At 42.1% G+C, this 72,089-nt stretch overlaps 2 protein-coding genes across 6 annotated transcripts; both read left to right on the top strand.

Moving 5' to 3' along the window:
- Positions 1 to 38,569: 38,569 nt before the first annotated feature.
- On the top strand, positions 38,570 to 54,498 carry Eif5a2 (eukaryotic translation initiation factor 5A2). 4 transcript variants are annotated; one of them, XM_027392068.2, is made up of 5 exons: positions 38,570 to 38,700; positions 39,316 to 39,516; positions 40,022 to 40,126; positions 49,279 to 49,410; positions 50,067 to 54,498. In XM_027392068.2, exons 2-5 carry the CDS (start codon positions 39,352 to 39,354, stop codon positions 50,124 to 50,126), a joined length of 462 nt encoding a protein of 153 aa, XP_027247869.1. In that variant the 5' UTR covers positions 38,570 to 38,700; positions 39,316 to 39,351; the 3' UTR covers positions 50,127 to 54,498. The 4 variants fall into 4 exon arrangements, with proteins under 4 accessions (XP_027247869.1, XP_027247870.1, XP_027247871.1 ...); XM_027392069.2 differs by having other exon boundaries at positions 38,605 to 38,700; positions 39,346 to 39,516; XM_035450570.1 differs by lacking the exon at positions 38,570 to 38,700 and adding an exon at positions 39,020 to 39,170.
- An 11,451-nt stretch (positions 54,499 to 65,949) lies between these two features.
- Rpl22l1 (ribosomal protein L22 like 1) lies at positions 65,950 to 68,230 on the top strand. 2 transcript variants are annotated; one of them, XM_027392066.2, is made up of 4 exons: positions 65,950 to 66,053; positions 66,995 to 67,087; positions 67,233 to 67,354; positions 68,009 to 68,230. In XM_027392066.2, the coding sequence occupies exons 1-4, from the start codon at positions 66,045 to 66,047 to the stop codon at positions 68,151 to 68,153; spliced, it is 369 nt and encodes a 122-aa protein (XP_027247867.1). In that variant the 5' UTR covers positions 65,950 to 66,044; the 3' UTR covers positions 68,154 to 68,230. The 2 variants fall into 2 exon arrangements, with proteins under 2 accessions (XP_027247867.1, XP_027247868.1); XM_027392067.2 differs by having other exon boundaries at positions 66,010 to 66,053; positions 66,998 to 67,087.
- Positions 68,231 to 72,089: the final 3,859 nt, after the last annotated feature.

The following is a 72,089-nucleotide window of genomic DNA, read 5'->3' as shown; positions in this document are numbered from 1 at the left end:
ACATTGTTTGCGTGCACAATAATTATATGTCCCGCGCGCGCTGTATTTTCTCGGCCGGCAAGAAATACACGCAGGACACTCGGATCCTTCTGCAGACAAGCTTTAATGCATCTTACCAGAGCGGAGACACTGAACCAAGAAAACCATCCCTTATAAAGGCTGGCCAGCCGCCTGGGACGTGTTACCCTATGAATGGCTTCAGCTCCTCAGGCCAAATGAGCCACGGGATAGGCAGAGATCAAAGGAATGGAGATTACCCAGCGCCTGTGAAGTAATTTACATCTTGGTGTCTTCAGGCACCATTATTGTAATGGATAATGCAGGAACCGGCTCCCTACAATTATATATAAAAGTAAGTACTGTATTCTATTCAATGGAATTCTAACACTAGTAATTTGTTACCATCAATGACTGAAAAGTAAACAGGAAATGCATGCACATAAATAAGCTTTTGTTCTGTCTCTATTTTTATATTTATATGCTATCATTGGGGAATATGCACAAACTTTAACAGCTCTGAACTTTATTGTATTTTATCACCAATCTCATTCCACTTCCCCTAAACTTTCTTGTGTCTCAAAATAATAAATATTTTAATGTTTTGCATATTATTATAAATAACTGCACCAAAAACATCTATAATCTTAACTTTAAAAACCTATTGTGTCTACAAAAGTGTTAAGCCATTTTTTCAGGATTGTGGTAGTATGCATGGCATTACCAAATATATCCGATGAAAAATCTAAACTCTTGACAAAAATTAAATTTATCAAATCTTCAATTATTTTACAAATGTATCTCAATGAGATTGCAGAAAAGAAATGTGAGGGAAAGGAATGGAGTTATGTATTTTTGTGATTAACCTGTCTATTAATAGAAGTATAGTTCTCACTGTTAAAATGAAATAGTATTCTCTGTAAGTTAAATGACCACTTAGTGTTATTTTAAGTATTGAAAAAATATTTTCAATACTCATAATTAAAAATTAGTCTATTAAAAATCTGCTTAACTTTTTTTTAAGTACTGAAGAGATGGCTCAGTAAAGAGCAGTGGCTGTTGTTGCAGAGGACCCAAGTTCAGTTCCCAGTACCCACATGGCAGCCTCAGCAGCCTTCAGGTCCTGCAGATCTCATTCCTCTGGACTCTGCAGGCAACTGCATTCATGAGCGCACACACGCGTGTGCGCGCGCACACACACACACACACACACACACACACACACACACACACTTAAAAATAAAAATGTGTTTAGAAAATGTTATTTAATTCCATAAGCCATTTCTAAGTTATAGCCTATGATATCTATTCTTGGTTGTCAACTTGACTACATCTGGAATTAACTAAAACCTCAAAATGGAACACATCTGTGAGAGATTTTTGCTTAAATTGAGGTGGGAAGATCTGCTTCTGCCAGGCCGTTTTTATCTAGACTGTCCCCAGATGATGCTACCCAACACTGGGATGAGTCATCCCATGTTAATCAAGATGATCAGGAAATTTCTTCAGTGAATCTTTCTTCTTGGGCAATGGAAATCTGTCACAAGTTGACATTAAAAACAAACTATAATAGTATGTGAATGTGTTTCTAGAATGAGAGAAAAGAGGAACAGAGAAGGAACTTCAGGGTGAATTAGAGGAAGGCTGTAGGGAGACACCGTAACCACGCCTCCTAAGGGCTGGCTACAGGTGTGCCTGACCATGCCTGTCAGGCGTGGTCAAGGTGAGGTCAGGATGATGCATGATAAGTTTTTAAGGGGCTGCATGGCACATGGGGACCCTTCTCTCTGGCCTGCCTGCCTTGCAGTCCCTGGAATGCTCTGGCTTGCGTTTGGCTGGTGTTTATCTGAATAAAGATATCTTAACCATGCGGACTACGAATCGTCTTCTCTGGATATAGAAGGCAAATAACAGAGCGTGAGAGTTTAATGGAGATGGCTGGGTGTGAAGGCACCTGTGACCCCAGTACTCAGGAGACTAAAGAAAGAGGATTGCCAGTTCAAGGCCAGACTGGGCTACAAAGCAAGACCCCATCTCAAAAAATGAAACCATGGGCAAAGCGTGCTATTAGGAAAGAGGAGACAGGAAAGTGAGAGAAAAATAAAAACATGGGGACATTTGAGACAGTGTAGAAAATTAAAGTTATGCATATTAGACAGACAGCATCATCAGACAAAGAATGAGATGGGTGCATGCCAGGAATAGCATTCCTAGAGATAATTGACTCCTGGATTAAGTCCCACGGGCCAGCCGCACTGCAGGGCTGAGCCCTCATTATGGAGTTCCAAGCTGAGTCACTTTGGGTAAGTCACAAAGTCCCCTCAAATTTCAATCATTTGCTCCTGTGTGAAATGAAAATAACGAATCATGTTTAGAACCAAATAATAATCCTCAAAGAGTGTATTAACTAAAGTGTGACTATGTGACACGCAAGTAATTTTGTCTTGGATGGTGTATTAAGTCAATTTGGGCTACCACGACAAAATGCTTAAACCAGTACATCAGACTGTTTTTCACAGTTCTGGGGGAAAGAGGGTCCAAGATCAAGTGAGGTCTCTGAGTCTACACTGTCAATGCCATCTTCTCACAGTGTGTTCACATGGGGAAAAGAGACCTCCAATACTTGGGCTTTTCTAACAAGTGCAGGACCCCTTCTAGATTAGGGCCCCCTACATACAACATCCTGCCAAAGCAGCCACTAAATTTGGGTGTTGAATATGAATTTAGAAGAGATATGAGTAGTCAATTCAAAACAAATCATACAGAACTTTGACCTATGCACTATGAAGAATACAAAAAAAGGCCAACCTCTTTAGGGAAATTAGCTTATTTGAGTATTGGGTTCTTCTTAGTGGAATTTTATTTGAGCATAAAGAAAAATATAATTTGTAGGAGAATGGATAAAGCAAAGTAATCATGGCTCAGAAAAACAAATACCCTGTCAAGGCCCATAAAAATGGCTCCACTTCATCTTGACTCAAGGTCAGGAAGCTCAAAACTGTCCTAAGTAAGTCCTAAGTCCTAAAGGTCTCAGGCATGGCTACTGTAGGATGTTTTGATCTTGGTAGAGGATGTCTTATCTAAATAACAACAGATTTGCACTGAGGTGTGGTTACTCTTTAACTCTCAGGGCCAGATAATGGGAAACTGAGTCTAAGGTTTGGAGGATTAAGGGAAGAAAGTCTGTTCGCTCCTTATACATGATAAAAACGTCTTTTGCCATGTCCCCCTTTTGATTGGGGTATTAAGAATGTTGAAGAATAAACTTAGAGCGTTCAGTAGTCACTGGATTGCTCTCCCAACTCTATCCTGTGTCTCTGTCTTTTTCTTAGCATCTCTATCTGCCTTTTCTCAATCCACACTGCCTCTCTCAGGTAAGAACCAGGCAAGTTGGCTGGATCTGACTGAAGCCCCACAGATTGGACGTATTGGTGCCGCAACATGAGGCTACTACAGATGGCTACTACAATACCCTCTGTTCTCTTTCATCTGTAGATCATAGCTTTTAGCTATTAAATATGTATAACTAGGTGGGAGTAACCAGAGAAAAGGCCAAGAAACTAGAAGGGGCCCAAGTGATGGGGGCAGGACTTTAAGGAAGAGGCACCAGGAAGATGATAGAACAAGGAGTATGAACTGGAAAGGGAATACTGGAGGTAGAGGGTACAGTTGGTAAGTGAGGCAGGGAATGAGAGCAGCAAATTTAAATAAAGGGTGTATGGAAATTCCATAAGGAAGCCTGTAAGACTTTGTAAGTTTTTAAAACTGTTTATTTTATTTTATGTGTCTAAGCTTTTTCCTGCATGTATGTCTGTGTGTGCCTGGTGCCCACTGAGGCCAGAAGAAGGCATTGGATCCCCCTGGAGTTACAGACAGTTGTGAGCCCACCTTGTGTATGCTGGGAACAAAATTTGTGTGTGCCACAAGAGCAGCAAGCACTCCTAACTCTTCAACCCCTGTAAACTAAGCTTTAAAAAGAAGAAATACAAATGCCTAACAAATACATATATATGGTGGTACATGCCTTTAATCTCAGCACTTGGAAGGCAGAGGCAGGCAGATCTCTTTAAATTTGAAGTCATCCTGGTCTACAGAGCTAATTCCAGGACAGCCATAGTAGTTACCCAGAGAAACCCTGTCTCAAAAAACAAAAAACAAAAAACAAAAAAAAAGAAAGGAAGACAAAAGAAAAACTACAGTGAGATTCCATCTTACCCAATTCAAAAAGGACCAACCACACTGGTAAGGATGTGGGGAAAGGATCCCCCACACACTCCTTGTGAAGATATGCACTAATGTAAGCACTGTGACAATCAGCATTTGTCAAAAACTCTAAAGTAGAACTATCATATGATCCAGTAATCCTGCTTGTATAGACAAGATGGAATCTAAGATAGAATGTCACAGACATACAGAGATATCCATGTTATATAGGAGTACTCACAATGGCCAAGATACGGAAATATCCTAGATGTCCATTAAAATATGAGTGAATAAAAAAGTGACACACACAAGCATATGCAGTGGAGTTATTATTTCCACCATAAAGGAGAATGAGCATTATCATTTGCAGGAAAATAGATTAAACAAGGATCATCTTTTTAAGTGAGATAAGGCAGACTCATGAAGGCAAATAGGACAAGTTTCCTCTGGTATACAGAATAAGCACGCCCCCCACACACACACAGGAAGTAAAAGCAGAAGGGAACCAGTGAAAGGAGAGAACAAGAGAGGGTATTGTTGGGTGTCTAAGTTACTGTTCTATTGCTGTGAAGGAATAGAACCAAGGGAACATTAAAGATAGCATTTAACTGGAGGCTGGCTTATAGCTTCAGAGGGTGTGTCCATGATGTTCATTGAGAAAAATAACTGATACAAAATCCATAAGATTAGGATATCTTTTAATAGATAAACGGCAGCCAACAGCAAGCCAGAGCATGCCAAAAGCAGCAAGGCCAGAGAGGCAAGAGACATCAAGCCATGTGCCTTGTCTGTCCCTTTAAACCCTCTCCCACGTCACCCTGACATCACCTTGACCACGCCCTGATGGGCGTGCTCCAGCACACCTGTGGCCACTTCTTAAGCGACGTGGTTACCGTGTCTCCCTACAGATCTTCATGATGGAGAGCATGACAACAGCAGGTAGACATGGTGCTGGAGCAGCAGCTGGGAGCTCTCACATCCTGATCCCAAAGTTGAAGGCAAAAAAAGACTGGGCCTGGCATAGGTTTTTGACGCCTCCAAGCCCACCCCCAATGAAACACCTCCTCCAACAAGATCACAACTAATTGTTTCCAAAGTAGTTCCACCAAGTAGGGACCAAGCATTCAAATATTTGGACCTATGGCAGCCATTCACAATCAAGCCATCACATGAGGTTAGCATATGACTTATATATGTTATATTCATGTGTGAATACATCATAAAGAAGCCCATTATTTTCTATAAAATATACATGAATACGAAAGGAATTCAGAACAAAGGAAAAAAAACACCACATGAAAATGGAAACATATAAATATTAGAATGCCACTCTACAGTTGAAAAGAACCCACAACTGATTCATGCAACAGTATGGATAAACCTTGAATGTATTAGGTGAAATGCCAGAGGCCAGACTCAAAAGACTACACAATCTGATTCCACTGATATAACATCTAGAAAAGACAGTAGAGGACTTAATTCAGAACAATGCTTACGGGGGGGGGGGGTGGAGGAAGTGTGTAAGAAAATTGGTGAGTGATAGCGCTGTCTCTTGTCTTGAGGTAGTTACTTCGATACAGGATACAGATTCATCTCAACCCAGATTTATACAGCACAAAGCATGGCATGTTTTGCATGTAAAATTTAAAATCTTCTTTTTGTTTTTTCTAGACAGGGTTTCACTGTGTTGTGTATCCCTGGCTATCCTAGATCTCACTCTGTAGACCAGGCTGGCCTTGAACTCACCGGGATCCACCTGCTTTGGTGGTGTGGAATATTAGTTTAAGATGTTTTACATTTGGTTATGCTGTGGAATAATTATTTAATGATACAAAGATGTGTTGTATTCTTTTATGTTGCATTTGTTTAACTCTGTGAAGCTGTGTTACGTTGCCTGTCAAAAACCCCTGATTGGGCTAACAAAGAGCTGAATGGTCAATAGCTAGGCAGGAGAAAGGATAGGCAGGGCTGGCAGCCAGAGAAAATAAATAGGAGGAGAAATTTAGGCTTGGGAGAAAGGGAGAAGAAGAAGGAGAAGAGGAAGGAGAGGAGGACTCAAGGGCCAGCCAGCCACAGAGTAAGAAGGAAAGAAAGACATATAGAATAAAGAAAGGTAAAAAGCCCAGAGGAAAAATGTAAAGAGAAACAGGATAATTTAAGTTAAAAAGTTGGCTAGAAACAAACCAACCTAAGGCTGGATATCCACAAGTAAAAATAAGTCTCCTGTTTATTTGGGAGCTGGGTGGTGGGGCCCCCAATGAGTAAAAAGAACCAAGAACACCTATACCTCTTAATTGCTGTGATTAAAAGCATGTGCCACCACTGCCCTGCTTAGATTTTTTTTAAAGTTATGACAAATTATCTTCTCATGTCCCTTAGGACATGTTTCACATTTTCTACTTGTGGTCAGCCATCAAAAGCATGAATTCAAAACCAATCCAATTAAGCTTTGTGTACTTTGTTAAGTCTGGGTTATTAGTGGCAGAGGAAAACTATGCCAACCACCAAGATCCTGAGATGAGGTTGGTGAGACAGCTCCGTGGGTAAGGAGATTGATGCACAAGCGTGGTGTACTGAGTTTGATCCTTGAGACCCATGTAAAGGTGGAAGAAGAGAACCCCCTCCACAAAGTTGTTCTCTGACCTCCACATACATGTTGTCACATGAGCATGCATGCACACACACAGAAAAAATCTGTCTATTTATCTTACACACACATATACATACACACAGTCTATGTCTCGGTATCTCTCTCTCTCTCTCTCTCTCTCTCTCTCTCTCTCTCTGTGTGTGTGTGTGTGTGTGTGTGTGTGTTTAACACACACCCATGTGTAACACACACAATTTTTAAAAATAAAATGAAAAAGAGACACCCATAAAAGGAAATGTAAGCTACTCTTCATGATCTCTGCATTGATACTGAAGCAATCTTTCCAGATCTACCAAGGAGACAGGGTTCATTTCACCATCATTTCAAACCTCCCAAGGTGAGTTGTCAATAACAAACTAAAATGTCAGAAATACATGAGTTACAACTGTATGTTGTAAAATTCTGGGTGACTAAGAATGGAAGAAGAAGCCCTAATACTGACCCTCTTTACCCCCTACTTCCCCATCACACTGATCTCAAGATTCTGTACGACCATGGTCCATCAGGTTGAAAGTAGCTGAGCTGGGTCGATTGTCACCCAGCAATCAACACGGTCAGCACAGACTGTACTGAGAACATCTGACAACCAGTTCAAACTTGTTCCCAAGTGACACCAGTGATTATTTTTATCTCATAATGTTATAGTTTAACTAATTCACTAATGATTAAGACAGTTTTAAAGACTGAGCAAGCCCCACTAGCTAAATGGCGATTGCACTTTAGTTAACATGCAAAGGATGTCTGCTTCCTGCTGTTAGCTAATAACACATTCTAATTAATAGCACTTGGAGAAAGTGTCCTGTCAGCAGGAGCCAGAGGTGTTTTCCTACAATACAAGCTCCATCAGGCCCCCTCTGCTTCATCAAATGAGTACCTGGGGCTATCCATCTCCTGATTCTTTAATCCTAAAAGTAATTTAGCACCTTTTTCATGAGCTCTTTTTAGAACTGACATGTGCTGTGTCGTTTCAAGCATATAGCCTCAATCTTGCTTACTCACCCCCAATTCTGCCCTGCGAAAGCATATCTGCCTCACCACAAGGGCCTGGGCAAGCAGAAGCCCAGAGGGAATCAGCCCAGTGCCTCATCCTCTCCTCCTCTCTTATTCATACACATATGTTCAGACATATGTGTATCACATAATATGCCATGTATATTTTGACATGGTATATAAACTTATCCTGTATTGTCTCATTACTCTAAATTGGTAAAGAGCTGCTTTCACACCCAGGGAGAGCAACCTGGGATGTCTGAAACAATCAACTATCACATCACCAGCACCACTCTGCTGGACAATGAAACAGATGGTGAGCATTTCTGAGAGTAGAGCAGTTTGGTGAAGCATGGGCAATACCTGTGACCAGTAACGGGTCTCTTCTCCCATGTGATTTCTGTCACAGAAATACTTCCAGAAGCCATGCCAGCTCTCAAACTAGCAAGAGACCTTCTACTGGGTTGGAGAGATGGCAAAGTGGTTAAGAGCAGTGACTGTTCTTCCAGAGGTCCTGAGTTCAATTCCCAGTAACCACATGGTGGCTCACAACCACCTTGAATAAGATCTGGTGCCCTCTGCTGGCCTACAGGCAGAAGACTGTATACATAATAAATTAAATAAATAAATAAATAAAGTCTTGAGAGAGAGAAGAGAGAGAGAGAGAGAGAGAGAGAGAGAGCGCCTCTACTAACTGTGTCCTGGTGAGAGGCTGCTGAGTGCTCAGTGCCATGGGTTAAGTGCTCTATGGCTACCAGTTAGGTCCTTTGTGCATCCTGCTTGCTTCTTTTCAAAGGGGTGGCATCTACTGTTCTAGGGATTACTGATGGAAGAAGTCTCCAGCTATAAAATGTGTTGACCTTATATAGGCTGTGCCACTGTCATGTTCAGTCCTCCCCAGCATTACCACTGTTCTGGACTCAGCTCCTATCACCATTAAAAAAGATTTAATTTTTAAGTATGTGTGTGAGAGAGAGTTGCGGTCTCCACACAGGCCATAAGAGGAGGTCAGACCCCTGGTGCTGGGGGCTGGAGTCACCTGCTGTTGTGAGTGGCCTGATGTGTGTGCTAATGTCGGTCCTTTGGTAGAGCAGCCTGTGCTCTTTACCACTGAACTCTCTCTCCAGGCCCTGGTATTGCCATTTTAATATGAGGGCCCCAAGTCACTGGAAATTTAAACAAATTGTATAAGCTCACTCAACTGGTACATAGTCAAGCAGGACTCTTTTGAATTGAAATCCTTTGGCTCTTGGGTCCTGGCTCCTTCTCCTGCAATATGGTGCAACTGGTCTTCTGAATTTTAAGAGCAAATAAGAAGATCCCATTACTATATTTGTTCTTGCTATGGGTAGCATAAGGCAACTTTCTTTTCTTTTCTTTTCTTTTTCGAGACAGGGTTTCTCTGTGGCTTTGGAGGCTGTCCTGGAACTTAGCTCTTGTAGACCAGGCTGGTCTGGAAGTCACAGAGATCCGCCTGCCTCTGCCTGCCAAGTGCTGGGATTAAAGGCATGTGCCACCACTTCCTGGCCCATAAACCAACTTCTAAGGGCCTAAAATAGTATCCATATTCACTCAAAATCATCACACTCCTTGTAAAGAAGCAGTGTTGGCGACACTCAGTCTGTGTTTTTGGAGTTGCAGCTTTCAGTGGATTAGAAGTAGATAAAAGCTCTTAGTGTGGTCCTGGAGAGATGCCTCAGAGGTTAAGTGCACAGGCCTCTCTTCCAGAAGACCAGAGTTGATGGTAGCTCATTAACCATCTGAAACTCCACTATCCAACGCCATCTTCTGGCCTCCATAGGCACTGCATGCAGATGGTGCACAGACATACATGAAGGCAAAACACCCATACACATAAAATAAAAATAGTAAGAAGCAGCTCTCAGTCTAGCAGGAAAGGCTCTGCAATGCTGTCTCTCTCCTCTCTCTCTCTTAGCTTCTTTAGCTTTGTTCTTATGGGATGCTGGTGTGACTAGTTCTGAGCTCTGCCTTGGTGCCCCATCCCTGGAAAGGCCTAGAGGTAGGGAGATTAAAGTCAACACATAGTTTAGCCAGATGTAGCAAGGACAGAATTCCTCACAGGAGCTAGAAGGAGCAATGTGCTGTAAGATGGCTCTATGACAGCTCTCTCAGAGTCCATAAGGATGGCCTACTCACCACTTACATTTTCATCAAAGACAAATTCAAATCATAACGGTGGGAAATGAGAACCCACATTCAGAATAGAGTAGAACTCTTCTACTATGGTCCTCAGATTTTTTGTCAGAGGTCTGGGCCTTTGGTTTAGATTAGGGCAAACTTAAGATCCAGTGTAGGTCAGCTAAAATGACCACATAGGCATGTAATCACTCGAAAGCAAGAGACAACATACTGCTCTCTTTAGTCTCCAAGTGCAGGGCTGATGTCCTGGTACTGTGGAAGAGGAACTCCCAAGACCACAGAGATGAGCTGCAGCCTAGGGGCCTTCCTTTCTCTTGCTCCATTTACCATGTCATCTAATGCTGGCCTGTGTGCTCAGGACTTCCTGATAAGTCCCAGATCTGGCTCAGGGATCCAGTGTATAAAGAGATAAGAACACGGGTTGCAAGGGACTTAACCACACTGTATCTCCATTTCTGCATTTGGTGAATGGTGGTAATAGCAGGGGCTGCCTTCTGGGACTTTTCTGAGTTTAAATGAGCTAATACTTGAGGACCGATAAGGTCTGACACACAGCACTGTGTGACATCAGAGGCGAGCCTTACTACTTGAACAGTAAATTATTTTGCAATGGGGAAATGAAAGTCATTGAGAAACTGGAGACTCAGTTGCCCTGAGCAAGGAAAACCCAATCAGCATGGTTCTAGGAGAAGATAATAAGCCAGCACTGTGACTTAATTATCTTAATTTACATCAGGCTCTGTGATTGTTTCAGACAACATTTCTTCTACAGATTTGTTGTTGCATTTGTCTGGTGATATCTGTAGACATCTGGCCATTGTATGGCTCTTTCTCCCACTCATCTTTTGTAGCCACTATAATCATTACACAATCACTGACATCCATGATAAACACAAATATCCTCAAATTCCCCTCACATGTCCACAAATACCGATATGCATGAAAAGAACAGGACTGGAAGAGTTCTACATAGACTTGCTGAGGTTTTTTGTTTTGTTTTTAGTTTTATTGAATTTTTGTTTTTATTCTTTGACAGTTTCATACATATGTGCTGAATTTTAGTCATTTTTCTCGCTGAATTCACCTCTCCTATGCTCTCTCCTTCTGAGCCCCTTCTTTCAACAGGTCTCTCCTTGGTTTCATATCGTGTGTGTGTGTGTGTGTGTGTGTGTGTGTGTGTGTGTGTGTGCGAGAGAGAGAGAGAGAGAGAGAGAGAGAGAGAGAGAGAGAGAAATAGAGACCCACCAAGTTTCATTGAGCTCTTGGCAGCTTCCTTGCCGGGCACAAATTCTCCAGTCACTTATTCGAACTTTGGGGGCTGTTCAGGTTCCCTTTTCTTGAAAATAGGCTCCAGCTTCCCTTTCCTGGGGTGTTCCCAGAGCGCTTTGCTTTGGTGCTTTCCTGATCTCTCCTGGTAGTCTTCACCATCACCTACAAAAGGCCCTCAGAATAGCACATGAAAATGTCCTCAACTGCTTCCTACACTAGTTCAAGAAGTACCTCCTCAGGAATAAAGCTGCTCTTTCCAGAAGGTGCTCAAGATTTTGAAAATGTGATTATTTAGTAGAGTGAGCATACTGCCAAATATCAATTAGATTCTCAGACTTTGGGGAATCGTGAGTTCTGTAATGGTAAGGGTAAAAGCATCACATGAGGGATGGTCGCTAAGGTCAATTCTACTTTAGAGACACAATGGTTCTGAGACCCAGGTTTGAGCTTGAACTGGCTTAAGTCAATGATAGTGACCTTCACTGAGAATTGAGAAGGATAATAAAGTCATTTCCTGGTCAAAGTTAGCCAAAATACCTGGCCCAGACTATTGAAGATAAAAACACAATATATTGTAATGGTATCTATCCCACACTATATTCCATAGGATCCCTTACTACACCACATTCTGTTTGAATACTTCAAATTTCCCAGTGTAACTTTCCACAGAGGTCCTAGATATTATATTAGTTTGACTTTATAAATAATTTAATTAAAACAGTATCCCCTAGGAATAAATAACCTACAGTTATGTAACACAGGTTCCATCTTGGATGTGAAAATATCATGCAGGAAAGAGACCTGTCCCAAGGCCAGCCCTTCCCTGTTACCAAATGGCCTGTTCACCAATAGTGCTAAGCATCTAGCCAACCCATTCCTTACCATGATACACTATTGACCTCTATTGATCATTCCTGTCACTTTTACCAAGTTGCCTCACAAAGCAGTCATTATTTTCTGGCATCTAAGGGCTTCGTGCATTGTAAATCAATTCAAAACTGATCAAAACACATCAACTTCCACTTAAAAAACTGCTCCAAAGCATAGTGTTTTTCCATTAGTCCAAAATGTCACTAGGAAACTCACAGTGGCAATATTGCTCAGTAGCAAGCACATTTATTTCACTTTAGCCTTGTAAATGAGCTTAACAAAATGGCACACAGTTCCCTCTATCTTATTTTCAATGTATCTTCAGCCCGGGAAAATATTTTGGAGAATGTTTGATAGAAGTCTACGGGGAGGGGGAGGGGGGATGACCGGGTAATGCATGCACCCATGTATGCTCTCTACCTTATTTTTTGACACATGGTCACTCACAAACCCTACAGCCTGCTATTTCAGCTAGGCTCACCGGCCAGGGAGTCCTGACACTCACATGTCTCCACCCATGCTCATCCCCGCAACTGGGGTGCAGATGTGCACACTGCACCAAGGTTTTTAACTGAGTGCTGGGGATCCTAACTCAGTTCCTTCTGCTTCCACAGCAAGTGCTTTACCAGCTGTGCTGTCTCCCCACCCCAGATGGTTAGTTCTGATCACAGAGATCACAGTCTAAATTGGGTTTTTCTGGCAGGTGCCAGAGTGGCAACCGATGGTGGTTTCCAGTTCCCTGCTAGGGAGCAGAGTTCAGGCTGAGGATTACAGGGATGCTCCTTTCTCTGTAGGATTCGGTGTCCTCATGCCAACGTGTAGTCTGAAGCTTGGCTTGTTGCCACTCTACCGAAAAGCAAAGTTGAATGTGCTGCTGTCCATGTGCTTTCCCAATGCATTTCAGAGTCCACTTGCTGTTTAGATAAGACCTGAAACCTCTCCTTGTGGATTTTACCCAGACAATTCTGCAACTAAGTGTCTGGTTATTTTGTCTTATGAAACCACTGCATCTCACAAAGAATTTTTAGGACAGTGTAACTAACTAGTGTATACCATACTCTACTCTGCTGGTACATACACATCATTACCTTTGTCTAAAACTACACAGCACCAAGAGTGAATTCCGGAACCATGGCCTTTGGTGGCTCCATGTGTGAGTGTGTATGAGTATGTGTGAGTGTGTGTGCCTGTGTGTGAGTGTGTAAGTGTGTGTGTGAGGGGAGAGAGAAAGTGTGAGGGGGAAAGAGAGAGAGAGAGAGAGAGAGAGAGAGAGAGAGAGAGAGAGAGAGTGCATGGAGAAGTCGGAGGACAACCTTGGGTGCAGATCTCTACTGTTAGATTCAACTGATAAAGGTGCTTGACACTAAGCCTCACAACCCAGACAGTTCCCAGAACCCACATGATAAGCTGAGAGTACTAATTCCCAACAGTTGCCCTCTAACCTCCATCCACACATGACAGACAGCTGTGTGTCTCAGGAGAAGCAGAACTCATGGAAAGTGATAACGAGACTTCCTGGGAATGGTTATTGTAGCCTAACACTGTGGTAGAGTGGAGACTGGGAGCTGGCAGAGGCGGAAATCTCAGGAAAGTTACTCCACAAAGTATGACTAGTGGTGGCATCCAGGATAAGGAATTCCTTGTGAGATGCTAATAGAAGCCTGGGAATAAGAAGAGTCAGAAGGGACCCAGAGAAATAGAGAAACCGCAACCCTGGGATTCTTCAAGTTACACAGAAGATAATGCAAACAAGAGTGGAGAGCTGCAAAATTAAAGTCTGTGCTTCACACAAATGCTTCCTAAGAGCAATCTGCATTAGCAGCTTGCCTGTTCAGCTCTATTTGAGAAGCGCTACCACCCTCTGGTGTCAACATCCCAGAACAACCTCAATAGTCCTGAAGGCTTTCTCTTCCTTCTGAAAGTTTCAAAGATGCATAAAATGTGAAGGAATGCTATAATAAACACTTTCTATATTCAATAATGGCTATCAGCTATTTGTCATATTCCTTCTGATATGTGTGTACTTTATATATATATATATATATATATATATATATATATAATTTGCAAGTAGATTACAGACACTAAAATGGCATGCATATTAATTATGCATATCAATTATGTGGTAATCGATCATTTTCTAACTAGATTTAAGGCAAACTTAGAAGGAAGAAATGCATGCCTGGTTATTTTAAATCTGACAAAGACTTAAGATGGCTAGGAGCTCATAAACTTCAGGGGTGAAAATACTACTATTGCTTTGTTAATGGACTTAGTCTCAAACCACCGTCTAAATATGTATCTCTTTACTTACTCTAAGTGGAGCTTTCAGTCCTCATCAGAGAAGCTGTTCTGTGTAGTGGATAGTGGTTAACACAGAAACTCACAATTACACAGAGTAAGTGAGGTCTGTGGGATGCTCACCACAGATGGGACCTCTATAAAAATGTTTGTGAGTTGTGAACTCAGGATCTAAAAGAACTTTCCCCTTTGTACTTGTTTATGTCTTCAGAGGTCCCTCTCAATCTGGAAAATTCTCACTACTTTGGGGAGCTCCAATGGCACTACCATTTTTAAGGTTGGTGATTTTATAAAATGCCCCACTTCCTGGATTTGTCCAGTCACCACCCCATGATTAAATTAATATGAAATATTTTGGCAAGAATCCTCTGTGGGTGAGTTTTTTAGTTTCTTACTGCATCGCCTTGGGAAGTGTAATGCTAGACTGTTCTCCTATGGGTACTGCTATTTGGTCATTTGGCTAATTTGTGAACTAGTGTCATAAGAAATGTGCTACTTAGAGAGCATGAACATCTTCTCTTTGAACACATTTTTATGCAAGGTTTTAACTGTGTTGATGATTCTTACTTGAGTCAGTTGTAACGCTGGGAGTTGCAAGACAACAGTTTTCTGTTACTGGCACCCCTTAAGATGTATGATTAAACAGAACAGATCAGCCTATCTGTAAATCAAAATGATCAAACAGAGAAGACAGCTGTGGTGCTGACTTTAGCAGAGTACTCTAAACACCCTGAGTGAAATCTATTCTCCTGACCAAAATAATGTAGAACTTAGTGTGTGGTGTGTGATCACACTTGTAGTATAATCTTGAGATTATTTTATGTGCACACTCAAACAAAGCAAATAAATGCTTTCCTCAAAAATTGCTCATAAACTGAGGTAGAGAAAAACATTGATACTTTGTACTTGAGAACAGTGTAGATCACAGTGGCATCTGGAACAGGGAAGTACTTTATTATGCCTTGTGAGATACAATTAATTATCAAATATGTGTGTGAATGTTTTCTTTCATTCTAAAACCATATTAATTGTCTATGTTCTTAATGATAAATATTTAATTATGATGTGATCAAATCCATCTGTTTTGAGCCAGGCAGTGGTGGTGCATGTCTTTAATCCCCACAGTGGGGGCGGGGGCAGGGGCAGGTGAATCTCTGTGAGTTTGAGGCTAACCTGGTCTACAGAGCAAGTTCCAAGACAGCAAGGGCTACACAGAGAAACCCTGTCTTGAAAAACAAAAGAAAATAAAACAACAACAAAAAGCCATCTGTTTTATTGACAATTGCTTTTCTATATACTTCCCAAAAAGTTGTTGCCAAACCCCAAGGACAACTTAAATATTTTTAGACACTTTTTTTGTATAAGACTATGACTGGTCTCAATTTCTGCATATGATGAGAGATAGATACTAAGGTTCTTTTGTGGGTATTCAGTAATTACAAAATTATTAGTTGGAAACTCTGGCCTCATATTGCTTTGGAAAGCTGGAGAAATGGCTCAGCAGTTAAGAGTGTACACCGCCTTTGCCGATGATCCAAACAAATTCAGTTTCCTGCATCCCTGTCAGGCAGCTCTGAAAAGCAGGACAGCCCATTGCTAAAAGTGTCTTCCTCTAAGGAACAGGAATACCTGGGAGCCACCTCTGTCCCCAGGCTGGGCTCTAGCTGAGAGAGGAACTGAAGTGGCCAAAAGGCTGTGCCGAGGCTCTGGTTGGCAGAGTGTGAGCAAATTAAGTAGAAAATAATGAGCAATCAATGACTCCATGGAGAGCGCACCAAAGCCAAGAGGGCTCTCATCAGGACCATGCTCCATCTCCACACCGCCCCCAATCCACCTTGCTGATGCTCCAGAGGCAGGGAAATGGAAGCAAGAACAGCAGGCCACACTCCAATGATTTTTTTACTTTGTTCCCTGCTGCTGGTTCTGGTCACACCCAGGTTTTTTTCAAAGTTTTCTACAATCACAGCCAGGGCCTCTAATCTTGCCTCTTTAACATATTTTTAAAAGTTGTTTAATTTAAAACTTTTTAATCTTACTGTTTTTTATTTATATTTCTTTGGATTAAATTTTTAGTGGCCATACAGCTGCTATAATATATATGTAATTTGCATCTGCCTCTCAATCTTCGGAGTTAATCATGCCTATTTTCTATTAAAGATACAAAGTATGATTTTGAGACATACATATGGCACAGTGGGAGACACCAGCTTCATTCCTTTCAAAAGCAAAGCAATTAGATAGCTATCCATAGTGAAAATAATCACAAAAGGGCTCAAGGGCCCAATTAAGAAGTACAGCAGCAGAGTGGAACAAAAGACAGGGAGAAGTGCATTGAACAAATTGATGGGCCTGTCATCACACATGTGATGTCTGGTGAAGAACGGAGGAAAAGGAGGGACAAATTGATCTTATCTTCATACATGTGTTGTTTAGTGAAGACGGCATAACCACATTCCCCCCAGTGGCCTGTTCTATGGCAGATACTGGCAGTTTTCATCACTGAGATGACCAATAGCCAATGCTACCACGAGTGCCACAAAAAAGCAGATACCACCACACACAATCCAAAGAAGCAACTCTTGCGACACTGAAACTGACACTTCAACCAGCTCCATGTGCGTCCTGGGCCCTGGAGCTGTGGCTTTTCTACATACACCCATGCTGCAGACACTAGAGCTACTGCTGTTACAGGCAAGTCCTACTCTGGGCCACACAACTGTTACTGCTCTGAGTGTGCCCAAACTACAGGCCATGGTGCTTACATCGCACCCTGTGAACATCCATGCCTATGACACCAGAGTCATTACCACAGCAAGGCAGCCTGCACCTGGTGCCTAGGGCCACTGTCTCTGTGTGTATCTGTGCTCCAGACTCTGGATCGATGGCTGGCTGCACTATCTGCTCCAGTAAATCAGACATGAACTCACTTGAGTCTCCAAAGCTGCTGCAGTCTGTATGCACCTCTGCTTTAGACACTGCTTCTGCCACATTCCCATGAGCACATGCTCCTAGCATGGCATTACCAGTTCAGCAGTAAGGGAGCCTGTCTTCCAGACACTTGTACCACCTACAGTTCATATATGCATGCCCATGCTCCAAGCTTGGTTCTGTGGCCACCACATAAGAATCATTCATCAGATATTGGCACAATCACTGCCAATAAGCTGGACCCAGCATCAAAAGAGACACACCCAATCAAGACTTACCCTATGGAAGAAAAATATCAGTACAATTCCAATGGCCTACACTATCAAAGGCCTCCAGAGTCCCCGCTGCCATGGGCATCCTTAGGGACATTGAGGACCCATGAAACCATCATCAATCTCAAAGGACAGAGCTGTGAAGAGACTTTGGTACTGCTCCCTCACAAGAACCAAGGCTGCCATGTCCCATCTAGCCTACACCTTCACACCCACATATAGATGAAGGTCTCTACCGTTCAGTCACAAGGCCTGAAAAAGACATCAGATAAGGCAATAAGAGCTATGAAAAAAACAAAATATGATACCACCAAAGGAATATAGTGATTTTACCAGTGACCAACCTGAAAAACATGAAAAATAACAAATTAATTAAAAACATGAATTAATTAATTAATTTAAGATGGCCTAACAAGTGCCTAAGGAGCAAAAGTAAACAATAAAAATCTATTTTAGGACTACAGCAATTAAATCACAACAGTATTGGTAAAAGAAGATAATAGTATAGATTTGGGAACATAACAGAGAGACCAAAAACAAATCTACATATGTAGCGATAACTAGTATACAAAGGTTAAAAGTAACATGGTGGAGAAAGCAGATTCTTTTCAGTAGATCAAGAATAACTGAATATCCATCTGCCAAAATTGAATTTGTATCCATACCTTGCACAATAAACAAAAAAAAAAAAATAGAGGGGGAGGGAGGGTGGAAAAGAAGAAGGGAGAGAGGGAGGGAAGAGACAATCCATTAAAGAACAAAACACAGTACTGAAAAACTTTTGAGAAAAGCAAATGAGAAAATCTAGCTGGACACAATATCCCAAGTACTGTGGAGACTGAAGCATAAGGATCACAGTTTAAGGCGGAGGACACACAGAGATTGCCCAGGAATTAAGTCCATAGTGCTCTTCAGAGCAATATGGTTCAGTTCTCAGTGCCTATGTTGTCAGCTCCAGAGGAGCTGATGGCCTCTTCTGGCTGCCAAGGGCACCGTCATTCATGTGCTCATACATGCACACAAACACAGATGCACATAGACAGAAATAGAGGATCAAAAATAAAGCTGGGTAGTAGTATCGAATTCCTTTATTCCCAGCACTCAGGAGGCAGAGGCAGGTGGATCTCTGTGTTTGAGGCCAGCCTGGTCTACAGAGCAAGTTCTAGGACAAACAGGGCTACCCAGAGAAGCCCTGCCTCAAAAAACACAAAACAAAACAAAAAATCGAAACAAAAAAATCTGAATAATGAGTTCAAGGACTACTTGGGCTGTGTAATAAGTTCAAGGCCTGCAACCTAGTGAGACTTTATCTCAAAATAAAAAGGGAATAAGGGCAAGGTTTAGTGGCACAGTATTTATCCAGCAAACACAGGTCCTAGATACATTCTCTAACAGTAGACAAAAAAGTATATACATAAACATATATATGTACGCACACACACATATCAAGAAATCTCTGTGATCTTGATGTGGGCTAAGAATCCTAACTCTGACACAGAGAACACAACATATGTAAGAATAAATAAACAGGGCCGAGAGGAGTGCTTGCCATGCAAATGTAAGGACATGAGTTTTGTCCCCATAACCCACATTTTAAAAAGAGGCATAGCACCAGCGGGCCCTATCCCTTGTCTGCTGTGGCTCTCAAGAGTGTGGCCCCTGCACCACTCCTGGACAACACAGTAGAGCTGGCCCTGAAGGTGTAGGTATGGGAGATCCCTGAAGACATAAGGGCAGGAGAGTGGCCCTGCCCCCTGCTCATCACTACCAGGGGGTGAACTTGCCAGGGCAGTGCTGGAGAGCGCACCCTGGTGGTGAGGACAAGGGCGAGCTGGTGGGCTGACAACCCTGCAACTACCCAGGCCCAGAAGCAGGGTTAGGGGCTGGCCAAACCCAATGTCCACACTGTCTGTGATCTGCTAGAGTGCATGAAATTGCTGGTCCTGCAGACCCAAAGCTGCAGGATTTACATGCACAGGGCAACAGCAGGATAACCAAGAGGAGGGAGTTCCAGTGAGGTCCCAGAATCAATAGTATAGCAGAAACAGAGGCCTTGATCCAGACCAATGATTCTGCAATGAACACTTGCAAGTAAAGACATATGAACAAAAGGGTTTACTTCGTGACTCACTGTGTCACACACACTACAGCTTCCTAGATGACATTTCTTTCCTCTTTTCTTCTCTCGTTTTTTTCTTTTTATTCTTAAATTTTATCTGCAAGGGCAGAGGGCATATACGCAGGGAAGGGAAATGAATGTGACTGAGAAAGACACAAAGAATAAATGAAAAGAAAGTTAAAAATAGAAGAATTAAGAAAATAAGGCATAGTGGCATGGTGCTGTGCACTTGAAATCCCAGGGCTGGGGAGGTGGAGATAAGCATATCTCTAGCCAGATAGTCTAGTTTAGGACAGTGAGAGATAATGTCTCAAAAAACAAGGTGAGCAGATTCTAAGGCCTGACACCCAAGGTTAACTTCTATCTACCCACGTGTCCACATGCGGGGAGGGGGGGGGCACACACACACACACACACACACACACACTTGCTTAACGAACTAATAAGTTGAACTTTATCAAAAAAGCTTGGACTAAGCCAGGTGTTGGTAGCGCACGACTTTAATCCCAGCACTCGGGAGGCAGAGGCAGGCGGATCTCTGTGAGTTCCAGGCTAGACTGGTCTCCAGATCGAGTGCCAGGATAGGCTCCAAAGCAATACAGAGAAACCCTGTCTCAGAAAAAAAAAAAAAAAAAAAGCTCAGACTAGAGATATATGTGAGTGGTACAGTGCTTGCCTGTCATGCCTACAGTCCCGTCCATATTCAATCTGTAGCACCATTTAAAAGGGGGTGGAGGAGAAGGATATGCTCAAAATACAATCAAGACTAAAAGGATAAGCCACAAACTAAGAGAGTTCAAAGAGCCAATCTAACCCAGGGCCCTTAGGAACAAGATGTTTTCTTAAACAGCTGAATAAGAATGTATACTCAAGCAGGGCAGTGGTGGTGCACACCTTTAATCCCTGCACTCAGGAGGCAGAGGCAGGCGGATCTCTGTGAGTTCAGGGCCAGCCTGGTCTACAGAGTGAGTTCAGGGCAGCCGGGGCTGCATAGAGAAACCCTGTCTTGAAAAAAAAGAGAGAGAGAGAATGTAAATGCAGATGTGAGCAGACACTTCAACTCCAATAGCTATCTGGGAAGAAACAGCACCTTCATTATAAAAGGAATGCAAACAATATATCAAAAATGCAATATGTTAGCTGTGTCTCTGTGATAAAATGCCATGACTAAAAAGCAAGTTGAGGATGAAAGGGTTTACCTCAGCTTACAATTATAGTCCATTGTGAGAGAAGTCAGGACAGGAATTCAAGTCTGGAACCTGGTGGCAGGACCTGAAGCAGAGACCGTGGAGTATGTGGAGTACTACTTACTGGCTTACTCAGTTTGCTTCGTTTCTTCTTCTTTTTTTGGTTTTTTGTTGTTGTTGTTGTTGTTGTTGTTTGTTTGTTTTTCTGAGATAGGGTTTCTCTGTGGCTTTGGCGCCTGTCCTGGAACTTGTAGACCAGGCTGGTCTCGAACTCACAGAGATCTGCCTGCCTCTGCCTCCCGAGTGCTGGGATTAAAGGCGTGCACCACCACCACCCAGCTCAGTTTGCTTTCTTAAACACCCAGGGATGTAGATCTGCCCAGGGATGGCATTGCCCAGAGTGTGTTGGGCTCTCCCACATCAATCATTAAGAAAATGTCCTATACAGGCTTGCCAGCATGCTAATCTGATGGGATCATTTTCTCCATTGAGATTCCCTCTTCTCAGATAACTCTAGCTTGTGTCAAGTTGACACAAACTAACAACAGAATAGCCAAAATAGCAGAGGCCTCATGGTACAACAGTTGCGTGTTTGACTCCAGAATGGCCCAAACAAAAACATTCAGTTACTACAAATGCTGATAAGAATGTAGAGCCAGTGCTCATTCATGGCTGACATTCGAGACTGCACAGCCACTCTGGAAAACATCTGGACCGCTCCTTCTGAACACAGGACTCACCAATCCCAATCCCAGTTATATCTCTGAGAGAAAAGAAAACTAGTGCTCATAACCAAGTTCTATACACAAATGTCTACAGCTTTATAAATAATCTCTAAAAACTGAACAGCATCCTTCAGCCAATGGATAAACATAACACATTCAGAACACGAAATACTACTCAATAAAAGGGAACACAGAACTGATTCATGTGGCTAGATAAATAAATCTTAAATGCATTCTGCTAGATGAAAGAGCCAGACAGGCTGAGAAAACTGTTATAGTTTCTGACTCCATTTGTATGACATTCCAGAAAATGTAAGACTACAAGCAAGGAAAACAAGTCAGTAGTTGCGAGAGTGTTGAAGATTACAAAGAGACAAGAAAGGGAGCTTTAGGGTGATGTGACTAAACTGGGTGGTTTATGGATTTACAAAAGTCATAAAACTGTGTAACATGGAGGAAACCTTACTGTGGGCCAATTTTTAAATTAAATCAATATTTTGGAGAATTCTAAGATATAACACAAACTATAATGAAAGAATTCAACTGAATTATATATATATATATATATATATATATATATATATATATATAACTTCACTACGGCAGTTTCAGAAGACAGGAGCTAAACTAAGTAACTATAGAAAACAGTGTCTTAATGGGAGTCTATAAGGCTAAGACTACAACAGCAATTGCAATAAAAACAGTACCCTAGTTGGTATTTCTCACAGGAGTACATGCTGGCAATTTCAAAGCTATTTTACATATATATTAGAGTTAAGCAAGTGAATACATTGTAGATGACAGGAACACTGTGTCTCACTGTCACAGAAAGAAGCATTGAGAGTGCAGAATAAATCTTGTATTAGCCAGGCATATGAGTATGAGCTCATGTTTAATAAACACATCGATGATTAAACGAAATAAATATGTCTAGATGTATGTGCAATGAAGAATTAGTTCAGAAGGACTATTGCTCAAACCCTTCCTATTCCAGAAAGACCCACTTTCCTGGCTGGCCCTTGGCTTGCTTCTGAAGTTTGAGTCCCTTCAGTGCTCTGATGATCACTTTGCATACTGGGAGATTTGAATTCCTGCACTATTTTGTTGAGATGATGTGTGCAATCAAGGCAATCTGTGCAATCAGTGTGATTTATGTGAAATGCTTTCCTTTCATAGATGGGGAACTTTAGAAACCATTTTCTCGGGGAGTGTGCATGAGTGACTCCCAATTGGAACTCTGGATTTCTGGGCGCAAGCAAACTTCCCTAGTAGACGGCATGGTGAATGTTACTGGGTAGTCATGGTGCATTGCTGGAGCAATCAGCTCTGCATTCTGTGGCCAACTCCTGGAAGAAGTTTCCCACTAAATTTTCCAGGCTTCATTTCAAGATGGCTTTTCTCTTTGCTTACTTTGCTTTATATTCACAAGGATGGTGACTTCAGAGTTTTATAAGTACCTCTAGCAAAGCACTGAATCTAGGTACTCTCAGAATGCTCAACACATGTGAAGTATATATACTTGGTTTAGTAGATCTACGTTTAGTTCTTTTTCACTGTCCACTCAAAGGGTCTAGAAGCATGCCTAGTAGCAACAAGATCTTTGTAAGTACACATCATTGTGTTTGCAAATACAAACTTGTTTGATGATGGGGCTGAGCAGGGAAAATACAAGACAAGATGAATTAGGTATGGTGTATAAACTCAGAACTGAAGGGAGAAATAGAGAAAGGGAGCTATATGAAGGGAAGAGGAAGGAAATAGGAAACAGAGAGAACAAGACCCTACCCCATGGCCAAAGTGAACAAGATAAAGGACCATGCTGTTGAAATACACACCAAAGGATAAGATAAATACCCTTGCATACATACTTATCCAAAGAAATAAAGTAATTTGGTGGCCAGTCTTTATAGAAGAATTTCAAAGGCCGGCGAGATAGCTCAGTGGGTACAGGCACTTACCACCAAGGCTAATGACCTGAGTTTGATCCTAAGGACCCACATAGTGGAAGGAGAGAGAGGACTCCTTCAAGTTGTCCCTGCCCTCCACTTGTGCTCCTGTGATACATCCCTTAACACATAAAATAAGTAACTATAATAATTAAAGCATTTCAAGTAATAAATGAAGAATGGAAAATTGAAATGGACTATAACTATTCAAAAGCTACAATAACAATTTATGTAACAAGCCAATGGGTGAACACTGTCACTAAGAAAGAGAACATTTGTATAGCACTGAATATGTAGTACCTCAACATATGTAGAACTAATCTAGGTGTTTCTTCAATATATCCATAAATTATCTGATATTTATTCCAGTAGGAGGTGAATTTTAATTTCTCTTCTTCAATACATATCAGACTTTGTGGTTTTGCTTCTAGTAAACAGACCATGGACAGGGAAAATATCAGAGACTCAAGAAAGGTATTACATTAACCAATGCTTCAAGCTTAATATCACAAATATATGTCACACTGACATAATGTATCCCTGGAACTACAAGAGCCCATCACCCCTGTGGGGCTCTTGCTTCCTGACTGGAAACTCCAGTCACAGGTGTTGTTTCTTGGGTATCATACACCTGGATTTTGCTTTGCTTTGCTTTGGCTTTGTTTTTTTGTTTGTTTGTTTGGTTAGTTAGTTTTGTTTTTTAACCTTTTTTATTTATTCTTTGTGTCTTTCTCATCATGCATCTCGATCCCATTCATTTCCCCAACCCTTTGTATCTGCCCTTGCAACCTTCCTCCCAAAATAAAGTAATATTTAAAAGAAAAAAATCTCATTATGAAAGCTGTAGTGTGACACAGTGAGTCATGCAGTAAACCTTTTTATCCATATATCTTTACTTGCAGGTGTTCATTGCAAAGAGTCATTGGTCTGGTTCAAGGACTTTGGTTTCTGTTACACTATTGATACTGGGCCCTCACTGTAGCTCCTGTTGGTTATCCTGCTGCTGTCCTGTGTCATGGAGATCCTGCAGCTTTGGGTCTGCAGCACCAGCCCCTTCATGTGTTCCCATAGATCATAGATGGGGTGAATGTTGGGTTGACCAAATCATAACCCTGATTCTAGGTCTGGGTAGTTGCAGGATTGGTCAGCCTGCCAGCTCTCCCCTGTCCTCACCACCAGGATGAGCTCTCCAGCACTGCCCTGGCTAGTTCACCCCTTGTAGTGATGAGCAGGGGCGGGGCCAGTTCTCCTACTTTCATGTCCTCAGGGTCAGCTCTCCCACACTTACACCATCAGGGCTAGTTCTCACATTCTGCGGGGGGGTTCACCTGTACCCCCATTAATAGGGTCAGCTCTGCTCTGCTGCCCAGGCGAGGTGCAGGGCCCACTTTCCCAAGTGCTGCAGCTGGTAAAAGAGGGTCAGCTCCCTTGCCCACCAGAGGTGGCAGGGGTAAGTGGGGGAGGGCATCCTTCCCTCGCCCTCTCTACCACATGGCAGACAAGGGCCAGCTATCCCATTCTCACACACTCAGGGCCACCTCACCTATACCACTTCCACCAACTGGTTCATCTCTACTGTGCTGCCCAGGCAAGGTACAGGGCTCTATTTCCTGAAAGCTGAAGCTGGTCAGTGGGAGGGTCAGCTCCCTCATCTATAGTGGTGGCAAGGGTTAAAAGGGGGGAACATCTCTTCCCCGTCCGCTACTGCATGACAGTAGTGGGGACAAGCCTCCCACATTCTCAACTTCAGGGCTGGCTCACCCACACCTCCACCAACAGGGTTGGCTCTACTGTGCTGCCCAGGGGGGGATGCAGGGCCTCGTGCTCTCCCAACTGCTGCAGCTGGTGAGGGCAGGGGCAGCTCTCCTGCTCTTATTACCTCAGAGCCAGCTCTCCCACCCACCTCAGGCATGAGAGGAGGAGGGCATCTCTTCCCTACCCATACCGGCATATGGCAGATGAGGGGCAGGGTCAGATCTCTCATGCTTATGTTCTTGGGGCTGACTTACCTGTGCCCCTGTAAACCGTCAGCTCTGATGTGCTGCCCAGACGAGGTACAGGGCCCACTTTCCCAAGAGTCTTCCAGCTGATAAAGGGGAGGGTCAGCCCTCTCACCAGCTGGAGGTTATAGGAGACATGGGGGGAGAACATCTTTCTCTCACTCCCACCTCCACATTGGAGACAAGGGAGGCAGCACCTCCTGTGGCTCTCTCATGCCCTCAAGGATGGCTCACCCGCGCCTGTGTCTACAGGGTCAACTGTACAGTGCTGCTGAGGCAAGACAGGGCATGTTCTCCTGAGTGCTGCAGCTGGTAAGGAGTGGGGTCAGTCCCCCACCTGCTGCAGGTGTTGAGGGGCAAGGGGAAGAAGAGGGCATCTTTCCCTCACACCATATGGCAGATGAGAGGGGTGCGAACTATTCTCCCACTTTTACGCCCAAAGAGCCAGCTCACCATGTCTCTGCCAACAGGGTCAGCTCTATTGTGCTGCCCAGGTGAGGTGTAGGACCCTCTCTCTTGAGTGTTTCAGCCGGTGAGGGGCAAGATCAGTTCTCCCTAGTGTTACAGCCAGTGAGGGGTGGGGCCAACTCTGCACAGCCTATCCTCTGGGCCATTAGTGATATCAGGAGCCATGGACATCATCACAGATCATGACTGCATCAGAGCCATGAACCCAGACATATGGATTTTTGTGGGTTCTGGAACTCAAAATTGATCATCTCTCCAATCAAAATTTTTTATAATCTTTTTATTGAAAATATTTTTTTCATATAGTATATTCTGATCATGGTTTCCCTCCCTGGTCTCTTCCCAGATCCTCTCCATCTCCCCACTCATCCAACTCCATACTTTCTTTCTCTCTTTCCCTAGAAAACTAACAGGCCAATAAAAACAAACAAACAAGCCATAATAAAACAAAGCAAACAAACATAGAATTTAAAAAAGGAAACATATTCATGCAGACACACATATATATACACAAAAACACCATAAAAACACAAACTCAGAAATCATAAAAGATGAGCAAAATACAAGTAAAACATTTTAAGTCCCCCAAAGCAATATGAGACAAGACATCTCCAAAAACATCATGATTTTATTTTGTGTTGGCCATCTCCTGCTGGACCTGGGGCCTCCCTAAGTATGGTTTGATTCCCCTGGAGAAAGTTAACTTTTCCTTTATGAGGGGTTGACAGAAAAAGCTTTTAGGTTAGGGATGGAGTCTTATGTCCACTTCCTCTCCCAGCACTGGGACCTCATCTGGCTTAGCCTTGTGCATGCTGCCACAGTCTCTGAGTTCATACATGCATTAGTCCTGCTGTGTCTGGAAGGCATGTTTTCTGGGTGTCTTCCATCCCTACTACCCAGTCCAAAATGTAAAATCTTTTCAACAACATGCTTTTTTTTACTTCCTACCTTTTGTAGGAAGTAAAATACCTCATTTACATATACAATACACTCTAGAACCTTTAATGCAGTTCCTCATGTGTGGTGACCCCGACCATAAAATTATTTCTAATGTAATGTTCTGTAAATAACTGATATGCAGGAGATCTGATGCACAGGTTGAGAATCACTGCTCTAAAATATGGTGCAATATGTTGTAATTTTTGCTATAATCAATCATGTCAAAGAAATCAAGAAAAATAAAAATCTTTCCAATTTATCTATTTACTTGTCCTTTCAGAAGTTTCTCATCCTTCCAGTACATTTACATTTCTGTTTCTCTCATTAAGCACATTATAACTCTCATTGTTGTACTTAGAAAAATAGCGATTAAAACTGATTTTATTATTTTATTAAAACAGCTTTAATTGGTTCTTGCTTCTGGTTACAAATCCAGTTATACATGTTAAAAATTATAGATCGTACTGAAAAGTGCAATACACTCCACCAGACCTGGTGGCAAAGGCCTTTAATCCCAGCACTCTGGAGCAGAGGCAGGTGGATCTCTGTGAGTTTGAAGCCAGCCTGGTCTACATAGTGGATCCCCGAGTATAGCTAGAGCTACATAGTGAGACCATCTCAAAACATTGGTTTGAGCCTGGCTTGGTAATGCACACCTTTAACACCAGCACTAGGCAGAGGCAGGTAGATCTCTGTGAGTTCAAGACCAGCCTGGTCTACAAATCTAGTTCTAGGACAGCCAGAGCCACACAGAGAGACCTTGTCTTGAAAAACCAAAACAAACAAAAAAGCTCAATACACTCAGTTTTTGGGAGAGTGTGTCTGTATGTGTATGGGGGCTGGAGAGGACATACAGTTGATGGTGTGCAGGTGTGTCTGTACATGTACATGAGTGTGTGTGTGTGTGTGTGTGTGTGTGTGTGTGTGTGTGTGTGACTAGAGGACAATTTTTAGTGTCATTCTTTATTATCCATCTTGTCTCTTGAAACAGTTTCTCACAGCCTCATACTCACTCTGCACTGGTTACATGACCTCACAGCTTCCCATGTGTGCTATATGCGTGCCATAAGGTGATGTGGCCATGAAGGGGCCCTCACCAGAGCTACTGCTTGGAATTTCAGCCTCCAAACTGCTGAAGAAATCCCTTTTCATCCCCAGCTACCACTGTAGTGATGGGAATCTGACCAAGGCCCCCATTAAAACTGAACTTGCAGTAATGAGGACCATATTTGCTGTCCAGATGTACAAATCTGCTTGGCTCCTTTCTGCATGCTCTTCCTTCTTTCCCTCAGCTGTTGCATGCATCTCATACTCCTTCATTAACCTCATTTTTTCTTTAACTTTACAGAAAACCAGTTTTTTCTTGCAAGCAAAGAGTCCCAACTTATCTACCTGAGTTGAAGTCATATATCTTGCAAATATGATGACTAAGAATTGGGCGGAACACAAAATTCAGACTCAAATTTGTTTTGCGAGTGAGGAGGTCAGAAAAGGAGAAAGGGGAACATGAGAGGGGAGTGTGAGAACAGGGGCCTGTACCTTTAGGCCAGCGCCCGGAGCTGGAGTCTGGCGCGCCTCCCTTCAACTCTCTCTAGGACAGGCAGAGCAGCGGTCTGTGCTCTGGCTTAGCAGCTCTCAGTTTACGGCACCTAGTTCTCCTGTACTCTTTGTCACACACACACACACACACACACACACACACACACACACACACACACACACACACACACACAATGTTGAACTAAATCATAGGAAGTGAAACTTTGCCAGCCCCTAGAAAGTTATAGAAGTCTGATTGTTCCCTTGTTCTTGGGGTCTGTCCTGGGGATTGATTCATTCTGAAAGGATGTGTCCAGTCTTACCATCTAGTCTCACTGGCCGGCTGTCTCCCTCCCACCCTTATTCTCTCTCTCTCTCTCTCTCTCTCTCTCTCTCTCTCTCTCTCTCTCTCTCTCTCTCTCTCCCTCCCTCTCCAAAACTTCTCTCCAGTTTAAAAAAGGCTCTTCCTCCTTCTAGGGCCCCATCAAGTGTAGACTCCACATACTCAATTGTTTCCTTGAAATGCTCTCCTTCCTCCCTGACCATGCTCTCAAGGCCTTTTCTCTTAATGAACTGCTTCTGAAAGGACGTGTGTGTTTGCTTCCGATCCAAACTCACCGCTGCAGGGTTATTATCACCTTACTATTATGTCTAACAGGGAGGTGATGGAGGGGAGAGAGTAAATGGATACATAAGACACGGAAGTATGAGAGAACTACCCAAGAAGACGAAGGGGACCAGCATGGAGCAGGCAGGGGAGATGAGGGAGGACAGTGAGAGGGGAAAATGAAGAACAAAATGCAATGGCATACATGTACAAAAACACCATGATGAAACCCATTGCTTTGTATGTGAACTCTGAAAAGTTTACAAAAAGAATTATTGGGAGTCAAGATGGGTTAGAAAATGCTACTGTATTTTTGCAGCTCACACTATGAGGCAGAATATGATAGTCTGTACTACACAGTGGTGAAACAGTTCAACCAGCTGTCACTGGGGCTACTTGCTGATGAAAGAGAAAGCATTGCTTGAGGGAAAACAGTGCTGGGAGGTAAAAGCATCCGCCATCAAGCCTGATGACTTCAGGTCAACTCCCAGAACTCACATGGTAAAAGAAGAGACTTGATTCTCGCTAGCTGTTCTCTGAACTACAGAGAAAGAGAGAGAGAGAGAGAGAGAGAGAGAGAGAGAGAGAGAGAGAGAGAGATGAATGGAAGTGTAATTTTTAAAAGGCTAAGACTTGATTTGAAGGATCAGGCTTTGCGCACGTGCACTGATGGTAGTGTTAGACCTCATTTGTAAACCTAAGGTGCTTAATATGGAAAGAGCTTTCCAGGAAGAATGGGGGATACTTGAAAATTAGAAGATGAGGTACCTCACATCCTCTGAAAGCACCACCAACAGCACATACCTAACAGAAAAGTTCCTGCCTTGTCTGACAAAATGGTTACTCCCTGGGGAGGAAGGCAACAGTTCCCTTACAATCAACCCTTCGTTGTTACTTAGTCCAGGATCAGACTCCAACGTAGAGACTGGAAATATATATATTTCTTTCTTCTCCACATGGACAATGTGCCAAGTACTCTAAGGAATATTTGAAACCACAGACAGGACTGAGTACTACAGTATAACTCCTTCTCCACTTGACTAAACACTCTGCATACACTGTAGCTGTAAGTCTCACAGTCTGGGATGTTAACAGCAAAACTAGCATCTATTTCCTTTTCTGTTTCCATAATTTCATGGCTGGAAGACTGTTCTTGCCATAGATCTTAGTAAGCACAGCATGCGAGTGTTTCCTTCCTTATAATTCAAGAACTCTCAGCTTCTCATTTAAAGAAACTACTTTACAACTTGGGATATCCAAATTGTTGGCATCATTATTCTTGGGCATTGGGGACATCACTAACCAAAATAAGGATCACTTGCACTCTGGTTCATCAACAGTTGGTCTGATAATGAAAATGGCTCCTGACTGGATATACCAGACAAAGGATTGGTTCATGTCCTGGACATGAGGGAGCGGGACAGCCTGAGATTTCATCATTCCACTCAAAACGTCCTACAATTTCAAACTCACCAATGACTAATTTCTGAAATTTTCATTTGCTATTTCAACTATGATTGGTTGTAATATCAAAAATGCAGAAAATCATTAACTGTAGGTAAGAGCATATAGCTATATGTAAAAATGGAAAGTGCTTGTGGAACAGAGGGTACACAACCATAGAAAGATTCATAGAATCCAACCAACTCAATTTGCTGGTGTGGGGGTATCTGTCCATAGTTGTGCAACACACTTGTTCTTGGCTGTTCTCCAAAGGCCCACTTGTTAAACGCTATAATACCAGGGTAGCAATAGTGTGAGTCAGTGGAAGCTTTTATAGTGGGGGCCCACAAGGAGGTCTTTAAGTCACTGAGGATGTCCTCTTGAAGGAGTTCACCCTCTTTTGTTTCTAAGCCATGACACAAGTGGTTTTGTTGTACTACACTGTCCTCCTAATCCACAGCCTCATAACAGACCTAAAAGCAATGAGGTCAATTCATTAAATGAGACCGGCAAAACTGTGGTTCAAAATAAACCATTTCTCTTTATTAGTTGAGTGTATATATTATTTGTTATAGTGACAGAAAGATAATATACTGATTCAGTTAATGCTATTTAGAAACCTGTGCCATTCTGTTTTTTTTTTTAACATCAGTAATGCAGAAACTGAACATAATACAGAGTTAGAAAGATGACCTTTGGAACAAAGTGCCTTTTCAAATAGTGGCTAAGAAATCAAAGCTAAAGCAATTGGAATTCCATCTTCTAAAACATTAGTTCGCAATCTGTGGTTCATGTCCCTTTGGGGATGTCAAATGACCCTTTCACAAGGTCACCTAAGACCATTGGAAAACTCAGACATTTACATTATGATTTATAATAGTAACAAAATTACAGTTATGAAGTAGCAATGAAATAATTTTATGGTTGGGGGTCACCACAACATAAGGAACTGTATTAAAGGTTGGCAGCATTAGGAAGGTTGAGAACCACTATTCTAAAACATTATCTCTTGAGAACTCTCTACTGATACATAGGCTGCTCTTTATAATGACATCAGATGAGATGATTCTTTCTATAAAAATGAAAAGTTGCATAGTTTCTGTCCCTGTAGGCTTCCCTTCAAACCTGGAGTCCTTTTGTAACATTCTTATTCCTGCTTTATGTTTAAATTTACTGTTGCTTACAACCTAAGAAATTAAATATAACCAGGAGGTAGTGGCACACTCCTTTCATCCCAGAACTTGGGAGGCAGAGACAGGTAGATCTCTGTGAGTTCAAGACCAGCCTGGTCTACAAGAGCTAGCCTCCAAAGCCACAGAGAAACCCTGTCTCAGAAAAAAATATTAAATATAGTTTCCTATTCTCTTAATGTGTAGTTTTAATAAGAATGATCCCCATAGGCTCATATGTTTGGAAACTTGGTCCCTAGCTGGTGGAATTGTTTGTGACATATTAGGACATGTTTTGGATCTGTTGTGTTAGAAGGGCAGCCTTTGAGGTTTCAAAAGACTCAAGCCAGTGTGCTCTCTGCCTTTTGCTTGTGATTTGAGCTATTGTGGCCACCATGTCTTTGTTCTGCCATCATGAAGTCTAACCCTCACAAAACAAGTCCAAATAAATGCTTTCTCTTATAAGTTGCCTTGGCTGTGGTGTTTTATCACAGCAATAGAAATGTAACTAATGTATTTTCCTTAAACATGTCAGGGCACTGTTTTAGGTTCTCTACTTGTATTCACTGCTATACAGTCTAGTTTTACGCTGACTTGACATAAACTAAAGTCATTTGATAAAAGGGAACCTCAATTGCAATGCCTCCACCAGATTGGCCTGTAGACCAACCAGTTATTAAAGGAAGATACTTAATCTGTAAGGTTAGGATATCTATTAATAGATAAACACCAGCCAAATGCAAGCCACAGAGTGCCAGAGGCAGCAAGGCAAGGGAGGCCAGAGAGAGGGCCCGCCATGTGCCTTGACTGTCCCTTTAAACCCTATCCTGAGTCACCCTGACATTACCTTGATCACGCCCTAACGGGCGTGGCTGGGCACACTTGTAGCCAGCTTCTAGCAGGTGTGGCTTACAGTGTCCCCTACAACAAGTGATGCATTTTCTTGATTGATGGTTAATATGAGAGGGACCAGCTCACTGTGGAAAGTGTCACCCTTGGCTAGTGGTGCTGGGTATCATAAGAAATCAGGCTAACACACCATGAAGGTCAGGCCGGTAAGCAACACTCCTCCATGGCCTCTGCTTCGGTTCCTACATCCAGGCTACTGTCTTGACTTCCTGCCCTGATTTCCCTTTATGTTTGAATGTGATTGGGGAATGCAAGCAAAAATAAACACTTTCTTCTCCAAGTTGCTTTTGGTTATGGAGTTTTACCAAAGTAATACAAAGTGGTACCAGGTCATGGGATGTTTCTGTGGTAGACGTGATCAGGTAATTTGGGGAGAATAGTAGTGGCATTTGAACTTTGAGATACAAAAGCTATCAATTGCTCAGAGCTCAGTGGGTTGTTCTATGGGAACCTGGGAGATAAAAAGGGTGAATGCAGTAGAGACAATGGAGGCCTGGCTTGTAAATTTTCAGAGGGAAGTAAAAACTCTGGCAGCACTATCTATATGATATCTTGAATTAAGAATCTGTGGCTCTAGTCAGCTAGAGCTGAAGAATTTGACAAGACCAGAACCACTAGAGTGGTTTGAATATAATTGACCCCCATAAGATAATAGGAAGTGGCATTATTATGAGGTGTGGCTTTGTTGGTGTAGATATGGCCTGGTTAGAGGAAGTGTGTCACTGTGCAGGCTTTGAGGTCTCATATATACTCAAGCCATGCCCAGTGTCTCAGTTCACTTCCTGTTGCCTTTGGATCAAAATGTTGAATAATCTCAGTACCATGTTTGCTTGCATGCTGCCATACTCCCAGTGGCCATGCTCTCCACTCCAGAATGATGATATTGGACTAAACCTTTGAAACTGTAAGTCCCACCTCAATTAAATGTTTTCCTTTATAAGAGTTGTTGTGGTCATGATGGCTCTTTACAACAATAGGAACCCTAACTAAGACAGCCATTAGCCAGAAACCTGTGCTTTGCTGGTACAATTGAAATCTTCTGAAAAATGTTTACTCAGCCCACAGAAACTGTGGTCCAGAGGCAGCAAAAGCTATCTCATTTTCGCAGCCAAATTTAGAAGTGTAAGAGTCTCCTAAGTGGTCCTGGTTTTGAAGTCATGAACGGGGGTGTCATGGAGACTTGGCACTGTGAGAAGCCAGGAATGGCCTTTGGTGAAGATGCAAATTCAATAGCAGTAAAAATTCGAGGATTGAAGCCGTCATCAAGAGAAATTGAGAGTTGGCACCATGTGGCATGGTCTGAGTCCCTGAAGAGAGCCCATGGGAGGATACTGATGCAGTGCAGTAACAGCCCCAACATTTCAGAGATGCCAAGCTGTGGTGTACTGCTGGGCTGAATCTAGAAGCTGTGTGTGCTGCAGAAGGCAGAGCTGGAGAAGTAGCCCAGGCCTTTGGAACCCAGAGGTCATGCGTGGGTCCCAGATTAAGTACTGAACTTTTTATAATGTTGATTTTTATTTTCTTTGATTGTGACTATGTCCCGGTTCCTCCCTCTTGGAGTAAGAACATACTTATTTTGATTTTACAAGAGCCCACAGTTGAGAAATTTTGAACTTCTAAAGAGACTGAAAGAGTTTTAGAGAAACTGTAGACATTTTAGAGAAACTTAGAACTTGGAAAGAGACTTTGGGTATTTTAAGAAGACTGAACTTTTAAAGTGTTTGAAATTTTAAGGACTGTGGGACCTTTAAAACTACTTACCCTTTATACTGTGCTATTAACATGCTGTCTTGGGGACAAACGAGAAAGGAAAGGTTCTAGTAGAATAGTGATGTGTCTTTGCATCATGCTGACAAGGAGTTAATTGTGCTTGCTAATTTTATGTCAACTTGACAAAAGCTAAGGTCATTTTGAAAGAGAGACTCTCAACTGAGGAAACTGGCCTGAAGGCAAGCCAATGGTGCATTTACTTGATTAATGATTAATATTGGAGGGCCTAAATAAGTATAGGTGGTGCCACCCTGGGCTGGTGGTCCTGGGTACCAGAAAAAAAAAAAAAGAAATAACAGGCTGAGGAAGCCAGTAAACAGCACTCCTCTGCATCAGTCCCTGCTTCTAGGTTCCTGCCCCGACTTCCCCAGATGATGGACTACAAGCTGTAAGCTGAAATAAACCATTTCCTCTCCAAATTGCTTTTGATTATAGTGTTTCACCAAGCAACAGAAATACTAAGACAACTGTGCCTGCTGATTCCAAGATAATTCATCCACTATCATAGCTATAACCATCACACTTTCACAAGCATGCTGACGATTCACCAATGTAGAGCTCCATTTCCGAGATTCTATCTTCCACAAGAATTTTCAACCCACTTGCCCACAAAGTGAACTCAATTCTCCTTGAAACTTGCTTCTTCGGAATTTTCCATCTCAGAGGATAATACATTAATGCCATAAAACAATGTGTCTTCATGTAATTCTTTACACTATGTGCCTCTCCATCTTGACCTCTAACATTCAATTATGACATTCTTTCCATTTCCCCTTATAATTCTTTTGATTACATCTCTTCACAGTCACAACTTTGGTCACTAAAATAAACTTTGGTTATTTTATTTATAATTAATTAATTTGTTACTTCTATTAGTTTTCTCCCCATAAAGGTATCTTACAGAGTTGTCTTTCTAAATTAAAAAAAAGTTATCATTTTTTCATCTGTGTTGTTTTAGTGTTTACTGCCCTTAGAACAAAGTAAAAATTCACCCATCTCTTCACAGTACATACTAAGCCATTCACAGTGCAAGGTAAAACCATGATTCCATCATTTGAGCTCTTGTACTCCCGATGCATTTGGTTTAAAAGCATTTTCCAAACCCATTCTGCATTAGCTTTTTATTGTTGTGGCCAACAGAATACAATACCTGACAGAAACAACTTAAAGGAAGAAACATTTATTTTGTCTCATGGTTTGGCCCCATGTGCTTGGTCAGAACATCATGGCCTGGGAGAATGTGTCAAAAGCATCGTAGCTCCATTAAGAACAGGAAGCAAAGAGAAGCCAGAAAGATGCCAGGAACAAGATAACACCACAGGCACACCTTTAGTGATCTACTTTGTCCAGCCAGGTTCCCCCTACTAAAGTTTGCAGAAAGCTCCCAAAATTGTGCCCCAGCTGGGGATCCAAGCCCTCAGTCTGCCAGTCTTTTGGGAGGAACTGCATATTCAAACTTTAACAGCTCTTACTACTAGCTTCTATCCAAATTTCAAAACTCCAATTAGATCACCACCTCCAGAAAAGCTGTAGCTATACTTTCCGATCTGTGATGTTCACAGACAAGCCACCAGCCACATATAGCATACAGAGCACCTGAAATGTGTCTACTCTAAATCTAGATGTTAAATGAAAAACACACACCAGATTGTAAAGACTCAGTAATAATAATAATAAAAGAATATATAATAGCTTAGTAATAATTTTATATTGGTTGCATGTTAAAGAATATTTGGATGCATTTATTAAGTTAAACTTAACATACTGATGGGATGTTAATTCTAGCCTCTTACAAACTTTCAACCTATCTGTAGGAAACTCAAAACTATACACAGATTGCCCTGTATTCCACCTGGCCAACACCTAGGCTAAAGTTCTGTCAATGTTCTCTAGTTTCTTGTACTATTTATCTTTGGAAATTACTTCTGACAGACTACAAGCAGCTTATGAACAAAACTGACTCTACCTGGGAATTGCAGAAGTAAGGTTGCAAAAATAAATATTCAATAAATATATAAATAACAATTTAATTAAGTACTCAATCCTCACTATTTGGGGATTCCACATTTGTCGATTTGCATATGCACACAAAAGAAAACTCACTAGTGATCTCCTAACCAATCTATGTGCTTTCTAGGCTATTTGTGAACGTGTAGAGATTTGACCAGACATTGACCTGCCCACATGTTCCTAGCTAAGGTCAAGTACAGCACTGTTCTCTTTTATGGTTTCAACTATCAAATTGCATGTAAGTGTTCTTTTCCTCTATTTACTACTTTTTTTAGCTTTGTTTTCTGTTTTGCATTTTATGCCTTCTGCTTAAAATGCCCCCCAAATATCATGCTGAAAAGTTCTCTGCTGTTCCTATGCACAAGACTGTGTTATGTCAAATAGAGATGACAGGTGTGTAGATAAAATACCAGGTTTGAATTATAGTGCTGTTTGCCACACACCCACTGTTAACCATACATATGAAATAATTTGTCTTTTACAGAAATGAACATGACAGAATTTCCCATTAACAGAGAAAATGTGACTACATGAACCAATGAGGATTCAATTGCTATAATTCTCCTAGAAACAAGGGCTTGCAATGTGCTACTTCAGTGTTCTAGAGATCAGGAGAAAGCACTGTATTTGTTGAATTAAACAGTCATTTGATTCTACATATCTTATGTGAATATGTGAATACGGTGGTAGACAAAGCAGTAATTTCAATTTGTAATTCTCTTAATGACTTACAAGCTACATGATTTGGGGCAAATTGCTTCATTTTCCCTATCTTTTCCCATAATTCAAAATGCAGATAAAAGAATAACTGCTAATGGTTGCCAAGGTCTGGCTGGGTGTGAGTCGGGGGTGGAAAACAGAGCTGATGACACAAAGGCATAGGAAATTTTGGAATGAGGGAAATATTTACTATCTTGATTATGGGAATGATTATATAATTGACTTCCTTTTTCAAAATTCATGGAACTACAAGTAAACTTCATTTTATATAAATTCTAACTTTAATCTTAGTTTTAGAAAACATTAGTAGTCAAGATGAGACAGTACATTGCCTATGTAATTCTTAATTAAATATTAGCAGCAATAGTAATAGGGAAAGGTTAGGCAGCATAAGGAAAAGCAGAGGAGACTCAATAGCCTCGGGTTCTAATTGGGATCTTTCACATATTGACAAGAGGCAGAGTTTACTTTATGGAAGCCCTGTGCTTACTGAGCCTAAACAACCCAAGTGAATTGTGTTCTGCATATATGTATACATGAATATGAGACTGGATTGACTTTCAAGACAGCAATACCAAGTAACTGAACGACGTGAGCTGGGTTGTGGAGTGAGAAGTTACCTAGATTCTCTGTGAGGTAAGAGAAATGCAGCTATGATGAGACTCAAAGGGAAGCAGCCCTCTGAAGAATCTTTGTCTTTAAACATTAACCACAACGACAGCAAAAAACCAAACTCTGGGGCACACCAATGCCAGGAAGATCATAGGGCAGAGTAGACAGTCTTGGCACATGGGTTAGTTCACATCCTGAAGAATTTCCCACCCCTGGGAACACTGCTGACTCGGGGCCAGGCTGCACCAGCAGCTCACCACAGGGTGTCTGGCATCCTTTGCCTGCCTACAGTGCAGAGTCATGAAATAACACACGGCACCTGGCACTCTTCTTCGAGCTCCAAGCATGAACTCCAACCCAAGGAGGGCTGCAAGCTGTACCAAAGGCTTGAATCAAAGTTCACTCCGCTGCCACTCGGGACACTTGGAAAATCCGCAGGAGTTCTGAAGACCATGATGTGACAGCATCCACGCACCTGCCTGCCAAGGCTAATGGCTATCCTCAAGGTCAACTGGGTCCCAAACTGAAGATGAGGATGCATCGCGCCGGGTATCACAACGAAGCTTCAAGCAGTCGACTGCAGCCAGCTCTGCTCGCCGGAAGTGCACTAATCCGCAGCACGTGGGGTTGCCAGGGCGCGTTTCACGTGACTGGGCGGAGACTCGGGAAGCCTGTAGCCAATGGGAGACCTGAGGGTGGGGCCTGCACCCGGCCCGGGCCTATCCCGGAAGTGTGGACCACCACGGGGCGGGCCATGACGGGGCGGGACGGGGCGGGGAACCGGGTGTGGGAAGCGTGGCGGCCCCGCCCCGTCTCCTGGACCAGCCGCGGCCGCCAGCGCCGCCGCAGCCGCAGGGACCGGCGGACGCAGCAGAGGCGTGAGGTGCGGGCCGGAAGGTGAAGACCTGGGGCCGGCCGGCCCGGCGGGACGGACGGGCGGGCAGGCGGGGCGGGGGCTTCAGCCAGCGATGCTGGGGTCCGGGAGAGGGGAGGAGCGGAGATGCAGGGAAACCTGACGGCGGGACCGCGGGGCGCAGGCCCTTTGCCGCTGGGCCGAGACCGGGTTGCCAGGGCGGCGCCGCTGCGGGTGCTAGGAGCGATGAGGGCCAGGTGCTGCCGACCGGGTGCTCCTATCCCAGCCTTTCCTGGACCTGAGGCCTGGCTGACGCCCCGGCAGCGGGGATGGGGTGGAGGCGACGGGCCCCGTAGCCCGGAGCAAGAAGGTCGCGGGCACTTCTTGCGGTGGGGTGGTGGGGATCGGACCTGCTGGCCCAGGGCTGGTGTTGCCTTCACTTCGCGGCGGATCTTCTGAGGCTGCCTTCCCCACCTCCCACCAAGGGCTGGAAAAGTTTTTAGAGGCCTGAATGGTAAAGTATCCACCACTCAGAGTGGGTGTCCTAGAAATACAAAAATAACGAGCCAGTGATGCTCGGCTTGTTACCTGCCCCTAGAATGATACATGCCCCTACCTGTATGCCCGTTATCTAAAAAGCAAACAAACTTTTTGCATAGTTCCCTCAGAAAAAACACACATCTCCCCAGCCCACCATGGCAGACGAAATTGATTTCACTACTGGAGATGCAGGGGCTTCCAGCACTTACCCTATGCAGTGCTCAGCCCTTCGCAAAAACGGCTTCGTGGTGCTCAAAGGAAGACCATGCAAAATCGTGGAAATGTCAACTTCCAAGACTGGGAAGCATGGCCATGCCAAGGTAAGCCCTTCAGGTCATTCTTTGGCTTCAGATAAGATCATTTGCGTTCCATTGTACATTTTGAGGTTTCTATGTTTAAAGTAAATTTTTTCATCCCTTGGTCTCCGAATGGTCAGCTATTACTCTGAATGCTCTCCTTTAATTGGGTCCTTAGAATGTTTCATTAGCTAGAAACTAAAACTTTCCTGAAGCCTGGTGGGTGAAAACATCTCATTTACAGCAAAAACAAACCTGTTCTTATAATTATAAGAGACTTGGTCTTCATTTTCTGTGCACTATTGTGATTGAAGTGCTGAGATCTGTAGGGTGTTGAGTTTTAATGCCATGAAACTGTCAGGTGTTTACTGAATCTCAATTCTGTGACCACTACTACTTTTTTAAAGAAAGAAGGTGACCTTGGACATCGATGAAAGAATCCATTCCGATAAGTGTTGGGGTTGTGCCTCCGTGTAAAATGAGCTAGGACTTCACAGATCAAACGTGTTTCCTGTACCCCCTCTGTTAGGTACACCTTGTTGGAATTGATATTTTCACTGGCAAAAAATATGAAGACATTTGTCCTTCTACTCACAACATGGATGTTCCAAATATTAAGAGAAATGATTATCAAGTAAGTGCTCATTTCCTTAACAATGCTGTTTCAGGTCTCTTGAACACTCTTTAGTAGCAGTTTGACAAGACTCCAGAGTAGTTTGCTAGGGTCTTTTCCTCACCAATTAGTAGACTCCACTTAACAGATTAGAGAACTAGTGTTTTGTTTTGTTCTTGTTAATATTTGTGCTTTTTTAAATTTTGAAATTGGGGCTCATACATTACAGGTGAGTCTTGAACTCACTTTTCATCCAAGGATGACCTTCAATTTCTGATCCTCTATGTGTGAGTTCTGAAATTACAGGTTCTGACCCATTATGCTGTGCTGGGACTCAAACCCAGGGCCTTGTGCATGCTGTTGGCCTGCACCCTACCAGTTGTGCTAAACCTCCATCCTCTACTTCTGCATTGTAAAGGGGCTATATTTGACCTATGCAATGGCTTAGTAAGTAAAGGCACTTGCTGTCAAGCCTGGCCCTTGTGTCCTCTGACCTCCACTCATGATCTGTGAAACACATGTGCCACATACATACATCCACTAAATAAATAAATGTCATATATTTAAAATGTACTATTCAGACAAAGTGGTACAAGATATACTTATTGTGAATAAATCTAATATTTAGTAAAATTTACTATCCTCTTGTAAACTATTTCAGGTTTAGATAACCACTTCCTAAGTGTGTTGTTTCTTTTTAGTGAGCAGACCTAAGTCTTCCAAGACTGAAATTTCATATTCCTGCTAACCTAGTTTTTACGTTAATAACTCAAAATCTGGTATTCTTAAGTAGGAAAGTTATTTGAAAACCATAAATATAAAGTGCATGGCCACTGAGCACAAAGGAGAAAATGAAAAAGTATGTAGTTGTTTCATTTACAGGTTACTAACTGTAACCTTTATTAACATACATTTTATAATATTATATATGTATATACATTCACATACATAAAAATTTTCAAGCTTTAGTTTCAATTTTACCTGGAGTTAGGTCATGTTTGATGATAGCATTTTGTGGTTTGGAGTATTGACGTTAACCAACCTTCTGGAATGTGGAAAGTCTAGTTGATCATAGCAAAGTTGTTTTTGAAAGTCCTCCATGTTTGTATCAAAGACAGATTAAAATAAACTTTTCATCTTTTCTGAGTATAAGCTTGACCCTTGACCTTAAGCTGGTCTTTTTGTACCACTTACATACCTCATTCACTCGGTGACTTCCTTTGATAGTATCCATGTGTAAACATATTTTTCTAGTTTTAATTTGTCTGTACAAATTTAAAATATTTTGATAGCAGGTGATGTTTTAAGTTAAGCAGATCTAGGTATGGGTTTAGTTCTGGCACTTTCTAGATAGTCTTTTACACAGTGTGTGTTTTCTCTGAGCTCTGCCTTTCAGTCTACAGACAGGGTTGAATGAGAAAGTGTGTGCCCATAAGCAGCTGTGTACACCAACAACTAGTTTTGTTCTGCTTCACATTTTCTGTATCAAAATTCTACCTAATCATGTCATTGTTCTTAGATCACAGGCTTTAGATGTGGCACATAGTAGGCACTCAGTAAACACTAGTACATGAATACATGTTTCTTGAGGGTGGTGGAGTGTAACATTAACAGATTAAGGCTAAGTGTAGAATTTACTTTTGCCAGGGAGGATTTCTTTTCTCATCCTGTTCTACGAGTGCTTTGAATACTCAGTATCCATTCTACAAGGTGGTATTTCCCCATGCTCCTATCTGTTGATGCTTCGCCGAGCTGACACCAGCAGTTCACATGATAACTGTGGTCACATTAAGCAATCATTGATTGAAGCTTAAAATTGAACATAAAGGGACTAATTTGCTTTGGATTTTATTTGGGTGTTTAGTAAGGTCTAAGCACACCCCTCGCCTCATGTACAAAAATTAAACAGACAGGACTAACAATGCCGAGCCATACAGTAGCCTAAGGGCAAAGGGAGAATTAGTCATTGTGGCCCTGTCTCCATTGCAGATTTTTGTTTTGTTTGTCATGCAATTTTTGCATTCTCATTTTTAATTTTCTTTGAAGTGTTCTGTGGTTGAGGGGTATGGGTGCCTTCTCAAGCTTGCACCCAAGAGGCATTGTGAACTTCCCCTAATCCCACCCTTAGTATGTAGTCCATGTGGCAGAGTGGACAGTCAAGGATAGTGTCAGTCAGTCAATTGGATATAGGACTCTGCTTTGGCCCTTATGCTGTGTGACCTTGGTTGGCAAGTTACTCAATCTCTCGTCTCTTTTTTTTCATAAAATTGGGATGTGAGTAACAAACTTATCATGGGATTATTTTAGGGCTTAATGAACACTTAGAACATGCCTGGCACAGGAGGAGGTTAGTGAACACTTAGGACTATACCTGGCATAGAAAGTGCTCAGGGTTTGCAGCTTCCCTGCTATAAAATTGATATGGAACATTTTTTTCTAGCCACTCAATTAGGAACTTAGTTCTGTGAGCTTTCCAATGTGTTTATTATGCTCTGGTGGTCTTCACTCTTCTGAGTACTGCCTTCTGTTATTATCTCACTACGTGCAGTTCCTTTGCATCTGCTGAATTCAATATTTTGAGTGCCAGTTTGGCAGCCAGCCAAAGTGGATTGTGTACATCTATTCATTGTGATGATTTTTTTTAAATGGAAGAAGAAATATGTTAATATTTACAGATGTGATTTGTGTATTCTTTAAGTAAGTTCAGGGTGTTCAGGATGCAAGAAAGTATCTCCTGACTCCCGTTCCAAGATTGGCTCAGATTAGAACTGCTAATTTCCATTAGTTTTCTCAAAAGAAATTACAATTGTCTGGGGCTCTGTGGTGGTGTAAAATAGAAAATGCTTTCCGGCCCTTTGGGGGAATTCCCAGATTGTTAAATGTAGAAATGGCTTGTTTAGGTTATCCTTTGGAATCACCATTTTTAGATCTTCTGTACAGCTGTACACTCTACTACAAAGTAAATGTTTGCTGCATTTGCTGCGCTTTTCTCTGTCATTTGAAGACCATTCCTCATAGGCAAAGCTACTTGTACATATCAAGTGCATATCATAGAGTCTTTGATGACAGGGAATTGCCAGAATCATGGCTTTTAAATAAAAATTACATTTATTTAACAATGTATGTTTGTGCCTGCATGTGAACGCACTTGTAGAGATCAGAAAACAATTTGCAGGAGTTTGTTCTCTCCATGTATCATGTGGGTCCTAGGTGTGTGAGGACTTGTGGGCAAGCACCTTTACCCCTGAGCCATCTCACAGCCTCCATATTGCAACCTAAACTAGTAATAATAAAGAAAATAGTGATTTCACCATGCTTTAAAATCTTTTTATCATTTTAATCTGTTCTGTGAATGCCTTGCATTCTTCATGAAAGCATTCTTTCTCTGAGAGTGGAAAACCACTAAGCCAGAAGAGCCCAGCATTTTAGGGAGATAGAGCAAATATATTGTTCAGGATCATTTAGGATAACAGTGAAAAGAGCCATGTTAGGTTGCTAAGTCACTGTATTCTACTTACAGGAAAAAAATAGCAGCATAAATTATATTGTAACCTATAAAACAGTACTCTAGGCCCAAAAAGTATTACCCAGCAGATACCATGAGTGAGTCTTCAGGATCAGTCCTGTAGGCAAGCTGTTTATAAAGGTGGAGTTCAGAACCATTGAATTCCTTACTTTGCTTGTAAATAAACATTTTATTCAGAAATGAGACCATCTGAGGTGCTGTAACAGAGATGAAGCATAATGTAATCTTTTATGCAAAAGTGCCACAGGCAGGAAAAGCGAGTCCATGGGTAGGCTGTCTGCAGTGTTAACAGGTACTAGCTGTTCCCACTGGGGAAAAGTACCAGATCAAGTTCCTGCATCATTTCTACCTATGAGGCTCTGCTACCCTCAGGGAGAGAAAACCTGTGTCATTAAGCCTGGTGAGCAAGTACTAAGGCACCAATAACAAGAAGTTAAATGTCTTTCACTAGAACTACCTCTTTATCCATTTAAGAGCCTCTTTTATAGCTGGCACCCACCAGTGAACATCTGCTAACATTTAGAGAGGTCTATGCATGTACCACTACCCTAGACCTCATTAACAGTTTCCCTAGTTTGGTTTTCCAGTGTCCTTGACTTTCCAATCCAACTCTTGACTCTTTGCCCACAGTCAGTAGATATAAATACAGTAGCAGTCTCCCCAACCCCCACCATTTGTCACAGCCCTTTTTGCATGGTCCCTCATATCTTTCATGGGCACTGGAAACCATTCTGAAATTCTTGTTTTTACAGTCAACTGACAAGAATTCCCTATCAAGCCATTGGTATAAGTTCACGGGGGGGGGGGGGGGGGGGGGGAGGGTGGTCAGTGAGAGAAAGTGCTTTCTGAGTCTGAGCCGCTTGTCAGATTATTGGAACTTTAGGACCCACTCATGTTATCTTGTACACGCACCCTCACTTAGTGTGCATACATAACATACAGGCTCGCTGGGTCAGATAACTGAGTCAGTTGACACTCCTCTCACTTGTTTAGATGCTATAATAATAATATTTAAGAATTCACTCTACTGGGCTGGAGAGATGGCTCAGAGGTTAAGAGCACTGGCTGCTCTTCCAGAGGTCCTGAGTTCAATTCCCAGCAACCACATGGTAGCTCACAACCATCCGTTATGAGATCTGGTGCCCTCTTCTGGTGTGCAGATATACATGGAAGCAGAATGTTGTATACATAATAAATGAATAAAATCTTTAAAAAAAAAAAGTACATTTACTTTAAAAAAAAAAAAAGAAGAAGAATTCACTCTACCTGGGACAAACAACTTCTGTGAAGTAGCTGAAGAGTGCCAGGGAAAGAAGGCTGAAGTTGAAAGAGGTCGCCCCTTGTGGAGTGAAGGCTGCTTGTTTTGAAATAGAATGTGAAGCCAAATTCAGAAACGGAGGCTAAGAAAGCTCTCATAGTGACAACCTTCCCCTGCTGTCTATAATGCAAACACAGGCAAAAACAAAAAACAAAACCACCCTTCCCATAATCCCCCTTTCTATGTTCTTTCTTATTCTGGGCACATCATTGGCAGGCTCTGTAGTCTCTAATGACCCCTATGCCCTTCCGAGTAGCTTATCCTTTCTCTGCTCACTGTGCCTCCCCCTGAATTTAGCAGTTTCTATTCCTAGAATTCTGCATCTTTTTCCCTACGTACTGTTTATTTATATTTTATTATTTCTGTGTATGTGCATGCGTGCACACTCATGCCATGGGTAGGAATCACTTGTCTCCTTCCATTGTGTGGGTTCCAGGAATCAAACCAAAATCAGCAGGCTTCTGCAGCCAGTGCTTTCTTGCCGAGTTGTCTCACTGGCCGTATTTTTTTTTCCATATTTTATTTTTATTGTGGGAATTTTCTAATGTCAAAATCCCACATACACATCACCTGGGTTTGGTACTTACCAATATATGACAAATCTTGTTTTTCTGTGCCCTGCTCCTTTGGAAAACATTTTATTTATTCTTCAGTAATTTCATACATGAATGAAATGCAGTTAGAAGATATCTACTCCCCCTCCTCCAACATCCCCTGGGCCTGCCCTTCCCACAACCCTTCCCAACTTAACATCTTCTCTTTATTATATAACCTATTGGGTCCAGTAGGTGCTGCCATATGCACATGGGATAGGGCATCTCCCACAGGAGCATGGGAAACCAACTAGGGACCTCTCTGCTGAACTCACAGATCCACATGCCTCTGCCTCTAGAGTGTTAGGATTAAGGGGTTAAAAGCATTCCACACCCAGTAGAATTTTACTTTTTTCTGTAATGTTATTAGATATGTATGTCATAGCTTCATTCCATTGATTTATAGGAAACAAAGTGATGATCCAGTATTCCTCCATGTCTTTGAAAGCCAGACTACTTCTATGGAAACTTTTCATCAGTTATTTTGTTTTTACCTTGAGCACTAGGGCACACATCTCCTGAGTACATTCTCATGCATGTGTGTAAGTACACAAGGAAGCTAGTATAAATACTTCACTCTGCCTTTTGTTATCACAGATTTTAACATTTAAAGAAGCATTCTCTCTTTCTCTCTGTCTCTCTCCGTGTGTGTGTGTGTGTGTGTGTGTGTGTGTGTGTGTGTGTGTGTGTGTGTGTGTGTTCACACGTGCACACATGCACGCATATGCATTCATGTATGTGCATGCATTTTCATGTGTGCATACAGGGACACACACACACACACACACACACACACACACACCGTGGTGGAACTGTGGAGGGCAGGAAAATTTTGAGGGAATTGGTTCTCATTCTACTATAAAATTCCTCTGCCCTCTCACCCACTCCCATTATCTGTTTTTGAAATGACCTGTTCTGAATATGCACTGAAGATGATCAATAAACTAGTCTTTACTATGAACTCAAGCAATAACATATTTGAGTTTCAGTACATTCTTTGTCTTCCTATTAATTTACAGATTGTTTTTGTTACTGGTGGAAGCAAGCTTAGTCAAGCTAACTCCTGAGTCCCTTTGGACTGGGCCTAACTCACAGTCTTGATAGTTCCTCATACTCTATTTAACACTTATGCCAGGTTTATCACGTACACCTTCCACTCTAGACATGAAATCTCCTGTTTTCACAACAGCCCTTGATTATTTAGTAAGGCTTTTTAGTAAAGAAACGAGCTAGTAAATCTCACATTGCTGGTCCAGAGCCTAGGATACCAAGTGCATGTATTACATGTATTCTAATCCTAAAGGTTTTGAGAAAAGATGGAATTTTGCACAAAAATATACTTAAGATTTAACAGTAACATCATTGGCTTCTTTCTTCCTTCTCTTTTGAGAGAAAGAGCTATATTTAGACTACACAGATCTTACAGATACCAGCCTAGTAGCCAGGTGGTCAGGGTTAGCGTCACCATTTGTGCAGTAGGTACATTTGCCTACTGGTGTGATTGGTACTCCAAGGACACATCATTTAGATAGTTTCTTCCAAAAATACATTACACGAATTACAAGGCAAAAAGCAGACCCAGACTGAGTGGCATCTGTAAGCCAAGACAGTGTCAGTGTCTTGAAAGACAAGGTGTTAGAGCTGCTCCATGCTCAAAGAACAAAACCCACATGACAGCAGAAAACTGCAGGGTGTTATCCTGGCACAGTAAGTCACTGCCTTTAACCCTGAAGTATCGAATTCCACCTCAGGAGTGGCCAGAAGGGCAAGAAGTTCTGCCTTAGATGAGTGCCTGTCCTCAGATATTTAAACACTGTTTGTATGCCTCACACTCCTTGTTCTTCACTATTTTCCCAGTTGCTTCTCAAACATTTCAGTGACTAAAAACTCACTGTTGTGGAATATTTGTACCCTGTGTGAAGATTTGTTACCATGATTGGTGTAATAAAAGGCTGAAGGCCAGCAGCTAGGCAGGAAAGAATAGGTGGGATTTCCAGAGAGAGAGAGAGAGAGAGAGAGGGAGGGAGGGAGGGAGGGAGGGAGGGGGAGAGAGGGAGAGGGAGAGAGGGGGGGGACTCAGGGAAGAAGAGAGGTGGGCAGACCACTAGGAAGACATTAAACAAGTCAGAGATACAGTACAGAGGAGAGGTAACTTAGCCCCATAATAGATGGTAGATTAATAGAAGCAGATTAATTTGAGTTCTAAAAGCTAGTTGAGAAAAAGCCTGTTAAATGATACTCATGGAGCACTTTGAAACTCCTCCTGTATGCTATGCTGGCTTATATCATAGCTCTGGTTGCAGAAGTCAGGGCCATGTCTCACTGCTTTTACATGTTAGCAGCTGGTAGTTCAGATGAATGGAATTTGCAAAGTGTCTTGTGTCTTGGAATTGTAGGCACTACAGTTGATAGTGGGGACTTGCAGTTTTCCTCATTCCTCTAATAAAAGAGTTGTGTCAAGGGGCTAGAGACACAGCTCAACAGTTAAGAGCAGGTACTGCTGTTCTGCAAAACCCGAGTTCAGTTCCCAACAACAAAATTGAGAAGCTCACAACTCCTGTGACTCTGCCTCCTGAGGATCTCGGCACCTCGAACCTCTTTTAAGCTCCTGCACAGAGACAGACACAGATGCACATGCACAACTACACACAATTAGAAAAATTAATGTGTTTTTAAATCATTATATCAAAAAGTATGCTTTTTTACAGGTTAGGTCATGACTGGGTTTATTTTATTAATGCCGTAAGATAAGGTAATGTTAAGAGTCTGTCACCATCCCTCCCCGAGGGTCTACAGACAGTCAGTGGATGCTACTGGAGGGAGAGACATCTCTGTCAGTGGTGTAGCTGCTGGTAAGCTGTGCAGGCTCCAGGAAATAACCCTTACCCATGCTTCCGTAAGCAACCCTGTTGAAACCAACCAGCTCACCAAGAACTAAGGAAGACATGAAAATACAAGAGGGACTAGTTGATCAGCTGCACTGGAGGGGCCAAGAGATGGTGATGGGACAGGGGGATAGAATAAGATCAAAATACAAGACACATAGATAGATAGATAGATAGATAGATAGATAGATAGATAGATAGATAGATTTTTTTAAATCTGTTAACAGTGGTTTGAAGACCAAAAATTTCCACTTAACTTTGCTTGTAACCAAATTATAAAATTCACCATTTTAATAGTGAAAAACTAAAAATGACTTTGATGTCTACTAGTAGGAAATTTTTGCTTACAGTATGTTCATGTACATAGGTGGTGGTTAGCAGAAAATAGTTTTCTGATTTGGAAAGTTTCTAAAGCATACTATTAAAAAAAAAAAAAAACTTGCTGAAATCCATCATTCTCCCTAGGAACAACTGTCTATATTATGTCTGAATATGAATCCCTTGGCATGTAGAGAGCGGTGAGGCTAGTACAAGGAAGTGAATTGCACCTCTTTTCTGGGTTTGTTACACATGCCTCCATTTTTCCTTTCTTTTTTTCTTTTTGAAGCAAGATCTCACTATTTAGTTCTGGCTGGCCCGGAGCTTGCAATGTAGACGAGACTAACCTTTGCCTCCCGAGTGCTAGGTAGGACTAAAGGCATTTAGGCATGTTAGCATTTTTAAGTGCCACAAATCTATTAATGTTTTGCTGTGTTCTTATCCAAGCAAAAGTGTGTTGCAGGTGAACTGTGTAAACATTACAACAGAAAGGACATGATGTAATCAGTGTCACCTGTAATTTCTTCTAATAGCTCATATGCATTCAGGATGGCTACCTTTCCCTGCTGACCGAGACTGGTGAAGTCCGGGAGGATCTTAAGCTGCCAGAAGGTGAACTGGGCAAAGAAATAGAAGGGAAATACAATGCAGGTGAAGATGTGCAGGTAAGGCCAATGGCAGACTCTCAGGACCATTTAAAACTGGCCCTGAGCAGTCAGCCTAAGACTAGCGCAGACTGCCACTTCCCAGGGGCCTCTCTACTTTGCAGAAGGTCATTGTCTGTGCATCTTGCTCTATGTGTGTTCCTTCACCTTTAATAAAAAGATGTTTTCATCTGTTCACACACATACAACAATAATGTATAAAATAAATTTCAAAACTGTGAAATACAACTTTAAATGTGCTAAAATGTTGGCATGATCTCCAAATGGCAATTTCTTTGGCCCTCCAAAGACCTTTTACCAAAGAAAGCATTAAGTGTGTGTGGGGGGGTTGTTTTTGTTTATTTTCTTTCTTCTGGACTGACATGGAACTCCATACTTATTTTAGATCTGCATATGAGTTTAAGGAATAGGAAGGGAGCATGGAGAGGAAAGATGGACTCTTTGTTATGACTCAGAAGTGTAACATGGAGTAACTGTTGATAAAGTGGCACTTGACTTGGAAGTTGACTGTCCCGAAGATAGGCTAACTGCACTGGATTACCTCTTTACAAATTCAACATAAAAGGTGTCCACAGAAATGCAGCGTTTGGTGAACACAACACATCTTTTCTGTATTACCTCCTGAGTAACTCTTTGCTTGTCCTATCCCTTTCTAGGTATCTGTCATGTGTGCCATGAGTGAAGAATATGCTGTAGCCATAAAGCCCTGCAAATAGACAGGACCATCCGCACAAGCAGGCCCATTAGGTCTGGATCTAGTTGTCCCAAAGCTATGGCCTTCATAAGCAACCTCATGTTTTATTTTTGTTGTGTTTCTATTGTTTTGAATTTGTGCTGGCTTAGTTTTGCAGGCAGGTAGTAACTTTAAAATAGTATATCAAGATGCATAATTTTATAAGTATCTTTCCTATAACATTCCTGTGGTTTTCAGTATGTGACCATAAGAAACAAGTACTCTAGCTTCAGTAGCTGTCACTTGTCTGAGCAAATCACTCCTGAACTTAAGTGGTTAACAAACCAGGGTTTTAAATCAACAATGTAGCATCTAGTGGAATGGAAGTTTCATGCATTGAAGTTGAATTGTTCTTTGCTAATTTCAGACTTAATATCTAGAATTCATAGATTATAAAACGGAATTGTCAAAGTTCCAGGCTCTGTGTGGCAAACACACTTCCTGAAACTAAACTCATCAAAAAATGTTGTTATTTTGGTGGTCAGGTGTCCAATGTATTACCCCCATCATGTTTTTCTTTGCCAAATTGGTGACAGACCTACATAGTAGTTTTAATACCTTTTGTGGTTGACAGAGAGAATAGAACTGCTGAGGGACTCTGAGCAAATACACAAGTGATAAAGAAGACACAGAGGACAGTGGCCAAGGAGGTAGTGAGACTGTAGATTTTATTCAAGAACTTTGTAATCAGCATAAAAAATAGAGTGAGCTCTAGTTGTACTTTTGCTTTTGGCTGTGTCCCCACCTCTGCCCCAGCAATAGAAGGACTGGCCTTACAGGGACTCCGCATGACTTCCAGCCATTATTTGTGAATGTTCATAATGTTGGTAATCTAGCCCTTCCCACAGTTTTTAAGTAGATTTGTTTTGACATTAGACTAAAATTAGGAATTCTTAAGTTGCTTTGGAATTCTTGGTTTGTTAAATGTATCTACACTTTTCTAAAGTGGAATAGAAGTAAACCATGGAAGAAGTATTATCTTATTTGAAAATTAATTTATTTTAAGTGTGTATACATTTTCTTTTATTCTCTTGTGATTTCTGTTACTGATGTAAAATCTAACTAGGAAAGGATTCTGTGACCTGGATTCTTTTAATATGTTGTAGTCTGTGAACTGGATTCTTTTATTATGTTGTAGTCTGTGAACTGGAATCTTTTAATATGTTGTAAGTGATACCCTTACATTTCTGTTTAGACTTTTGGATTGTGTGTAGATTATGTCCAGAATCATAGACATAGTTGTGGGTTTATGAAGAACTCTGACAAAAAATCACAGTCATCTCATTGGAGTGCTTCTTAGAACAAAATCCTGTAACACCCTGATTGTCTGACACTGGCTCTCAGGTTTCTTTCATGATGTCTGGACCCTCAAAGTTCTTTGTTCCCATCTAGAACAAATATATGTGACAATGCAACTATCTAGTCAGCAATTTGAAATAGCATTAAAAATTCCAGATCCCAAGATTTTAGTTGCTAAATTTGTGTGCAATTTTAAATTTTGTCTTGGCCTCCACAAACCAATCCAGAGAAGAAGAAAGGTACTGGAGAAGTGCCAGGAAGAGACTTTAAAGCACAAGAAATATTGAAGTGGTAGCGGATGACTTTAGGGTGACCTCTTAGCTTTTGCCCATGCAAAGCACAATTAGGAGTTAGGTTGAAATCTTCTCACATATCTTCTGCACAGTGCTTTAGATTTCTGGTGTTTTCTTGTGTGCCTTAGTTGTACTTATTGATGTGTTACCCACAGGAATTCCAAAGTTATTTATCTTTGCTGTTTCCTGGTCATCATCTGGCCAGTTAACAGCCACACCAGTGTTTTGATTTCATATTACTCCAGGACTGGCATGTGTCAAATTTTACAGAAATCTCTATTTCCCTTTGCAGTCTAAGGGTGAATAGCAGTGTACCTCTAGCTCCATACCTTGAATGGCAAAAGCTACTTAGGCCTAAGTATTTCATTTTAAATACTATATGAAGTGTACATACTCCAACATGTAAGTATAGATTTTAAACATACAGGACTGTTTATTTTCATGTAAGTCAGTAGATGTTTCTCTTAGAGCAAAATACTTCATTTAGTAAAGCTTTATAAATTTATATTATATTAAAAGGAAGCAGGGAACATATATTTTTAACGTATAACAGAAGTGAGTTCTTTTTGACATCAGAGAAATGCTAACAGTTGATTCATGGTATTTGTTGACTTCTTGTAGCAGATCTCCATGTACACAAGCTCCATGTAGAGAATGGAGACTCTTTTCAATGTCACTGCGAATTTGTGTCTGTACACTTTCCCTTTTTTCTTTCTTTGCTGTCTAGACAGTATTAACAGGTTGAATGTTTTAACAACAGGTTTTATTTCTACTGTGAAGATTTTGTTACACTGGTACAAGTCATTTGCCTTCTGGCTTGGTCTTCAAATCCTTGATGTCCTGGGGGACTGCCAGTCACTTGGAGTGGTTACCAACCAAGCTCTTGACTCTGTTCCCCTTTATAGTACAAATTTCTGTGCCAGTACTTTATATCAGTGACCAAAACTCTTGATGCCAGACTGATATCTTTAGCAGAAGATACTACAATACAATGTTTAGAAAATTTGGGAACATATGCTTTTCATTACCGCAGGGTGTGAATGTATGTATGTATAAACACACATAGCTCTGTTCTTTTCTCAAAGTCCTTCCAACTATTAAAGTACTGTAGTCTGTAGTGCCTCAAATGTTGATTTTTTAGTACGTTTTCCAGAATTTGATTTTATACTTTTAAGGTTTTTCAATTAGATTGTTTCTATTGAGCTGGAATTTGAATGCATTGTTCTCAGGGCTGTTAGTGCTAAGAGCTGCAGTGTTGTTTTTTTAAAGCTAACTGCCTACAAATAGATTGCAAGTTTTTCCCAAGTCATAATACTGTAATACATAGAAGCAAAGATTCTTAGCATAACATTTAAGCTATATGGTAATTAGTTCCAAAAAAATGGGAGCATTAGTAGCAACTGTACTGGGATCTTGCCTTGAAACCTTGTCCTTGGTGATGTATCTGTTAGCATCCTTTTGGCACAGAACCCAAAGAGGGTTTAGAGCCAGACACTGGTGCAGTGGTTCTCAGACACATTCAAGAACAAATAGGAAATCCCTAACTCTTTTGGGTATCTTAAAATGTTTACATACTGAATTCACATTTGCTTTGAGAAAATATGGGTCTCTAGCATAAAAGCAAATCTATCAAAGCATATTTCCATAAACAGTTTATTATGCTGATATTAACCTTCAAATATTCTGATGTTTAGGTATAATATTTCATAGTTCTCAAGCCTTTTTTTCTTTTGGCATTCTGATGAGTGATGGGCAACAAAGACTTTTTTTTTTTAATCTATGGTAGAAAAGTCTTAAAATTGAATCTATTAACTTAAATCTATAAAATGTGTTCTCTCAATTGGACAAGCAGCATTATTATTTGATTATAGAGGGAACATTGGGACTTAGCTATGGAGCACAGGTGTTCTGTGGAAACACAGTTTGGAGTCACTATGTAATTTAATTTGTCCATTAACTAAACACCTGACCAACATAACTACCCAGTGAGGTCAAGTGACCAAAAAAATCTGTAAACATTTGATAAAATGTCTCATTCATGTGGAAAGCACGTCTTAGGGTAGTGAACACAAGGCCATCACTTGCTAAAAATATACTTATTGCCAAACTTTTCCATCAGTACTGTTCACACTTAAAACAGGTCTGAACCTATTTTCAGTAACAAGGGAGATTTTGTTATTAATATGAAGTTCTTGGAAACCATTTCTTGATGTTGGTGGGATTTGGTTCATCTTAGTTTGAAACTATAGTTTTAAAAACATTGGATACTAAACCAGTCAGCATAACTAAAGAGCCTATTAGAGATCATAGCTGTGCTCTTAAAGCTGATTCGTTGTCATGGTTAATGTACAAGTAAGCACTCGTTGTTATGAATTGTACTTCAAATTACTAGTTCTAAACCACAATTTAAAAAATGACTATTTATATGTTATCGTGTACTTTTACCTTCCTCCCCAGAAGAAAACAGATCAGACAACATTGTTTAATCTATTGGCACTTTGTTAGTTTTTTGGGGGTTTTTTGGTCTGAAATTTACTTGTAAATGTTTTGGCTAAAACTTTAAAATTGTAAGATCTGGATATTATAGTTGTGTGTTTTACATTTTAAAAGTGAGTAAACTTTGAATGTTAAATCTGTTAAATCTCCACCTATACTGAAAATATCCTTTAAAATGCAGAATTGTAACATTTTGTTACCTTAAAATATATGTCTGTGAACTTCATGGTATATTAAATGAAAATAAACAAGAGTGCACAATTCTTATATGTGTATATTCTTAAAATATTTTATACTACAAAATTGTATTCACTTTATATAGAACTTCTACAAGAAAACTGTCAAATTATTGTCTCGTGTACTAGGTCCTTACTTGTGGAGTGTATCTTTATGGATAAGAATAATAGACCCTGAGTTCCTGGCTAGTTGTAAACTTGTCTTTCTTTAAAGTATGAAATTCTTTGCTAGCCAGGCAGAGTGGTGCACCAGAAGTTGTGGCAGGAGGATAATCCTGAGTTCAAGGCCAACCTGGGCTATGTAACCCAGCTGGGCTGACTCAGATAACAGCCATCCTGTAGATTGATACAACTGTTGCAATCTTGGACTCAGAGCTGTGGCTACCTGCACTACCCCCACAGACCTGATCCAGCTGTGGGTCATGGGAGCAGTGCTCACAGGCCATCCTCATTACTGCTGAACTGCACTGGCTGTTCGTTCCCAGCAGAAAGGAAATCATTGTCTACTCTTGTACCCACTGCTGAGCCCACTAGGCTCCAACTCATAGCTCTAAACCCACAGTGACTGTGATGGCCCTGGTCAAACAGTAAAGAAACATGACCATGAGGAAAGGTCATGGGACAGGAGTGAGAGTGGCTGTGTTATCTATATGCGTCAGATCATCACATAATTTTATTACAAATATATGTATAAAAGTAAAAAGATGGTTTTGTTCAGTTTGGGGTAATTTTGGTTTTTTGTTTGGGTTTTTTTTTTGTTTTGTTTTGTTTGATATGGGATCTCCTGGTGTAGCCCAGAAAAATTCATAGCATTAGCGTCTGTCAGTAAAAGTAGAAGTATGAGCATTCATGAGTTTATTCCTGAATCAAATAGCAGCCAACAAGTCAGAAGGAAATAACAAAGACATAAGCAGGAACAAGTGAGTTAGAGAAGTCCAAGTAAACTGATAGTTTTTTTTTTAAAAAGGTGCCAGGCTGGTCTACATAGCAAGTTCCAGAAAATGAAGAGGGGTGGTGTGACAAGTCAGCAGGTAAAAGGCACTTGCCATCAAGCTTCATGACCTGAGCTGGACCCCAAGACCCACACGATGAAGGAGTTACCCACAAGTTGTCCCCTGTGTGTCTTGGCATGTACTTGTAATTCCATAGATCACAGCACAAAAAAAAAATGGAGTAAATGTGGTTTTACAAATTGACTTCCAGCAAATAAATGGGATTTCAAGAATAAGTACATTACAGAGGCGCAGAGACAATCTGCTCTGCATGCTACAGCACGACCCTTGGTACTGTCAATGGGACAGAGAGCTTTCAAAAGACCTCCAGAAAATTGTGCACTTTCTACTCTAAGAAGCGTGACCTGGTGAGTAAGCTCAGGACACACACACAGCTTCGGAAAGGCAGATTAGGAAATCCAAATGGATCATAATGAAGGCCCTGCTCAGAGCTCTCCAGTCTACATTCATAGCAGTTTTTCATGGAGCAAAATACATATCCATACACATGCAAGTATTTATTAGATTGCTTATACATATTTATAAGCACCTTATCTTTCCACTATAGTCAGAAGTGAGGCCTTAATGTTTTTCTATTGACCAACAAGACCTATGTTTTTGCAGATGTACACTGGTTTACAGATTTTTACCATGAAAAGTAATGAGGGTTGTTAAGGATTCTTTTTCCCACTGTTGAGAACATAAATGTCAAGCACACATATACATGTCTGGGAATTCTCAAGTCACATAACTAACCACAAAGCACTATTCTACTGTTGGAATTACAGTATCAGATGTCTTAATTTCATAGGAAAGTCCTCCTTGGTTTTCTTCAAATACATCTTCTCTGCTCTGGTATCTTTGTGCTTCCATGCAAACTTCAATTGGTTTGATGAGAAAGAGGGTGATAAGCATATGAAGCCATTGCTTGAGATCACAGCACTGGACAGTTCTGGAGAACTGGCTTCATTACTGTATTGGACTTTCAATCCATGAGCATTGAATTTTTTTTTTTTACTTTTATTGATTCTTTGTGGATTTTACAACATGCATTCTGATCCCACTCATCTCCCTGTCCCCTCAATTCACCCACTGCTCTTGCAACCTCCTCCCTAAAACAAAACCAAATTTAAAAGAAAAAACAAAAACATAATCTTGTCATGGAAACTGAAGTGTGGCCCATTGAGACACACAGTTTCCCCTTTAGTCTTGTTCATTACCACAAATCTTTGGTCCAGCTCGAGGCCTCTGGTTTCTGCTACACCACTGACAATGGGCTCTCACTGGGGCTCCTCTTAAATATCCCGTTGTTGTCCTTTGTCATGGAGATCCTGCTGCTTTGGATCTATAGGTACATCTCCTTTGCATGCTATAATAGTTCGTAAATTTGGTGGATGTTGGGGTGAGCTAACTCATAGCCCTGGTTCTGGGCCTGGGTGATAGTCCCCCAGCTTTCCCTCGTCCTCATTACCTGGATGAGCTCTCCAGCACTGCCTTAGCTAGTTCACCCAATGCAGCCTATGCAAGGAGCCGGACCAGTTCAGCTCTTGGGCCCTCAAATCCAGGTCCTCCTTACTCTTATTGGCGGGGTCAGTTCTACTGTTTTGCCCAGGTGAGGTGCAAGGCCCTCTCTCCTGATTGCTGTAGAGGACATGGGGGAGGGGGTGTCATCTCTCCTGCTCTCACGACCTCAGGGCTGGCTCACCTGTGCCCCAGCAACAGGGTCAGCTCTAATGTGATGCCCAGGTGGGGTTCAGGGTCTGCTCTCCTGTGTGCTGGAGCTGGTGAAGGGTTGGGCTAGTTATCTCATGCTCCCGATTCCAGGTAGCAAGTGGAGGGGAGGGAGGTATCTTTCCTTCATCCATGCCACCACGTGAGGGGGGGGGGTCAGCTTTCCTGCTCTCATGCCCTCGGGGTTGGCTCACCTGAATCCCCACCATAGGGTCAGCTCTAGTGTGCTTCTCAGGTGAGGTGCACACCTATGGTGAGGGCTGGGGCCATCTTTCCTGAGTGTGAGGATGAGCTCTCTCTTGAGGGGAAGGGTCAGTTCTTATGCACAACCAGCCATCCCAGGGTTAGTGAAGGGTGGGACCAACTCATCACAGCATGGTTCCAATGACTCCCCCTTGCTAACACAGGCCACGGACATCATCAGAGACACCAGTTGCAGCAAGACCATGGACCCAGAACTGGTCCTAGGCAGCAGAAGCAGCCCAGATGCCACCACAGTGGCAGCGCAGGCCCCTCCAATCCATGAGGATCCAGCCACAGGACATCAACATAGTCCCAGGTGTCTGGCCAGACCCCAGTATCCGAAGAGCCCTTAGTGGCAACTGGAGCCACCCTAGACCCGGGGCCTCTGCAGGGCCACGGACCTAGACACGGCCCTAGGCAGCAGCCTATGCCCAGATGTCTGCATGGCTCCAGGTGGTAGCACCAGTCACCCAGATCAGTGTGGCCCCAGTTCTCAGACACTGATATGGCCCAAGGTGGCCAACCAGACCCAGGTCATCCACATGGCCCTCAATTGCAACTCAAACTCAGGCTGCAGTAGGGCCAAGGACCCAGACATGCCTGCTGAAGCAGCCTTGGCCTGGATGACACCATGGTCCCAGGTGACAGCACAGGCTACTCAGATCAAGATGTCCCTGGTGGCAGCATGGCCCTCAGACTCTCTCTCATAGACACAGGTTGCAACCCAGACCCCAGCAACTATGTGGCCTTTGGTGGCAACATGGACCACAGACACTGGTTGTGATAGGACAACGGACCCACACATGGTCCTAGGCAGCAACCCAGCACAGATGTCACCATGCAGGCCCCCAAAGCAGCATGGCCCTCAAACACCAACATGGCCCCAAGTGGCATCTAGACATCCCACCCCCTCATCCGTCCATCAGTGATCTCAGGAGCCACAGACATCAACACAGACCCTGGATGTGGCAGGGCCACAGACCCAGACATGGTCCTCAACAGTATCTCTGGTCTGAACAATACCATGACCCCAGTTGACAGCCATACCACCCAAATTGGACTGGTACCGGCAATGGCACAGCCACTGGACACCAACATGATCACAGGTTGTGTCCCAGACTGGTGCATCCACTTGGGGCCTGGTAGCATCATAGGCCAGGGATATTAACACAGACCCTGGCCATAGGACCACGAACTCAGACATGGTCCTTGGCAGCAGCCTGGGCCAGGCTGTCACCATGGCCCCAGAAGGCTATGCAGACCACCCAGATCAGCATGTTCGCCATGGCAGTATAGCTCTTGGACACCACATGGTCCCAGGTGGCCCCCAGACCACAGGCCCCCCACACTGCTCCCAGTGATGATGGGAGCCACAGACATAAACTCAGCCCTGCTTGGCTGCTCCGGGGCCCTGGATCAACACCTAGTCCTTGGTCATAGGCCAGTCCCAGAAATCTCCCTGGACTCAGGTGGCCAGCTGGCCATTCATGTCAGCCTGTCCCCTATCCCCATCTGTCGGGATCCACCTCTTCCCCAACTCACAAACCATTCTCCCTCTCCCCCTTTCCACCTCCTCCACCCCATACTCTCTCACCACAATAGTGCCCGACAGCCCGGCACTAGGGTTCTTGGTTGGGTCACAGGTGGCACTTGGTTGAGTACTGCCATAAGGTATGGCATGTAGCTGTTGCCTTTCCTCTCTCCTGCGCTTGGCCTAGAGACCTTGGGAAGTACTTGATAAGTGGTACAAAAGTCTGGGGGTGGGGGCGGGGTCGCCATCAGTATCTACCAACCATTCAGTGAGCATTAACTGTTGCTCCCTCTTGCCAGCTCCTCATTTGTTATCAGGAAGTTTGTGTAAAATTCACGCCATTGCCTATTAATTATATGTAGCTGATCAATTTAGGAATGATCCAAGGTAACAGAAGTAAGGAACTAGCAGACATCAGAAGCGAATAACAATTCACAGGAACAAGCAAGGCACAGTGCTGCTAGACTCTCCTGCACAGTCATGCAGAATGCACTTCTGAGCTGCAGAAATAGAGCCTCACCGGACTGCCCTGCACACTGCCCACTTCTACCTAAAGGTTTCTGGGACATGAAGCATGGTGTACTCATGGGAGCTCATACTTCCTGCCAGACCTCCCACTAGCAGCCTAAAAACTTGCAGGCTGTCTCCTTAAGGACAACATTTATCCTAAAGCACACGGGCTAACTCCTTAAAGACATTTATCCCTGGAGGGCAGGAAAGTGGGCAACGAGCTTCTCTTCTGGAAGAAAGGAAACTGCCAAATGTGAGTTTGAACAAGAAGCTGGTATAATTGGCATTATTTATTCCTCAACTGCTCTAGAAGTAACCAGTGAAGCTAGTTGACTTTTTCTTGTTGCGGTGTTTTATTTACGAAATGAATCCATTTAAGAGACGTGGGACTATTCAGATATTGTATTTTCTTTTATTCTTCTCTCATACATTACATCCTGATTGCAGTCCTACCCACCCCTGCCTCACACACAACTCCTCTCTCCCCTAGATCCACTCCTCCTCAGTTTCCCTTCAGAAAAGAGCAGGCCTCCCAGGGATACCAACCAAATACAGACTAACAAGTTACAATAGGACTAGGCACATACTCTAATATCAAGGCTGGAAAAGGCAACCCAAGGAGGAGGAAAAGGGTCTCAAAAGCAGGCAAAGCAGACAGTCCATGATCCCACTGTCAGGAGTCCCACAAGGGCACCAAGCTACACATATTCTGTTTGGGTTTTGGTTGTTGTTGTTTTGTTTTGTTTTGTTTTGTTTTTTTCTGAGACAGGGTTTCGCTGTGTATCTTTGGCAGTCCTGAAACACACAGAGGTCCGCCTGTCTCTGCCTTACTATTTCTGGGATTAACCGCTGCACCACCATGCCGGGCTTTCTGTTTGCTCTTATGTAAGTTCTGGTAATTGCATGTTCCTGGAAATTTTTCATCTATTTTTCCATATTTTCCATAAGATAACTGGTACTATCGTTTAACTGTTTTGCTTCACATATAACATTTGGGGTTTTTGTGTTTGTTTGCTTGTTTGTTTGTTTGTTTGGCACAGTGTTTCTCTGTATAGCCCTGGCTGTCCTGGAATGCACTCTGTAGACCAGGCTGGTTTAGGATTCAGATCTGCCTGCCTCTGCCTCCTGACTGCTGGGATTAAAGGAGTGCACCATTACTCTTGGCTCCTTATATAACATTTGTACTAAAATAAGCATCATAATTACATAATTTACAACTTAATGAGTTTCCACAAGCATACTTTGTAATGTAAATATATCCTCAAGATGTATAAAGAACATTAATTAGAACATTAGTTAATTTATTAATGAGAACATTAATAGCAAGCACTCTAACCCACAAGCCAGACATGATTATTTATCACTGCTATGTCCAATTGGTAATCTTTAGAATTACATGCAATTTAGTAATGATTTTGCCCAACATTTAATACATCAGCCTTCTTTCTAGCATTTTTTTCCTTTGCTATGAAATCTTTCAGAATTCCTTTCTGAAGATATTTGGATAAAAACATGGAGTTGTGTGGCCTAAAAATGTTTTAAATGTGTCTTCGAATTTTATTCTTTATATCTGTCACTTGCTGGCTTTATCTTTGCTGGTGTGATATCAGGGCCGCTAGTGAATATTTTGGATTTTCTCTCTCTGGATTCTTTGGAAATAATTTTGTTTTTGTGTCTTGAAGGCTCACTAAAGCGTATATGGAGGACTTTCTTTTTTAAACTGTTCCACTTGAAATTTGTTGGGCTTCCTGGATCTGAGAATTCAGCCATTTACCTATCTTTTCCCGTTATCTCTGGTATATCCTACTGGATCTCCCAGCCAGTGCCATTTAGACATAGTAGGAACTCCAGCATCCTTGTCCTGAATCTATACTTGTATCCGTAATTTCCTTCCTTCCTGTTTGCTTCCTTCCTCAGGTCTTTTTTCCACCTTCATTACCTGTGTGTTATTTGTATGTATCTGTGTGTGTATCTCTGTGTGTCTGTCTGTCTCGTGTGTGTGTGTGTGTGTGTGTGTGTGTGTGTGTGTGTGTGTGTGTGTGTGTACCTCTGTGTGTCTGTCTGTGTGTCTGTCTCACTGTGTGTGTGTGCGCGTGTGTGATGTGTGGTGCTACGTGTGTGTGTGTGTGTACCTCTGTGTGTGTGTGTGTGTGTGTGTGTGTATCTCTGTGTGTCTGTCTGTCTGTTTGTCTCACTGTGTGTGTGTGCGCATGTGTGATGTGTGGTGCTACGTGTGTGTGTGTGTGTGTGTGTGTGTGTGTGTGTGTGTGTGTATCTCTGTGTGTCTGTCTGTCTGTCTGTCTCACTGTGTGTGTGTGCGCATGTGTGATGTGTGGTGCTACGTGTGTGTGTGTGTATCTGTGTGTCTGTCTGTCTGTCTCACTGTATGTGTGTGCGCGTGTGTGATGTGTGGTGCTACATATGTGTCTGCTACCACATGCATGTGGAGGTCAGAGGGCAGATTTTTGGGAGTCTGCTCTCTCCTGTCACCATGGATTCTGGAACTGAACTCTGCTCAACGGGCTTGCAAACAAGCACGTTTACCTGCTAGACCTTCTAGTCATCTCCCTCCATCCCTCCTTTTCCTTCTTTCAGTTTTCTGTTTCTTTGTTGTTTGTTTTCTTCAATGTTTCAATATGTTGTTAGCTAATCTCAGACTCATGGAACCAAGCGACCACTGCTACAATGTCTTAAGTTACTGGTACCACTCACTAGTCTTGGCTTCTTTAATGTTCTATTGAAGTTTAGTTCATTTTGCTTCAGATCTTTTTAATTTTAGTACTTTTAAAAACAATCTTATTTTACACACCAATCCCAGTTCCCTCTCCCTCCTGTCCTCCCGCTCCTCCCACCTTCTCCCCACCCCACCCCTCCATCCACTCCTCAGAGAGGGTGAGGCTTCCCATGGGGAATCAACAAAGTCTGTCTTATCACTTGAGGCAGGACTAAGGCCCTCACCCCTGTATCTAGGTTGAGCAATCCCTCCATAGGGAATGGACTCCAAAAAGCCAGTTCATGTACAAGGGATAAAATTGGTTCCACTGCTAGAGGCCCCACAAACTGTCCAAGCCACCCAAATGTCACCCACATTCAGAGGATCTAATTGGGTCTTACTCAGGTTCCCCAGCTGTCAGTCTAGAGTCAGTGAGCTCCCACTTGCTTATGTCATCTGGTTCTGTGGGTTTCCCCACCATGGTCTTTTGATCATATTATCATTCCTCCCTCTCTACAATGAACTCAGGAGTTCAGCCCAGTGCTTAGCTGTGGATCTCTGCATAGCTCCATCAGTTGCTGGATGAAGGTTCTATGATGACAATTGAGATAGTCACCAATCTGATTACAGGGGAGGGCCAGTTCAGGCACCCTTTCCACTATTGCTTAGAGTCTTAAGTTGCCAATTTCTTAATTTTCTCTTTACCTGTGTCTAGCCTCCTGTTTAACATAACTTTTTAAAATTCTTTGTAATTCAACTTTTGTATTTTTAAGTACAAGAAATTCTTTTGTGGTTTATGTTTTAAATACTGACAAAATTTAACAGCCTCTAGTTCCCTCACATTTTGAGATACGTTTAGCTCTTAATTGTACTGAAAATACTTATGTTCTGGATATTTTCAATATATGCAGGCTCTGTGATCTGATTTTATAGTATGGATGATTGGTCTTTATTCATAGTGGTTTGTTTTCTTATGTATTTAGTAATTTCAAAAGCTACCAGCTCATGTTTCTGGAAGCTTTGCTCAGGCACTTCTTCCTGACTAAATCAAAGGTGCATTTCTCCAGCAAGTATTTGGACTTCTTGGCATCAATCCAAGCATGCAATAACTGCAGTTTTATATTTTCAATTCTACCTTGGCAGCTAATTCAAACTCCAGATACACATGAGCATAGCTTGCCTTTTGGCTTCCAAAATATTCTTTTACTTTGCTATCAGCTTAACCATATATTACAAGTCATTTATAACATTGTATTTTAGGTGGCCATACAATACAGTTTTACAATAACCTTAAATCTACAATATCCTGTGTTTTTTAAAATACTGTTCTAGCTATTCATAATCCAATACCAAGCAAATCCAATGAGTTAAGTTTATAATTCGTTAGAAATATATCTGTCCACCAGGTATGGTTCTGCGCATCTCTGATCCCAGAACTTGTGAAGCAGATGCTGGAAAATACCTTGAGTTCAAACCCAACCTGGTCTTCATTGCTTCAATGATAGCCAGGGCTTCATAGTGAGACCCTGTCTCAAAAACAAAGAAGGGGGGAGGTATTTGTTACATGACTTATTTTAAAGTAGCTGGTGTAAGAATTCAGGCATTATGCTTGCCTGCCCGTGTCACCTGGCAGAATGCACTCAGGCAGTACTCTGGTCAGCCCAGGGTTCCATGAGTACTAGTCTGCAAGCAGGTGCAAAGGACTCCTTTAAAAGACAGACCCCTGACCACTTATGCTCTCTTGGTCTTTCTACTCTTTCCTCTCTTTTTGTGGCTCTTCTCTCCCTCTGCTCTCCTCTCTTTCTGCTCTTGTCTCCCTCTTCTGTCCTCTCTCTGTCATGGCTGTGTCTCTTTACCTCTTTTCTCTTCTTCCCTCTCCCTCCCCTTCCTTATAAAACTTCTTACTCAAGCTCTGTCTGCCTGGTGTGTTTGTCCTCCGCCTCAGTCACCTTGCAGGCCATAGAATCTACCATGGTCCCCCACGCAGGACCCCCCCTTTCAGATTTATCCTACCATTTGAAGCAAAAGAACAATAGCTGGGACTGCATAATTGCTCTCAATTGTTCTAATTTTTCTTTTTTCTTTTTTTTGGCTCAAAAAAAAAAACATTCAAGCCATTGGTTTGAATGATAATGGCTTCCATAAGCTCATATATTTGAGTGCTTGGTTCCCATTTGGGAAGGATAGGAGATGTGATCTTGTTGAAGGAGATGTGTCACTGAGGGTAGGCTTTGAGGTTCCACTAGTCCACACCATTCCCAGTTAGTCCTCTCTGCTTCCTGTTTGTGGATCAAGGTATAAGCTTTTAGCTACCGCTCCAATGCTATGCCTGCCTGCCACCATGCTCCCTGTTCTGATGGTCAGAGACTCGCCCTCTAAATAACTATAGGTCACCAGTAACTTCCTTCTATAAATTGCTTTGGCCATGGTGTCTGCACAGCAGTAGAATAGTAACTAAGCCTATATACTTTGTAGGAAATCCAAAGATTGGAAAGAATTATTGATAACATTAATTCTTGCTATCTGCACAATTCTGGTTAATGTTTTTCTAATCAAGAGGAAAATGTCTAATAATTTTCACCCATTATGGTTTCTAATTATTTGGAACTAGAAATCACTAGTTAATTCTAATCACATATTGTTTTTAATGTCTTCTGCACATAATGGCTTAATAGTTCTAAAGATGTTTATTGTTAGGTCATAGAAAGTTACTAAAGATAATCAAAACAAAATTTTAAAATGTCAATTAATGACTTATTTTTAAAATATCTAATAACACCAAGATCACTTTGCTCAATGAAGGGGAAGCCCTTGAGGAAGAAATACCAATCCCTGTCCCCGCCATTCTTGTGATTCTTGAGGCAAACAATTTTTTTGTTTTGTTTTGTTTTTCGAGACAGGGTTTCTCTGTGGCTTTGGAGGCTGTCCTAGAACTAGTTCTTGTAGACCAGGTTGGTCTAGAACTCACAGAGATCTGCCAGCCTCTGCCTCCTGAGTGCTACGATTAAAGGCATGCACCAACAACACCTGGCTGATGTAAACAGATTTTTAAAAAGCTAATGAAATTGTTTTCTTCTAAGCCTCCAGTACCATTAGCTGCATGCCCTACACTGTATTAACACTAGAATTAATTGCTTGTGCAGAGCACATACATAACTATTACATAATAGGGACTTTTCCAAATCCACAGCTAAAGTCCATCCCGTCTCCTGGCCACAGAGACTTATTGCTGCTAAATACCAACAGGCAGGCCAGTTTTCTGGACTGGCATCAATTTGCAAACATTCAAAACTCATAGGCTCTTTTTCTATCATCAAGATACCTCCATTCTAATGTACTTTGTAGACACTAGTAATTAGGTCTCAGCAAATTGTAAAACGGATAGAAAATAGAATTATGTAAACCCTAAGTATACTCAATATGGTTTTCTCAGAAAGACATCTTCTACCGTAAAAACCTAGACAAAACACAGAACATATTTTTCTGCGGAGGATTATAATCGCAATACAATAGAGAGGACCCTAAAGCAACATGAGACTCAGCCTTGCTCCGAGTTGAGAAAAATGACTCTCACAACCTTCAACTTAAACCACTAAGACTTGAAAAATCTGGGAAGCCCAGTGCAGAGAATCAGTTAAGCTACCGCTGCCCGCTAGATGGCGCACGCGGGAGTCCAGCGCCAGGGCATTCCCTCCCCCAACAACGCCACGCCTCCGTTTCCTAGGTGGACGTGCACGCCTGCCTATATCCGGTTCCGAGTATGCGCCGGCTTGCGCGCTCTGCGTGTGACGTCACGCTTTCATATAAAAGCGTGCGCGCAGCGGCGGCTCGGTCTCTTCCCACGGCCGCTGGACAACATGGCGCCGGTGAGTGCTCGCTCGTGCGATCTTATTCCGGGAGCGCGGTAGCTTTTGCGACTAGCGACTGGGAGTGGGGACGCCTCGGTAGAGAAGACGGGGCGGTAGAGTCGTCCCGGGACCTCCGCTGAGATGACAGGGTGCGGGGTTTCTGAACCTTCCTTGGCAGCCGTGCGGCCTGGCGGAGCTGGACGCGGGCCCGCCGGTAGTTCAGCCAGGTGACGGCTCGCGAGGTCGGCCTCAGGGCCTCCTGCTTTCTCCCTGGCTTCCGATGGCCTGCGCCGCTGTGCGACCGGAAGAGGGGAGGTTAGGTGGCCGGTCCGCGGTTGTATGTCTTGCAGTCATGACTTTAGCAATACGAGATATGTGGTTTAAACGTTTTGAAAAGTTCATTTTAACCAAATGGTTTTAAAAGTAAGGTTACTGAGTTAGTATTCAAAGCTGAGTGATGACCAATAAGGCCATAAAGCCATCGGGATTACCTGTTCGTTCCACGGCCATGAATAACTCGAGTCCCATCATTGGCGCCAAAGTTAGTTCCGGGTTTGTGATACTTGGAGGTCCGGGAACAGTTTACAAAGTACCCGAGGACGGACACTTATCGTTGCTAATCATTTTGGTGAATGTATTTGGACGAATTAGACAGCCAGGTAAGTTACAGTAGGAAAGTTCTTTGGGATCAAGCAAATAATCTCACCATATATTCTAATGTAGCTTTGCATTTATGAGGCATTTAGTGGCAAAATGGAAAGTTTCCATTGGGCTTGTCGAAAACTTCGTTTAAGCAAAGTTAATGAGTGTACACTTTCATATAGTATAGTCTTCTTTAGGTATTTAGTATTTCTATGTATTACTCCATTATAGAACATATTGCATTGGTAAATTTCCCTTGATAATTCAGTATGTAAGTTGAATACATTGCCTTGATGCCATCGTAATTATATTTATAGCAGAAAGACAAGAAGCCTAAGAAATCAACCTGGAGGTTTCATTTGGACCTTACTCATCCAGTAGAAGATGGAATTTTTGATTCCGGAAATTTTGTAAGTGTCTTTCTTTCTGTAATTGTGTAGTTCTTTGCATAATATCATACATGATATTAATCTAAGCTGTACTCCTAGGGTACCTTCCCTAGTGAATGTCTAGGGTTTTCTTCCCTAGTTTTGCATTTTTTCTGTTTGAAAATAGGAACAGTTTCTACGGGAAAAGGTTAAAGTCAATGGAAAAACTGGAAATCTTGGAAATGTTGTTCACATTGAACGCTTGAAGAATAAGATCACAGTTGTTTCTGAGAAACAGTTTTCTAAAAGGTTAGTTCTTGTGTTTTAAGTTGTAATTGAATGCTTTGCGGGATATATAAATTGCACATTTTTCTAAAATTACCTTGTTAATCTGTCTTAAGGTGCTTGTGCAATAGTGACTGGATGAAGAGGCTCTTATTGCTGTTCTAGTTTCAAACATAATAGTATATTGTAGGTGTCGGGACAGCACATTTCATGGGATGTCAATTGTACATAGGGTTGAGAGGCTGCTTTTTCTTTAATCTGCCTCTGACCCGAGTTAGTGAAAGCTCACTTGCCCAGGACTGACAGCAGCTGAACCTACACAGCACTGACCTAGACTCCCTGAATTCGGGTGGTAGTGGGTGGATTGAGCAGTTTATGGGGCTACTGGCAGTGGGACCAGGATCTATCCCTAGTGTATGAACTGGCTTTTTGGAACCCATTTCCTATGGAGAAATAACCTTGGTCAGGCCTCACCGTGATCATGGGACAGAGTTGACTCCCCATGGGGGAACCAAGCCCTCTGAGGAGCTGGTGGGGGAAGGGAGAGGGAACTGGGATTGATGTGTAAAATTAGGGGAAAAAATAAAAATAAAGTGAATTTGGGAAGATGAATGTGGTGGTGTATGCCTCCATAGTAGGGATTATGTATCTTAATAAAGCCATGATTTTATCTCTAAGGTATTTGAAATATCTTACCAAGAAATATCTTAAGAAGAATAATCTTCGTGATTGGCTTCGTGTGGTTGCATCTGACAAGGAGACTTACGAACTTCGTTACTTCCAGATTAGTCAAGATGAAGATGGATCAGAGTCTGAGGACTAATTGGCCTTTGTATGCTTAAAAAAAAACACCTAAAATTGGGCTTTGTTAACAAATAAAAATCATTGTACCCTGAGAAACAAGTGTGGTTTGTAAATGTACTGAGTGTCTAGAAAAAGGTGCTGTTGACCCGTGCAAGTCTTCAGATGCCCCTCTAGAAAATAGACTTGTTGGGCCCATAATCTGTAGAAAAATGGGATTTGGAAGCTTTAAAGCAAAGTCCATATTGGGAGATAGAGGCACCCAGTATTCAGATGCTTAAGTGGCACTTTGATGAAAGTAGCATTAGCAAATGTCTTCCGCCCTGCTTTGTAGATTTCAATGATTGGCTTTGTCTAGGGGTCAAGTACTTGCTCATTTTCCTGAACTGCCCTAGTGTGGCAAGATTTCTTAACTTGGCTTTGGGTTACTAGGTAAGTTCTTGTCTTTGTTAGCATTGGGCAAATTGTGTGATGACAAGTCAGCAGCCTTTTTAGCTTTTACTCATGAGTACCACAGGATGTTGGAAAACAATTCAGTGCTAAAAATGAACTAAAATAATTTCATCACATAAGGCAATGAAATATTGGATCTGCCCTAAACAGGAAGGCAATATAGGGCAAGGGAGGGAGTCCAGTCAAGTGGAATAGCAGTAATCCCAGTGTATTGATTGGGATCTGGTAAAGGCTAATGACATCAACAGTGATGTAGTATAGATAGTAATTTACCTTGCATCTTCTGGAGGATAGGTAGGATCCGATTTCTGGTTCTGTGAACCAGCTATGTGTAAGAGTCTACCCTCATCCTAGTCAGAATGCCTCTCTGTCACTTGCTTTCAATGTTGCCCTGGGAAGTGTTTCAGTAATGTGAGGTGCTTTTGGCATGACCAAGAAACGACTAGGTTTGGAGCCTTAGGGATGAACATCAAGAACTCTTAACCTTCACAAAATGGCATGGTGGGTCAGTCTTGTAACCAGTGCTTCCAAAAGTGGAGGCAGGATCAGACTTTATGGGTCATCTTTGGTTTCATAGAGGTTGGGCTACATTAGACCCTAGCTAAAAAAAAAAAAGAAAAGAAATTGAAGAGGGCAGACAGGATCAAGGCCACATACCATTTTCTTCATGCCTTCCCTACAAGAAACTTTAGAAAATGCATCTGTAGTCGTGTATTAAAAACTTCCAGCCGGGCGTTAGTGGTGCACGCCTTTAATCCCAGCACTCAGGAGGCAGAGACAGGCGGATCTCTGAGTTCAAGGCCAGCCTGGTCACCAGGTCGAATGCCAGGATAGGCTCCAAAGCTACACAGAGAAACCCTGTCTCGAGAAAAAAAAAAAAAAAAAGCTTCCAAATTAATTTTACATGATATGCACTGTTATATAAGATACTCATGACTCTTAAGGAGTTATGAGTATTTGTTTACTTAATTTGGTAGCTGCATACTGGGTATTTTTTGGGATACTACCTTAATTAGGAATTCCTACCTTCACTATGCTCATAGTCCAGTGTAAGAAAACAGCAAAGAAAAATAGTGGAGTGTATGTTTTCACGACAGTATGCTATGAAGAAAAAGACAGTAGGGAATGGGCATGTGCAGGGTGGAGGAGGGGGGAGACTGCTGTGGGGACAGGAAAGGCTTTACTGGGAAAGGACCCTTGCAATATAGTCCTAATGGAGATACTGCATCCAGCCCAGTAGACATCTGGGGGAGAAGCATTCCAGGCAGAGAACAGCCAAGACCCTGAGGCCAGAATGCCTTTGCCACCTCAATGGAAACCTTTCTGATCTCAGCAGGAAGTCTGTCTGGTATGTAGAAAACTTGAGAAGTAAAAGCATCACTGGTGGCAGAGCACTGTACTAAAAGGTGGCAACTTCCAACTCTGCTTCTCAGCTGGTGAGACTCAGGAACCCAGGCAGCCTAGCTGAGTGGCTTAGGCTCTGTGAGGTTGTTAAGCTGTGGTCGCTGAGTTGGGGGTCACTGAATTAGGGTTACTGGGAACTTTTCTTACAAGGACTTGAAGTTAAGACAAATGGGTGTTAGGGATCAAGATGGTTGCCTAATATAAAATAAGTTTCTTTAGCCATCACAGCCCACCCCATGCTCAGGGGACTTGGATAAAAAGTAAAAAGCTTTTTTAAAGGTATTGTTTGTGGCACAAATGTTGCAATGAAAGATTCCCAGTGACACAGTTCTGAAAGTGTGTAAATGACTCCCAGGGAAGAACATTTCAGAAGCCCCATTTATCTCTGTGTGTTTCTAGATAAACACCCAAATAACTCCAAGTCAAGTAATTAAAAACATTACCCATCCCCCTCATAAGTGAAGAAAGTTGACCAAAATCCACCAAAATGAGCAAAGCCAACACAAAGCCAACAGCATTAAAGAAAATGATTAGGATACACACGTAAAAAAACAAAACAAAAAAAAAAAACAAAAAAAACTAGAAGAAAGTTTCCCCCGGCTGACTAATCCAGGAAGGAAGAGAAAAGTTCAAAGTTGATACTTCCTGAAGAGAGTTCAGTAGTCTAGAGGCTAAAGAGAACACGCCCACACACGAACAAGAAATGTCCTGTGGGAACAGGAAGCACAACCAAGTGCTTTACCTGCAAGAATCTTCAGTGTGGCCTACTCAGTGCAGTAGTGCCTAGCCACCTCCAGGCGTCATGCCCTTTGCAAGTTAAGAGCCTGAATCAGCTAGTACCTTGCATTTTACATATTTATTTTATTTGTTTGTTTTGGCTTACCTCTCGTAAATCCTTTTACTGAGTTCCAAAACTGTCCTCTTCAGGTCACTCCATAGCTGCAGGATACCCGACTAAGTTTTTACTGCCGTAGACTTTCAATGAACTATGAATGTGAGTTTATACCTAACACAGCAGATTCATCACCTCAGTCCTATTGCTTAAGAACAAGAATACCAGCTGGGCGTTGGTGGCGCGCGCCTTTAATCCCAGCACTCCGGGAGGCAGAGTCAGGCAGATCTCTGTGAGTTCGAGACCAGCCTGGTCTACAAGAGCTAGTTCCAGGACAGTCTCCAAAGCCACAGAGAAACCCTGTCTCAAAAAAAAAAAAACAAAAAAACAAAACAAAACAAAAGAATACCAGGCTCAAGAGATGGCTTGGCAGTTTAAGAGAAATAGTTCCCAAATGCACTTTCATTTTCCAACTGAAGAAAATAACATTGAGTCTCTAGATCTAAATACTGGCTTAAGGAAACAACCGCCAAAATAATAAAACAAAAAAGCAGCCAAACAAGAACGGTGGCTAAAGCACATGTTAACTGCCACCAGGAAAATTCAATGACCTAGATGCAGAGATCAAGAAATTCTACAAGATAAATAGCCAGTTTCTTCAAAGGGGTATGTTTGCAGCAGCATTGATCATATCATAATATGTAGGCCATTGTGGTTTGAATTTGAAAAGTTGTCAATAAGCATGTATTGAACACTTAGTCCCCCACTGGTGGCACAAAGCTTTAGGAGGTCTCTCATAGCCAGAGGAAGCAAGAGACTGAGAACATGATGTTGAAGGTTATACAGTGTGTGTGTGTGTGTGTGTGTCTGTCTGTCTGTCTGTCTGTCTGTCTCCTTCCTGAATGCAATGAAGTGAGCAACCCTCTCTCTATGTTTGCATCACCAAATTGCCTACTTTGCCCCTGGCCCAGAATCAACAAAGCCAAGAACTAGAGACTGAACTCTGAAGCAACAGGCAAAATAAATCCCGTATATTTGTCAGGTACTCCGTCACAATGAGGAGAAAAGTAATAAATAGATAGGCTTTTTGGAAATGATTCTAAGAAAGCTGGCAAAGCCAAATACAGTAGAAATTTTTGTTAGGCAAACAATATTGAACATGAACCAGCTACTTAAGAAAGTAAAAATTGCTGGGCATGGTGGTACATATATTTAATCCCAGCACAAGTAAGAATTACACTAGCATCAAAGAATTCACACTGGGAGAAT

Source organism: Cricetulus griseus, assembly GCF_003668045.3.
Source record: "Cricetulus griseus strain 17A/GY chromosome 1 unlocalized genomic scaffold, alternate assembly CriGri-PICRH-1.0 chr1_0, whole genome shotgun sequence".
NCBI classification, from domain to species: Eukaryota; Metazoa; Chordata; class Mammalia; order Rodentia; family Cricetidae; genus Cricetulus; species Cricetulus griseus.
The sequence above is the reverse complement of the archived record's forward strand: the minus strand, read 5'-3'. Positions and strand labels throughout refer to the sequence as shown.

Coding starts and splice junctions, on each gene's coding strand:
- Eif5a2 (XM_035450570.1), top strand. Junction 39,517..40,021: donor GGAAGCATGGCCATGCCAAG/GTAAGCCCTTCA, acceptor CCCCTCTGTTAG/GTACACCTTGTTGGAATTGA. Junction 49,411..50,066: donor ATGCAGGTGAAGATGTGCAG/GTAAGGCCAATG, acceptor ATCCCTTTCTAG/GTATCTGTCATGTGTGCCAT.
- Rpl22l1 (XM_027392066.2), top strand. Junction 67,088..67,232: donor TTTTTGATTCCGGAAATTTT/GTAAGTGTCTTT, acceptor GTTTGAAAATAG/GAACAGTTTCTACGGGAAAA. Junction 67,355..68,008: donor GAGAAACAGTTTTCTAAAAG/GTTAGTTCTTGT, acceptor TTTATCTCTAAG/GTATTTGAAATATCTTACCA.